The following is a 60,395-nucleotide window of genomic DNA, read 5'->3' as shown; positions in this document are numbered from 1 at the left end:
ATTAGCTTGGTGAACAGAATTTACAAGACGTTTTTGAATGTTTTAGCGAATAGATTCAACATGGTGGTTGAGAAGTTAATATCAAAACCTCAAAATGCCTTTGTCCGAGATAGACAAACTCTTGATTCGGTGCTTATTTCCAATGAATGCTTGGATAGTAGTAGACTGAAGTCCAGAGTGCTGGGCTCTTGTGTAAGTTGAAGGCTTATAACCGAGTCAATTGGAGAGTTTTGCTTTACATGCTCGAGAGATGTGGCTTTGGATCAAAATGGTGTTCTTGGATCAAACAGTGTATCTCCATTGTCTATTTTTCTGTCTTGGTGAATGGCACATCAAAAGGATTTTTTGAAAAACTCACAAGGCTTGAGACAAGGTAATCCTCTATCTCTGTCATTCTTTGTTTTTGAAATGGAAGATTTTTGCAAGAGGATTTCAGGTGTCGTGAAGAGCAAGTTCTTATTCAGATTCTTAATGAGGGAGGCAAATTTTGTCTCACTTTACATATCTCATATTTTATTTGCCGATGATTCCCTAATCTTTTGTGGAGAGCTTTGAGAGCACTCCTTTTATGCTTTGAAGTTGTTTCGGTGTTGAATGTGAACTTGGCGAAATCACAAGTAGTCTCAGTAGAGGATGTTCTGAATGTGGAGAGCATGGCTTACATTTTGGAATGTAAGATATCTCAACTGCCTATGAAATATTTAGGCCTTTCTTTGGCTGTCCCATTCAAATCAAAATCTATTTAGGATGAAATACTAGAGAAAATGGAACGAAAATTGGCTAATTGAAAGATGATGTATCTTTCCAGAGGCAGTAGGGTCGCTTTAATCAAAAGTAGTACCATTTCCAACTTGTCAACCTATTTTGTATCATTATTTCCACTTCCCCACAAGGTGCCTCATTGCATGGAGAAACCTCAACATGATTTCTTGTGGGGGATGAACAATGAGTTTAAATTCTATTTGATAAAATGGACAACGGTATGCTCCTCTAACCCGAAAGGAGAATTGGAAATTCAAAACTTGCAATCTTTTAACAAGGTTTTGCTTGGCAAATGTCTAGGGAGATACCACAATGAACGAGGAGCATTATGGAGAGCTGTCGTAGAATCGAAATATGGTGAACCATGGAGGGGTAGTGTTGAATGAGATAAGTGGGCCATATGAGGTGGGACTAGGGAAAGACATAAGAAGAGGATGAGACACATATTCAAGAATTATCCATTTTGAAGAGTGATGGGTCCAAAATCAAATTTTGGCACAACGTATGGTGTGACGATAGAGCACTCAGGGAAGCTTATCTTGAATTATATGGCATAGCAAGAATAAAAGAAGCCTTAATTGCGGACCTCTTAATCCTATCTAATGGTACTCCCCAATAGAATGTTACATTCTTTAGAAATGCACATGATTGTGAAGTTGCCACTTTTTCGGAGTTCTATGATCTAGTGTACTCTACCAATATGAAGGGGGAGCTAAAGACAAGATCTTTTGGCGCCCTTCTAAAAAAAGAAAGTTCATAATCTGCTCCTACTATCAAGTCATGACCACGCATAATACAACTGCATTCCCATGAAAGAGTATTTGGAAGACGAAAGCATCCAAGAAGGCCATTTTTTTGTATGGACAACTTCCTTAGGGAATATCCTCACATTTTTTATTTGAAACCCGTTATGTTCTGGCCTAATTTTTCATGCCAAAATAGTAACCAGCACGAGTTAGGTCACTGTTCTGTATCGGGTCAAATTCCGATAATTTCGATTGGTTTCAAACCATTCTTGCTAGATTCCAATATTCCGGTCGGAATAGGTATTTCGGACCGGAATTTGCATGCTTGGAGGTTGAAGACCTAGACACTAGTATGAAAACCAAAGGCACAGAGATAGAGAAAAAGAATTGGCATTAGAACTTGAAGTCTTTGAAAAGAAATACTGGCATCTCCACATGAAGAACTGATAGCTCCATAGAAAGACAAGGCTTAAACCCATTAAAATATAAAATTTTAGAAACTAACTGGTAAACAAATAATTGCAAACCATAGATTTAAAATCTCTCTTATTCTCTCTCTTTAACTTTATGGAGCAACATGTACTTCTACTAATAAAAATAATATCTTTTCATTTTTATTTATTAAAAGTTATATTTATTATGTTCACTTTCAAACTGGTTTGAATATACTTTAGGAATGTTTTAACTCTTTATTGTATTTTTAAAACTCGTAACGATATTTTTAAGATTTAGAATATAGTTATATATATAACTTATTCATATATTGACTATCTCGAAACGGTACACCGAATCATATTGGTACTGAAATATTTCATTTCTGCACCTCAACTGAAACGTTCACCAGAACGAAATTCAAAATTTTGACGAAAAAACCACATCATAGTCATGAACTGGTGTTGTATGTGCAAAAAGAGCAGAGTCTGTAGATCATATATTAGTTCATTGTGAGATTGCGACAATCTTGTGGAATGATTTCTTTGCTCGAATGCGCTTAGCTTGGGTGATGCCGAAAAAGGTAATAACAACCTCCTAGCTTCTTGGCAAGGCATATGGGGCAACTCTCAGATTGTAACAGTATAGAAGATGATCTCAATTTGCCTATGGTAGTGTATTTAGAAGGAGAGGAGATGAATGTAAGCAGTTTTGAATGCCTTTTCATGTCTTCCTTGTATCGTTAAACTCGCATGCATAGGTGACGCTCTTATATATGTCCCACACACGCAGGCCTTTATCTATTTTATGCTCAATAAAATTTTATTTATTGATAAAAAAACAAAACAAAAAAGAAGAAAATTGTCCATACCAAACTTGGTCTCGAGGCACCATGAAGGTGGAATAGTAATTTTATCCTTTGCATAAAATGCTAGCCTATACACAAGTGTCTGCCTGAAAACAAACTCGGACAACATAAACTTATACATGAACAACAAACATATGTATGTACATACACACACACACACACATATATATATACATGCATATATATGTATACATACATACATATATAACATTGCCTAGGTATCAACATGCTATATACATGTAATGATATTCACCATTTTTTTTATCATCATCCTCCCACTATACGATGATGTATATTAAATGATTGGAGTTTATTTGTTATGTATTTGTTGGCTAATCATTTGATCAAGGATGCTGAGATGATGATAATAAAAAGAATGATGATTAGAATTTCTCTGCTAAATCAGCCAAGCTTTGTTTCTTCAATATGCACATTCTTGAGTGGTGATCCATGTTAATTTGACTAACCATTCTTCCTCTACTAATTCCTTAGAAAACCCTGTTTAATTTTCTTCCACAATCGTGATACAAAGCCACCTACAGTACCTGCCCTGTTAGACATCGTGCTTGTCCTTGCATGTGTAGATGGTGAGTACGAAATCATCCGTGGCGACTTTGCACCTTTTTTGTATATGCGAGCAAGATGTTTCTGGCAGAAGGGAGATTTTAAGTGGAACATGTATGGTGGTGAGGAGACATTTGAGCCCTGAATGGCCTTGTTGAGCTGATGGGTCATTGCTCGAAGCTCAAACGAGTCATAGAGGGTGCTGCCGTCCTGGTGGCTAGGGCTCAACCTCTTGATGGTGTTCAATGTTTGGAAATGGGCATGGGTTGGAGGGACCATTGGTAGCTGTTTTTCCACTAGGATCTCCATGGAAGTATCAATGCTAATAATGCATGTAGGTTCGGTTTCAAGCCTCTCCCATATTCTTTACAGCTAATTAAAGACTATCTATTGAAAATTTGAATGGTATGTCTACAAGAATTCTACATGTGGAAATGCCTTGTAAGTAACGTGGTTAGGTGCATGATCTCAACAAGAAACTTGCGTTGTATTCTAAGCTTTGAATGTGTCATCTTTTGCCATTTATTGAGAATCCAACCAATTTGCAGCGATAAATCCATTGTGAGAGCGGTGAGGATCAGAAGGCATTGTCCTCTTTCTAATATTTAAGAATAATGAACGAACACTTTTTTTTGCAACCATAGTTTAGATAGTAATTAAGCAGTTATGTAAAAGATAAAAATACACTTATAACTCCCTTACAACTATTTTACAACTCATTTCATAATAAAATTAATGCAGAAACGTCATTTCATTGAGAGTAGTGCTATATGTACTTATAGTTTTACTTACAAAAATCATTTTATTAATTTTCTTTTGAATTTCAAGTTCATGATTTTCAACGTATCAATAATTAATATGTGGAGAAAGTAAGTTTTTTCTAAATTTTTCTTAAATACATTTAATATTTTCCTTTCATTAAAGTTAAATTTTAATTTTATAAAAGGGCTTTAAGAATGCTATAATGGTCTCACTACAAATGATGCGTTAACACACTGACTTATATGTACCAAAATTTTATTATAATTAGCTAATTGCTATTAAACTATTAAGAGTATTTACATAATTTATATTAGAGAAAAGATACTTACAACCGTGAATTGCGTAACCGCCGCGTAATCGCTTTGAAAAAAATGAATAAAACATGGAACCCACATGAAAAAAATTAATTTTTTAATAGTGGACCCCACTCTTTTTCAAAGCGATTACGCGGCGGTTACGCACTTCACGGTTGTATGTAGAATTACTCATAATAATAGATTACCCAACAAAAAGCTGGATGTTAAACGACCAAACCGGGAGGAAATTAAAAAATTAGAAAAAAAATAGTGAACGAAAATGAAAAATTACTGTTCATCCGATATTCGCAATTATTAAACCAAGGTAGATATATATATTGTAGGAGGACACTACAACCATCGGGAATTCTCTCCACAAGTGTATTTCTTTTTTTTCTTTTTTTTTATGTATTTTTGTAATAATTTTAAATATTTAAAAAAATATTTATAATATTATTAAAAAATATTTTTTAAATCAATAAATAAATAAATAACATCAAGACCTATTATCGGGATCCACTATCGGGACCCTCTATATGGGTGGTGCTACTCCCCATATAGGGAGGCCACGGAAAAGGTAAAAGAAAAATTGTCTTTTTCATTTTTTTGAAACATTTTTTTAAACTCATTAAATATTTTAAAAAAATAAAAATCAGAATTCATTTTAAAATTCTTAACAATTAAGTAAAAATAAATAAAAATAAAAAAATTCAATTGGTGGCCACTGACCACTTTCGGTGGAAAAAGCATTTCCCTTCCTATATAGTATATGAGTAATGAGTCCTACCCTAGGTGCCCTCCATCGGAAACTGTCCACTGCATTTTTTCTTATGACTAATTAATAACTAATTAATAGGTATTTATGAATGGGTGGCTCTATAGCCACTAGCGAGCACCTGCTCCTGCTAGTATATTTTGTATGTTTATATTTTTATTTTTTTTATATGCATTTTTTAATTTTTTTAAATATTTTTTAAATATTATTAAAAAATAATTTTTTAATCACTAACTAAAAAAAATCCAGCAAGAGCCCAGGAAAAAGAGTAGCATTTTCCTTTATGAATTACTCTTTTCATTTTAACATAAGTAGGACTGTAAATAAACTAGTATGTTCGATAGCTCACTCGATACTCGCTCGGTTAAACTCGAATCGAACTCGGCTCGTGAAAATAAAAAAAACTCGTTCGTAAAAGCAGATACCCGCTTGATTTGTAAATGACACATATCCGACAAAACTCGACTCGACTCGACTAAGACTCGTTAAGGCTCGCTCGTTTATGCTCGAGTCAACTCATTAGCTCGACTCGATTAAAACTCATTCATATATTGATAAATATATACATGCACCTATATATATATACATATATACATGTATTAGCTAATAATATAACCATACCACTTTTATAATTAAATATATAATATGTAATCTAATTAGTTATGTCTATATAGTGAATATACTTGATAGATATATTTTATAATTCGTATAATAATTCGTCGATAAAATTTGATAATTTTATATACTAGTATGAGATAATCATATATGAAATAGATATATGTTATTATATTAAATGTATGTATTAATAATATATGTAAGCATATAATATATTATTATTTTGGATAAATATCAACTAGTTAGATATTAACTATTTATAATTTTTTTTAAATTTTATAATTCAATAGAAGTTCTACTTGTTAGTTGTATAAATTCAATATTAAATTTTTTATTTTTTTATTTATTTAATTTATTAATTATTAATTATTAAATCTTATTAACTCGAGCTCGAGTTCGAGTCGAGCTGAGCTCGAACTCGAGCTCGAGTTGAGAGTTAAGCTTATCGAGTCGAACTCAAACAAAGAATAAAAAAAAAATCTCGAGCTCGAACTCGAGTTCGAGTATTTTGAGTCTAGCCAAGCTCGACAAGCCAAAACCTGACTCAACTCGGCTCGATTACAGTCCTAAACATAAGATGTTACCAAATTAAAATCAGTGTTGTACTAATAATTTTCCTTTATTTTTTATATATATATATATAGACACTGCCGAATCTAAACTGCGGGTCCCCTAAACTTTTTTTTTTTTTTAATAAAATAGTTTTATAATATTCTTATATGATTCATACCAAAAGAAAAAAAAAAAATGCTAGATGCATGGTACAACAGTCTCATTAATCCTTAAAAACTTAAGGGTATGTTTGGGTACCAAACTATTCTCAACACTTTTCAAGTATTCTCGTACTTTTGAAAATACTTCACATGCCAAACAACTTAAAATACTCTCAATGGGACCCACAAACCCACTTCAATCTCTACTCATAACTATTCACAAATATTCTATAATATTTATCACTAATATATATAAATAAAAAATAAAATCACTATAATATTTATTACAATTAAATATAAATAAAAAATAAAATCACTATAATATATAAATAAAAAATATTTATCACTATTATATATAAATAAAAAATAAAATCGCTATAATATATAAATAAAAAATATTTATCACTATTATATATAAATAAAAAATAAAATCGCTATAATATATAAATAAAAAATAAAATCACTATAATATATAAATAAAAAATAAAATCGTTATAATATATAAATAAAAAAAATCACTATAATATATAAAAAAAAAATCACTATAATATATAAAAAAAAAATCACTATAATATATAAATAAAAAATAAAATCACTATAATATTTATCACTATTAAATATAAATAAAAAATAAAATCATTATAATATATAAATAAAAAATAAAATCACTATAATATATAAATAAAAAATAAAATCATTAAAATATTTATCTGTATTATATATAAATAAAAAATAAAATCGCTATAATATATAAATAAAAAATAAAATCATTATAATATATAAATAAAAAATAAAATCTCTATAATATATAAATAAAAAATAAAATTACTAGAATATATAAATAAAAAATAACATTACTATAATATTTATCACTATTATATATATATAAATAAAATCATTATAATATTTATCACTATTATATATAAATTAAAAATAAAATCATTATAATATTTATCATTATTATATATAAAAGTAAAATAAAATCACTATAATATTTATTAATATTAAAAAATCACTATAATAAAATCATTATAATATTTATTACTAAAAATAAAATCACTATAATATTTATGGGACCCACACATTTTTCAACTACCTACTCAAAAGTCAACAACTCAACATACTTTACACATCTAAACAACTCAAAATACTCTCAATGGGACTCAAAAACTCACTCTAATATTTACTCATAACTATTCATAAATATTCTCAACACTTCTCACTACCCAAACGTACCCTAGAGATACGGAGAGAGTGTGGAGGCAGGCTACTGGAGCCTCTTTTTGCCCTGTCATTTTATTCTCTTTGTGGGACTGTATTTTATTATTTTAACAGTAAATCAATCTGAAACAAAATACTAATGAGTCTCAAGAAATTCTGTTGATTAAGAACGTAAGTTGTTAAATAAGATAATGAATCATGTAAATATTTTTCTTTTGAATTTTCATATTTCATATAAATGGAGAATGGCTTTCTTAGAGATTATTTAATAATCTATATTGAGAAGGAAATTGTGCAGTCATCGTATACATTTTTTGAAAAAATTAGATAAACTTATGGTCTACATGAAAAAATTATTTTTATAATGGTATCTTTCATTCTTTATAGAAGGAATACGTTATGACTATACACTTCACGACTGTATATAACATTATTTATATATATAACACTTGTTGTCTTCGTTAATTTGTTTTCTAAAAGAAAATTTCTATTATGATGTGTAAAGTATATCTAATAAAGTGATTATATATAAATTAAATTTTATAAATCAAATTTTATAATTTAAGTAATGCGAGTGATGTGTTCTATCCATCATAATAGAATAATTATTTTCAAAAAAAAAAAAAAAAAAGAGAAAGACTTGGGGTCATCCAATGAAGGAAATTAATTAATCAGGCTTTATATATGCGTTACCATCACTCCCTCTTTCATATCAATGTCTTTATATATTTTGGTGCTAATTTTTGGGCATTTTCTCAGGTAATCAACACGTTATATATCCTTCCCTCTTCCCTCATTAATTTTTCACTTTTTCACTTTTTCAACGTTCTTCTAATCCCATTGGCTTTGAACCCACTCAAACTCCTTTTCTATCCCCACCAAACGCGTTGAAACTCACTTTCTTTTTCTTCCTTAGCATTAGTAAAGTTTTCGTGTTTGGTTCAAGTCCCTACGCCACATGATTACATGGAAAAGTACCAACTATGGTTTTGTTGCTCTGCATTCTTACACAAAAGAAAAACATAATATATCTCGGATAGATATATAAAGTAAATGCAACAGTAAAGTGTATAAATACCGTACAGAATTTTTAAAAAAGAGTGAAATTTATTATTAAAAAATTAATTTTTTTTCATGTAAATCTTGTATTTATTCACTTCTTTTAAAGTGATTGCACGACGCTTACATACTCACAACTTTAAGTATCATTTCTCTAAAGTAAAACCCGCATCATATAAAATTGCTCAAGTATCATTTCTCTAAAATGAAAACCGCATCATTTAGAATTACTCAAGTATCATTTCTCTAAAATGAAACATGCACCATTTAGAACTGCATCATTTAGAAATGCTCAAGTATCATTTCTCTAAAGTAAAATTCGCACCATTTAGAATTGTTCAAGTATCATTTCTCATTTAGAACTGCTCAAGTATCATTTCTCTAAAATAAAACCCACACCATTTAGAACTGAGCTCAAGTACCATTTCTCTAGAGTAAAACCCGCACCATTTAGAACTGCTCAAATATCATTTCTCTAAAGTAAATCCTGCACCATTTAGAACTGAGCTCAAGTACCATTTCTCTAGAGTAAAACCCGCACCATTTAGAACTGCTCAAGTATCGTTCCTCTAAAGTAAAATTTGCACCATTTAGAACTGTTCAAGTATTATTTCTCATTTAGAACTGCTCAAGTATCATTTCTCTAAAGTAAAACCTGCAAAAACCCGAACTATTTAGAACTGAGCTCAAGTACCATTTCTCTAGAGTAAAACCCGCACCATTTAGAATTGAGCTCAAGTACCATTTCTCTAGAATAAAACCCGCGCCATTTAGAACTGCTCAAATATCATTTCTCTAAAGTAAAATTCGCACCATTTAGAACTATTCAAATATCATTTCCCATTTAGAACTGCTCAAGTATCATTTCTCTAAAGTAAAACTTGCACCATTTAGAACTGAGCTCAAGTACCATTTCTCTAGAGTAAAACCCGCACCATTTAGAACTGCTCAAGTATCATTTCTCTAAAGTAAAATTCGCACCATTTAGAACTATTCAAGTATCATTTCCCATTTAGAACTGCTCAAGTATCATTTCTCTAAAGTAAAACCCGCACCATTTAGAACTGAGCTCAAGTACCATTTCTCTAGAGTAAAACTCGCACCATTTAGAACTGCTCAAGTATCATTTCTCTAAAGTAAAATTTGCACCATTTAGAACTGTTCAAGTATCATTTCCCATCTAGAACTGCTCAAGTATCATTTCTCTAAAATAAAACCCACAAAACCCACACCATTTAGAACTGAGCTCAAGTACAATTTCTCTAGAGTAAAACCCGCACCATTTAGAATTGAGCTCAAGTACCATTTCTCTAGAATAAAACCCGCACCATTTAGAACTGCTCAAGTATCATTTCTCTAAAGTAAAATTTGTACCATTTAGAACTATTCAAGTATCATTTCCCATTTAGAACTGTTCAAGTATCATTTCTCTAAAGTAAAACCCGCACCATTTAGAACTGAGCTCAAGTACCATTTCTCTAGAGTAAAACCCGCACCATTTAGAACTGCTCAAGTATCATTTCCCATTTAGAACTGCTGAAGTATCATTTCTCTAAAGTAAAACCCGCACCATTTAGAACTGAGCTCAAGTACCATTTCTCTAGAGTAAAACCCACACCATTTAGAACTGCTCAAGCATCATTTCTCTAAAGTAAAATTCGCACCATTTAAAACTGTTCAAGTATCATTTCTCATTTAGAACTGCTCAAGTATCATTTCTCTAGAGTAAAACCCGCACCATTTAAAACTGCTTAAATATCATTTCTCTAAAGCAAAACCCGCACCATTTAGAACTGAGCTCAAGTACTATTTCTCTAGAGTAAAATCCGCACCATTTATCATTTCTCTAAAATAAAACCCGCACCATTTAGAACTACTCAAATGATTTTTTTTGATTTTTTAAACATCATTAAATGCTTAATAAATTATATAAAAACTACTTTATGTATCTATCTTCCTCTCATTCTAAATCCTAGAATCCGATGCATAAAATTTCTATGTTCTTAATATATTGTCATAAATATAAATTCTACATATGTTAGATATATTTGTCATACCATATATTTCCTCCTATTAGTAAAATCCTTTATATTATAATAAATATGCCGGTATATCAATAGGATAATGACAAGTTGTATTTTTGTTTTATTAGAAAATGGGTGTAACTCAAGTGGTTTTGATTAATTTCAAACAGCGAATAGTTGGCGCATTAATTGCCTAGTCTTGGAAAGAAAATCCCTTGTATTTTACCGAAATGCGCGTTTTTGGAAACGCTATCAACGTTCCAGCCCAGCACTGTAAATCTGACTTCCCTTTGGGTTGGTTGTCGTGAATATACAAAGTTGTTAAGCTTATATTGAGTTCGGGTATTTAAGGAGGTCCGGAGCTCCTTTGTTTCATGCACTTGTAGTTCATCTCTCTCTCCCCTATACTGAATAGAATTCAGACCCCATTATACTTTCTTATTCTCACTTCATTCATCGTCATCGTCCTCGTCCTTATATTGAAGTTTACAAAGAGATATAAGGTACTTTTGTTCTGACAGTTCAGAGTTCCTGCAAAAATTGTGCGTGTGAATTACATTCATTGTATCATGATTGTCGTGTTTGCATGATAGGTTTGGTTGAATGCTTTATTGTTCTTGTTTTTTTCCCCTGGTATTTGCATATTAATATTTTTTGCTTCTGTGGTCGATTTAATCTGATTTGATGTTAATAAGAAAGATTGGTTTTGTTCTGGGACCGTTGGGAATCTTTTAACGATGTAGGAATACCCTGTTCTTTTTTCCTCCTGTTCTGGCGTGGAAGATGTTGCCCACTTCAATACGATTAATAACTGTTATCCAGTTTAAGGCCAAAACCAACCATCGAGTTCTAGCCATTTCATTCAGTTTCAGTTCCATTTCCGTTACTTTGGCTTTAATTGCTACGTAGAAATAAATGGCATTAATGGTTGGTTAAAACCCATATTCTATAATTCTGTAACTGTTGAACAAAATTAGACAACCTTTGACAATGGGGAACGCCAGTAGATTTGACTATGAATCTAAACAGGTCTAACACTCAGCATGCTTTTTAGTGTTTATGGATGCAAAAGTTCAGATTCTGCACGAAATGCTTTGTTTGATGTATTTATACATAACAGATCAATTAGCTCAGGATTTGACCCAAGAAAATGGTGAAGATTTGCTGCATTGGAGCTGGATATGTTGGAGGTCCTACCATGGCAGTCATTGCACTCAAGTGCCCCAAAATTCAAGTGGCTGTTGTTGACGTCTCCATCTCTCGAATCACGGCCTGGAACAGTGACCAGATCCCCATTTATGAGCCAGGTCTTGATGAAGTAGTGAAGCAATGCAGAGGGAAGAACCTCTTTTTTAGCACTGATGTGGAGAAACATGTCTCGGAGGCAGACATAATTTTTGTTTCTGTTAACACCCCGACAAAGACCCGGGGCCTTGGAGCTGGCAAAGCTCCAGACCTTACATATTGGGAGAGTGCAGCCAGGATGATTGCTAATGTTTCAACATCGAACAAGATAGTTGTTGAGAAGTCAACTGTTCCAGTGAAAACAGCTGAGGCAGTAGAAAGGATCCTCACCTTCAATAATAGTAACATCAGCTATCAGATTCTCTCAAACCCAGAATTTCTTGCCGAAGGAACTGCCATTCAGGACCTTCTTAACCCGGACCGTGTACTGATTGGAGGGAGAGAAACCCCTGATGGCCAAAAGGCAGTTCAAGCACTGAAAGATGTATACTCGCACTGGGTTCCTGAAGACAGAATCATTACAACCAATCTCTGGTCAGCAGAGCTCTCAAAGTTAGCTGCCAATGCCTTCTTGGCTCAGAGGATTTCTTCTGTCAATGCCATGTCAGCTCTGTGTGAGGCAACTGGGGCAGATGTTTCACAAGTTTCCAATGCTGTTGGTAAGGACACCAGAATTGGACCAAAGTTCCTTAATGCTAGTGTAGGTTTTGGAGGATCCTGCTTTCAAAAGGACATCCTCAACTTGGTCTATATTTGTGAGTGCAATGGCCTCACTGAAGTTGCCAAATACTGGGAACAGGTCATTAAGGTGAATGACTACCAAAAGAATCGATTTGTCAACAGGGTTGTCTCTTCAATGTTCAATACAGTTTCTGGTAAAAAGATTGCAATACTTGGGTATGCCTTCAAGAAGGATACTGGGGACACAAGAGAAACACCAGCAATTGATGTGTGCAAAGGGCTATTGGGGGATAAAGCATGGTTGAGCATTTATGATCCACAAGTTACTGAGGATCAAATCAAGAAGGATCTCTCAATGAACAAGTTTGATTGGGACCATCCTGTTCATCTGCAGCATTCAAACCCTGCTGCTGTGAATCAAGTGAGCATAGTTGGGGAAGCTTATGAGGCCACCAAGGATGCTCATGGGATCTGCATTCTAACTGAATGGGATGAGTTCAAGACCCTTGATTTCCAGAAGATTTTTGATAACATGAAGAAACCTGCATTTGTGTTCGATGGTAGAAACATTGTGAATGTTAAGAAGCTGAGAGAGATAGGATTCATTGTGTATTCAATTGGGAAGCCATTGGACCCCTGGCTCAAGGACGCCTGCAGTGGCAAAAGATAAATAAATTTCCTATAAGCTGGACCTGAGGCTAATTTACAGTGAACTGCTTTAAATTGTGTGACATTATACTCGTGTATTCAGTTTTCCATCAGCTACTTTCAATTATATTCATGTTGGAAAGAACTATGTTGGGGGGATTTCGATATTATAAACGGTCCAATTCTTATTCCAAGGTTTTAAAAAAATTCCAAACTGATTTTTATTAAAAGGAGATTCAAGCTGGGACCCTAACGGATCATCCTCCCAACAACCCTTTGCATGAAACGTTGAATATTCATATTCAACAGCTTGACTTTAAATTCATGAAGAACAAGACTAGCCATTTGAATTGAATTTTAGCCATATCAGAGGATGATATGGGGATGACGAGCAACATGCTGTTGTATTGAAGTCCTCATCCCAAATACTAGTTTATGTCATCTGGTTTGAATAAAAAAATAAAAAATAAAAATAAAAAGGAAAACAGATGGAATTCATCATAACTAATGGATCAATGGTGCAGCCCAGTGACTGCAAAGAGTCAACCATAATTGAAGATTACCAAAGTTACAGCTTATCACGTTTGGACGAGAAAATTGACAAAGTCGTTCACGGTTTGGCAGAAACAGTGGGAGGGCAGAATATGCTGGAATTACAACGGATTCTTCTTCTTTTTTTTTTTTTTTTTTTTTTTTTTTTTTTAAGCAAGCAAATTTCTATTAGAAAAAGAAAACATGAGGAGGGGTAGGGTTCCCCAACAAAAGCTCCAGCTCAATAACCACAAGTAAAAGTGTTGGAAAAAGGAAAAATAAAACGGATTTTGGAACCAAGTTCTTGGTCTACACCCATGCCTTACAAAGAAAGCACCGTCTTAAAAGACGGTAGTTAGTAGTTTGCAAAGTCATGCGAACTATAGAACCACCGCCAATGACAGTGAAACCTCCGTTGGAAGCGGTAAAAGTTATAGATACATTGCAGTTTGTTGTCTTGAGATTTTTTTGGAGAGATCCTTAGTCCCTTTTTCAATATCATCGTTTACGAAAAGTGATAACATATTAAAAAACACGGCATCAGATGGACTAATCTGCAGCCATTCATTTGTCTTCCCACACATTTGTGGTGGTGTGTGGCAACCACACGTCAGTGGTAGGGAGGCGAGGTAGAGCAGATCTAGAAAATCTCAACGTAGGGAATCTGCTAGTACGGCGTGTGTAACCGACAGAGGCGTCATGGCGCGTGAAGACCATGCAAGGAAACAAGTCACGCATGAGTGTCACGCTCCGATTTTTTTGGCACAATTCCACTCCATCCCAATAGACCGGCACTTGTAGGATGGCGTGATAGGGCACGTGTCTACTAATGGCGACCGGAGTGCAATAAATCTGACTAAAACCGAACTGGTGGAAGGGGTAGGAAAAAAAATATTATCATGAAAGTGTAAACACATTGCGATAATTGAAAGGAACAAGAGAGTGTGAGACTCTCCAACAAAGGCACTCAAAGTGACTGAATTTTCTAAAGAGAATAGAGTTTCTCACTGTTTTTAGCGAAGACTAGCTCACTTACCTTTGGAATTACAACGGATTCACTACAACAGTTAAGACTCTGTTCTGCCCAATGGTCACTTAAAAGTTAACGAAAAAAACAATGAACAATTCTTTGATTATGAGTAATCCAGGGACTATAAACACGTGACTTTCACTAGTAGATTGACTCTTTGAAATTACTTACACCTAACTACGGGTTCAAACCTTAAGAGGTTTAATTTTTTTTAAAAAAAAAGTTCACAATTTTGGCAGAAAAACTGATAAAAGTCCAAATAAAACTGACGAGAATGAAATGAAATCCCCTGTAAGGTAAAACCGCCATAGCAATATCTGGTAAGTCTAATCACGCACATGCCAAAACTGAAGCAAAATTACACCAGGGTGGCTGAAATCTGAGTTTCTTTAAACAGCACCTCAAACACAACATTCATATTGAAAGCTAGCAAATGAAATATTATTAATCTTAAACTACAGGCCTTGTAAGCAGGTATTCTTATCTAAATATTACACTTGGATTAAGCTCTACCTTAAAATCAAGGGATCCTACGATGGGAGTTCTTTATGAATGAATATATATATATATATATATATATAATGATCTAAAATGCAGCCTTCTCTGAAACCCCCAAGATCCCCACATGAATCAACCATCAAAGGATGTTCCGGTTTTAGCGAGAGGGAGGGGAGTCTGCTGATTTGCATATTTCAGATACAGTTATTATAGATATACAAAATCCTATGTGCAGTCTTCATGTCCTCTACTAAAGTGTCTCTGATCGTCTTCAGCCCAAAAATCCATCAGGCGTATATATAGTTGTCTTCTCTGCTAAGTGTCGGCAATCCCCTCTGCCAAGATTTGGGGACTGTGCAAGGCTTTTCCTTTGTACCGATGTCTAGGTGGCTGAGCAATTCAAGCGAAATGATGTGAGGCAAGTGATCCAGTTTCCAGTCCTATACTCCACGCCCTTCCACATGAGGCTTTTTCTTTGTACCCGCTGCAGAGAAAATACAATTTAGCAATCCAGTTCAATCAATTATCTAAGAAAAGTCAGCCTTGCTATGCTTCAGCTAAACATTAAAATTGAATAAGGAGCCTACTTTAACACCATAAATCAAGCAGTTGACAATTACTTGATACCACAAAACAGCCAAAAATTCAAGACGCCAACGCTTGAGACGATACCAAGATATCAATCCCGTGAAGAGGATAGCTTGAACAAAAATTGCAAACTATGTTCGCCACATGGCCACCGGAGGGGGCGTCATTCACAGAAAAGGAACGTATGTTGTTTTAATGGACCCTATTGTGCCTGGGATCATTTTCGTCCTTATCATTATGTGATGAATGTTGTTATGGGAAATCTTTCAGATTGAGTTCTATTTGTTAAGGGTAAACGGTATCCACAACCGAGAGAATCACACTCACTGTATAATCCAGCATCAATTCCTATTTCCATCCGAGGAAAGTTGTCTTCTAGCAATGGATAGGATAAACAAAAGCCACATGAAGTCCAAACATTCAAATAGATCAAGTGAAATTCTAAGCAATATCAAATTACATAATTAAAATCCATAGGATTGCTCTACACCTACAAGGAAAACTTCTAAATGGGTAGATTAACATATCTCGCCAACCAGAGGTTTTCTACAAGAATGATTTTGAGCATGCTTGGCATTTCATGGATATATAAATGTTACACTCAATTCTTCTTCATCTTTTCATGGTGTTAGAGAACATGATTGTAATTAGTATAGTTTATGTGTACAATTGTCATTTGTATGTATTATGTATAGGAAGTTGAATATCAATGAATATACGAATCACAAGGTGTTTCCGGTCACCTCAGGTGTCGTCTCCGGTACTGGGCATCAAAATCAACCTCGCTGTTGTTTTCTGTGCACACCGATGAGTCTCCAATTGTCATCGGCTGCCGGAAGGCCTGTTTATCACCAACGTCGTCGACGTCTCAGGGTGGTTGGTTGCAGGTCTCTACTATCTCATCCATGACTGCGTATGCCCCCAACCTGGAGTAAGATCTTATTCCTATCCGGAATAACACCCATTTGGTAATACGTATACGGAAAACTCAACTTCACTTATCCTCGTTTAGGATAACTTATTCCCATTTAAGGTTATTTTATAAGCTGGTACTGGCAATACCTGAAACACACCCGATACAGGCCGATACAGCCTGAAACATACCGGTTCAGACCCGAAATAGAGAGGTTTAGACCCGGTACAGGCCAATTCTGAGCCAATACTTGCTTGTTTCGGCTGGTACAAGCTTGTTTCGACCAGTACAGGCTGATTCCACCCAAAACAGAACCGAAATTGGGGTTCTTAATCTGGGTTTCTACTTTTCCAAATTGTATTTCCCACTTTTTCATCCATATTTCATATTCTGTGTGGATTCTCTGTCTCCAAGTTGAATTGTTGTGATACTTTTCTCTATGACAACTAAATTTGAGTCAATGTCTCTAACACCAAACATTAGTATGCCTATGACTTCGGTGAAGTTGAATGGAAAAAACTATATGTTGTGGTCAAAATCTGTTGAAATGTTTTTGAAAGGCAAGGGTCTTCTTCGTACTCACTTGGTCGATCCAATGCCTGACTCAACTAGTTCTACATTTGTAACATACGGGTTCAAATTTAGGGCTTAAAACTGGTATTATATTTTATTTTTTTATTTCACTTTTATTATCATCTTAGGAAATATACTAACAGATAGATTAAATTAGTGATTCCTTCCCTATCAAAACCTTCGTATGGTTTATCCATTAGGTTCCCATATTAGAGTTGGTTCCTAGTTCAAGACTAACTCCAACTCAAACTCTTCAAAATCCTCTCAGAATCTGACTCCTTGTAGGAATAGGTTCCTAAAGTTTAGGCAATTTCGAATTATAGCCAATCTCCTAAGGATTCACGTTGCTTCCCTCCCGTCGCCTATAAGAAACCTACAAAGACTCTGGATTACACACACAAAAATCCCTGGAGAAAAACTTTCACGCAGAGAAAGAAACCCACTCCCGCAAGCACCACCGCAGCCCCCTTCAGGCAACCAACAGCCACCTCGACAGACCACCTCCCACACCACCACAGAAAACGCCGGCCAACCTAGTCCTGTCACACCCACTCCCTCAGGTAAGCCCTTGCCATCGCACGCCACCTTCCTCCCTCTCGGTTATTTGAGTTTTCAATTCTATCTCTCTAAAACTCTCTTCCTTTCTCTCTCTCTCCGTGTTACACCACCATAGGAACCTCCCAGTTGCACCGCTGTCGCGTCCAGCCACCCAGAGCCGCCATCGCACTCAGCCCCTCTCTCGGTAAGTCATTGCGCGACTCCCTCCCGCATCCATGAGCTCTCTGTGTTAGCTATGTGCTTTCCAGAGAGAAGCTTTTTGCTTTTTAATCTGGAATGGGCCCCGTGGGCCTTAAGCCAGTTGGTCGAATGCCTCCTTATTTTCTAAGTGGGCTGAATCAATGTGGGCCTGATGTTTATTCTAGGCTCGTATTTCACAGAAAAACCCAATTACACCACTAAATTATTTAGTCACGATTAACTATATATTACAAGCATTTGTTATTTTTGCATGGAAATAAGATAACTAATATGTTAAAATTCTAATTTTTGTTTTAATCATGTAAACAACCACGACACGTTATCTAGAAAATTAGTAACGTTGAGTACCTCGTATAGGTAACGCGCTTCAAGTTGGACATTAGGAAGCAACGCTAAGAGGTAAATAGTATGATCATATAAATGCATGAGTACTGTGAATATTATCGTTATGTATGAAAATATGATATGCTTATTATGGTTATCTACGCTACGCTAAGAGACAAGTCAAGGTTATATTCCCTTTCACGATCTTTGATGACATATGAGATTATACTTGAATGAATGAATTTGTTGTTTGATTGATTGAATGTTACTAAAATCGTATGGAAGCCATTAGATGTTCATGTAGTAATTCAAGTCATGTATGCCATGTAATAGAATAGCCAGATTATACAAGCCATGTTTATGTAATACTTAGATTATATATGCCATGTTCATGTAGTACTTAGATCATGTATGCCATGGAATGTCATAAAATGTTCAAATCATGTTATGATATACCATGTACAAGAATATGCCATGTACAAAAATATGTCATGTTATGTCGTGTCGTGTTATGTTATACCATGTACAAGAATATGTCATGTTATGCTATGTCATGTACAAGAATGTGTCGTGTTAGATATGTCCATGAAGCCTAATAAATTCTCATGCATTAAGAAACATAAGAAGTTTTATGGTGCCACGGACTCAAGCGTGGTTAACCACAAGTTAACCAAGTGTATTTCACGGACTCAAGTGAAATACGGACTCAAGTGTGTTTCACTCCATGTTATGCAAGATAAGTGAAACACGGACTCAAGCATGTTTCACTCCATGTTATGCAAAATAACAGTTAAGACAAGATAAACAAGATATTATGCATTCACGTTACATGTTTGTCATGATTACATATGCTTCCGCTCATGTTAATGATGAATATGTATGCTATATGAATCTGTGACGATGTATGAATGTAAAGTTTTTAGAAAGTCATGTTACGTGTATGATTGTAAATCTATGAAGCTGTACATATGTTATGAAGAGTCTTCAGAAATTAAGTCCATGTTAGGCCAAATTATATTTTATGGTGTGATGTGCTATTTACTGAGTATTCGACTCATTTTTGTTTGTCTTCTTGTTTTCTTCCATGTTTAATTTTCACAGATGGTGATTATGATGACGCAGAGCTGGATGGCCAGGAATAGATCTAGTACAAAGACTTAGGAAGGAATAAGTGATATTCACACAAGAATTAGATTTCTTTTGTGTCATTCATAGGATTAGTTTATGTTCTTTTATTTTACGTTCAATTTTCGAAACAATCATGTTCAATTCAGTTTTAATATTTTGATGCTTTTCAATAAATGAGGTATTTCAGAAAATGAATATCTTTACTAGGCATTATGTTATGATTGCTAGTAATATCTCTATCCTACGGGAACGGGGTGTTACAACATTTGCTCAATTTTAATCAAATGCACGCAAAAAAGGAATTATTTCACATCTACCAAAGATCCAGTCCAAATTCCAATTAGTAATCGCCCGGCCTTGTCCACATGTAGAGGCAACCTAATATTACAATTCTCCTAATCCCTAACAACATCAGAATTTATGGTGGAGTTTTGAATCAAACATTCTCAACGATATCAATAGTGTAGATGATGATATGGTGAAGCACTAAGGTGTGGTTTAGATAGTGAGATGAGATGAGATGATTTTAGATGAAAGTTAAACGTTGAATAAAATATTATTAGAATATTATTTTTTAAAATTATTATTGTTTTGAGATTTGAAAAAGTCTACTTGTTTATTATATTTTGTGTGAAAATTTAGAAAAGTTGTAATGATGAGATGAAACATTTTCACTATCCAAACAGGGCCTTAATCCCTACTCCAAACAGGAAACTTATGTACCCAAACATGGGCACGCATAAACAGATGCGCGCACGCGCACACACGCACACACACACACACATATATATATATATATATAGAGAGAGAGAGAGAGTACAGTCTTCAACATCCTTAAGCTGGTAATAGTGCGGGGCTATTTCAACCAACCACTCGGGCTTTAGTTCCGTCACCTGCAATTCAATGGTAGAAATAAATATTCCAAACTAGTACGCAGGAAAAACTAAATATATCAAAGTCATTGAGTGCAGACAAAAGCGTACCTGTCTCATATACTCCTTGGTCGTCAAAACCAATTCATGATATACAACCCATCTCGGAAGGACCTGAAGGAGAAAGATATATAAGAATATAAGCACTGCACAACATAGCACCTGAATTTCCACCAAAAATTGAAACTTCATTATTTTGAAAATGGACCTGACCAGTCAGACCGCAAACAAATCCTATGTACAACAGTTCAGTCATACCCCCAGAAACCACATCAAGTCAAGAACCAAATCAAACCATTCCTGACTATGATTAAACCAATTAACCCACTGGATGGTTTGCAAGTCATGGATCACTGATGGTTATGTTTTAAGAATTACTTATAAGGGGTTTCGATGTAGGATGCAAGTAAGGCTGTAAATGAACAAAGCCATTCATGAATCGAGCCCAACTTGTATATACTCGATGTGAGTTCAATTCATCTAATATTAAAAGAGCTAAACTCATATAAGCTTGGCTTAACTCAGTTTAAGCTCGTGGACAAAACTCATAGAGGCTTGACTCAACTTGTTTGAGCTCATTTTAAAGCTCATAATACATTTATTATAAGTGTATTATATGTAATACATTTGTTTTTATGATGGGGGAACCACCCCACAGCAGAGCCTTTAGGACTCACCCATGGAGCCTAAACCCTTGGGGAGACTAGCACAGCAACCCACCGCCATGTATTATACGTAATACATGTTAGCTTTCTTTATATATTCAATTATGTATTATGTGTTTATTCATTTTTTTAGTTTATTCATATTTTACCTAATATGATATATTTAGTTAGGTTATCACGGCATGTATACGATGTTTTATATAACCTTTTATAGAAGTTATTTCCTAAAATTAGTATATATATATTTGTATAAGTTTATACTTATTGCAAGTTATATGATATATTTAGCTATTTTATGCATGTATATAGAGGTTCTTAAATAGATTTGGTTAATAATGTGCTATATAACATAAGGAGAAATGCTTGATCTACACAGAAATTTTGGGAAAGTCCGAACCACTTGTGAACACAATTCGACTTCCACATGCATTTTCATGTCTGTAACAGTTTGCCCAAGTTGGGCAATGAGTTATACCTTTGAATCTAGCAACAAAGAAGAGAATGTTAAGGTCTTCTAGACAAGATGGACCAGACCCAAAAAGTCGTACAAATAATTTATACATTACCAAGGTGGTCCAGTCCATAATTGCTCCATAAAGAGAGATCCTTTATTGAGATCCAGTCAGGACTTTTTATGCTAAGGAATACATCTCTAATGAAAATGGAAAATTGTTCCGACACATTTATTCTATATAGCGTGCCTAATACATCATTTTATATTGTAATTTGAAAGCCCAAACACAGCATGAAATTGAAAACCAGGAGCAAGGCAGTTCAACAGATCATTACAAAGATGTTAACAAAAGCAGTATAATTTGTATAATAAAACGATTTGTGTCCACATATCCATCTGCTCTAAGAACCAATTCCATTGAAAAGCATCAAATCATTTTTGAAAAATATAAATAATGATCATCTCATGAACAATTTTTTGTTCATACTTTGCATTCGATATGATGAATATTTTAAGTCAGAAACCGGCTAAACAGGAATTACTCCAACTTCCAGACCAACAAAAACTCTTAAAAGACCTTTTCTCTTTTATTTTTAAGACAAAAAAATTACGCTTATGTCTATTATCCTCTTGCAACCATTTAATGAAATCATCCTCCACAACCCATATGTCACTTGATGAGAAACAACCAAATAATCATATTATTCAAATAGCATACAAGCAATCCCATTGACCATATAGATTTTGTTTTACACAGAGCAACCATAAGCACTCTGACCTTAAATATAATCAATAATTAATGAAGAGTCAATAGATTACCTGTGCCAGCCCTGAGCTGGGGTGTATGTGAACAGTCTGTGGATGTTTTACGGTCCTGTAAGATCCATTCTTTTGAAGCCTTGCAGAGTGTGGGAAAAAACCTGAAAAGAACAATAATTACAAAATTAAACGCAACAAAGAATCATTTTCACTTCCCCGTCATTGAAACAAAAGTTTTTTTTTACAGATTTACCAGATGTTATAGCTTTTCTTATGGCATCTAAATCACTGGGGTCGGCCATTAGTTCAATTTCAACCCTTTCCAAGAGCCCTTCGAGCTGATCTCGAACATCCCTTGCACGTTTCATACTCCTAACCTGTAAACAATAAAATTGAAATTACAAAGAACAGTAGGAGCTCCTTCAATCAAAAAAATAATTCACATAACAAACTATTATCCAAGCTGAGGCTAAAATTGCATAAATTGGTATGCAATCAACAGGATGCAAAAATAGGTAGCCTTGAATGCCAAGGAAGTTTGCAATCTTCACCAAACTCATAGATTGGAGATATAAATATTAATTAAACTAAAATCTGAAAATGTAGAACTCAGATAATAATTAGAGAGAGAGAGAGAGAGAGAGAGAGAGAGAGAGAGAGAGAGAGAGAGACTTGTATTCCACCACCAAAACTCAAAACTGCTCAAATCTGTGTATGGGGGTTGTAAACAAGAAATATACATAGAGCACTGAACAATATTGAATTAAGTTCCAGAATAAGGCTTTTTAAGTATTGGCAGTTTCTAGGACCGATCATCTCAAGGCGTTCACACCTGGCGGCATGTATGCAGTCAATAGATGCAATGCTTTGATATAAGTATCAGAACAATTAATCTTAGTGCAAATAAAATGAGGAATTGTTGCTCAAACTATACCTGTATATAATTTTCATAACACCACTGTGTTGAGTAATTTGTCTCCTTCCATGAATTGTAGACCTGAATGAAAAATAATATTATTATTATTATTATTAACAAATAGGGTCAATAGCCATTCTTAAACATGCAAACTTTTTTTTTTATAAGTAAAAATGGAAACTCATTGTTAGGCTGTTAAAAGTATAATAGAGTTACCACAACCACATCGTTATTCTTTTGATTTTTTTTTTTTTTTTTTTTTTGAGGGACTATTGCCCTAGTGGTTGGGGGGATTGAACCCCTAAACATTAACCCCATGATCCCTAAGAACCAGGGGTGGTGCCATTTGGCCCAAGGGCCATTGGCACGTTATTCTTTTGACTACTAGTGAAAATGTAGCCAGAACATTCGCGTACATCAGTACGGTAAACGTTACTATCAATCCACACCTAGAAATCCAAATGTATAAAACATTCAAAAAAAAAACCTTCACCAAACCTTTAGCAATGCAAGGTGGTCCCCAACATTTCCAGTATGAAAATTCATTCGTGCATTGTCAGCATGAACTTGTTTGTCCTTCGGGCGATAAAAGATTGAATTCCCAACAGAAAGCATGGCAGCAATGGAAATGATCTCATCTGAGCATTTGTACTTGTCGGACGCAACTATCATTTTGGATAACATGGGATCAAGAGGGAACTCCGCCATCCGTCTACCTACTTTAGTCAACTCACCTAGTTTATTTAACGCACTCAGTGCAAAGAGTAGTTCCAGGGCTTTTAATAATGCTTCTGATGGTGGTGGGTCCATAAAATCAAAATTTAATAAGTCATGGATGCCAAGGCTCTTAAGAGTAAGGACAACATTTGCAAGGTTCGTCCTTTGTATTTCAGGCACAGTATTGTCATCCAAATCATTGTAATAGTTGTAAGCAGTATATAATCGGAAGCATTTCCCGGGACCTGTTCGTCCAGATCGACCTGCCCTCTGATTAGCAGATGCTTTAGAGATTGGAGCGACCAGCAAAGACTCCATCCCAGTTCTTGGATTATAGGATTTCATCTTACAGAAGCCAGGATCAATTACATACTTGATCCCATCGATAGTCAAGGAGGTTTCAGCTATATTGGTTGCAAGAACAACCTTCCGGGCTCCTTCAGGAGTGGGTTCAAATATTTTTGCTTGGAGTTCAGTAGGTAGGTTTGCATATATTGGGCAGATAATCAGCTCGGCAATCTTTGTCCCTAGACCCCTTGTCCTGTGCTTCAAAATTTCTTCTGCTGTTTCAATCTCTTCTTGACCAGTGAAGAAAACTAATACATCTCCAGCCGGTTGTGTCACATGAATCTGGAGAACAGTAACTATAGCAGCATCCAAGTAATCAGCTTCTGGAGCTTTTGTGTAGTGTATTTCAACAGGATACCGCCTCCCTGGGATTTTAAAAATTGGAGCTGAATCAAAATAATCACTAAATTTTTCTGCATCAAGTGTGGCACTGGAGATGAGCAACTTTAGATCAGGGCGAAAACGAGAAATATCCTGTTATAAAAGAGCATCAAGAAGTCAATAGCAAACAAAAGGATAATAAATACCACATTGAGTCACGAAACCAAAGTTATAGCAATTTCAAATGAAAGAAAGTAATTCCAGCACAACTAAATGGTATTATTCCATATTAAAGTGATCTCCAAATCTAAAGCCATCAGATGCATTAATAGAATAAGCATGCCAGAGTTGTTTCAAGGATCCCTTGATACATTTTAATTATTTAAAGGAACACAAACAACCCGCCTATTCCTAAATGAAGGAATGCCACTTGTAAGTGTAAGATGATTGTCCACCAATCAAAACAGTTCAATTAAAAAAAGAAAACCAAAAAAATATTAACTGTTTTTAATTTAAAGTTATTGCTTACCTTTACCAATCCAAATAGAATATCAGTTGAGAGTGTTCTTTCGTGGGCCTCATCCACCATCACTACACTAAGAAGTTTGCGGACAAAATAAGTGAACCAGCACCACCAATCTAATTAAACCATAAATCAGGCTCTAAAATAAACTCACTCACCTGTAGCTTGCCAGATCCGGTTCACCAAGGAATTCTCGTAACAACATCCCATCAGTCATATATTTCAGAACAGTCTTTTCTGATGTACAATCTTCAAAACGGATGGAATAACCAACCTACAGTTTACATAAACCATTACTGTTGACCCCAAAGAGGAAAACTACAGTTACCAGTATCCAACTGCAAAAGATATCAGATCACAACAACCATAATGCCCATTGCATCATTTTAACACAAATCAGAAATAGAAAGAAAATTAATAGAAAAATCATACAATGGAGATGGAGGTAGTGTTGCAACCAAAATTAGGTTCATTAATTGAAACAACAGACGTAGCAAGATTCCTCAGACAATCAATACATATTCTTCCAAGTCAGGCTTTTACAACATCCAAGCAGCAAATCAGAATCAAGGTGCGCATGCAAGCCCTATATATAGCATGGCATGGAAGACCACATTCATCCAGTAACAAAAATATTATTTATGTTTAATAGAACAGTGGGTCATAAACAAGCCAGAGCAATAAAGAAAGCATACCTCATGCCCAAGTTTGACACCCATTTCTTGCGAAACTCGAGCAGCAACACTCATAGCAGCGACCCGTCGTGGCTGTGTACAGCCAATCTGTAAAGAGAGGTACAATCATGATCAAACTTAGATTGACTTCCAGTTATTTTATTTTTTTGATAGGTAATCAAGAAGTTTTATTCATTAAAAGTAGGCAAAGTCCAAGTACACAGGGACTACCAGTTATTTCCAAGTAACCAAACCTGCTCCATATATCACAAATGGTTCTTCTAGTTTTAGTTTGCATATGCAACTGGGGAGAGTATATACAATATACATTGGAATATAGCAAATCCTAGCGCAAGAAGAACACTTTATTACAGCAAATAAACTATATGCCTTGTTTTCCCAGTGATATAACCAGATTAAAACAGGTAAAATTATAAGAAATAAAATTCCAGTATGGGGAAACAGGTGTATGGGTGTGTGAGTGAAATGGAATCAGCATATCATGTCTACCTATCTTTCACAAGAGATATTCACCAGAAAGTAACAATAATTAAATTGAGGAAATCATTGGAGGAATTTCTTTACAATCTAGCATAACAAACATGTTATAAGAAAAGAAAAACCAAAACCTTTCCACGCTTTGTATATCCAGCTTCATGAAGATATTGGGGTATCTGCGTAGTCTTTCCAGAACCAGTTTCACCAACAATGACAAGAACCTATGAAAGCAACAATTCAAGGTTATGAGAAGTAAATGTATACCCTGAATGAAATGCACAGAGAGAATTTTCGGTTCCTGTTTCTATGTAGCATATAATACAATATGGAAATTCTCAAATAACTAGAACAAAACATAAACAGGAATGTAACCAGAGATACGGAAACCTGATGATCATGAACAGCTTGGAGTAATTGGTCTCGATATGGATAGACGGGTAAAGTTTTTCTATCCTCCTGAATGAGCAAGAAGAAAAATCAACTATTTTTTTTTTTTTTTGCGAGTTAAAGAAACATAGAAACATCAATTCATAAATTTACAGCAGAAACTTCTGAAATTGATAACATTCAAAGGTATGAAACTCTGATGGGTTACTAGACATGGAGTAATTTACTCACTTTTCTGAAACTACTACAATTTGTATGCCATTTTATGTAACATGTTATTCAGTCTCTTCAAACTTTTCTAGCCATGTAAGACATTTTTGCCTTCTTACTTATCTTTCTTTTTTTTACTTTGAAAAAACACTGATCTTATAGAACCAGTTTTAGTGTCTTTCCATGTTATATGGGATCGTACATAAATTGATTTGTCACAATCTGCTGAATCTTCCACAATAATATGTTGTTAATTTGATTACAGGAATCCCAGAGATCGTGCAAATGCAACATGTCTTTTACCCAGTTAAACCCTGGACCCATGTAGCTTGTCCCCATCACACAGATCAGGTAAATCATCAGCTTTTCACCAATGGGACGTGGCCCCTAGAAATAGTTTGCACCCAAGGGTTCAAACCTTAGACCTAGAGGAAGCATACCACTAAGACCAAGGCCCTTATCACTTGAGCCAACTCCATTATATTATTAAATATAATTAAAAACATTATAATAGTTACTTTTTTAAAAGGTAATAATATGTTGTTAATTTTAATAAATTATAATTCAAAAAAATCTCTAGTTGTTTAAGATAATTTTGCCTTCCGACTTATCCTAAAATCAATAAAGTTTTACCATTACTTATAATAATAAAAAAAATTTAAAAAAAAAAAAAAAAAAAAAACCTTATCCTAAAAGAACTTTAGTGTCTTTCTACAGACATTTACTGCCCAAGCATGTCACATGCTTAAAATAGTAGAAATCAATACAGATAACTCTAGGGGAGGTATAAACTTCTTACAAAATTAGAATTAGCTATGGTATGAAGACCTGAAGTTTCTCCAAAGCTGATTTTGCCAGAGACTTCTCAAGCAACTCGATGGGCTCCTCATTATCAGGCTGCAAGCAAATGAAGAGACAAAAGCAGATAATTTTACCACAAATTCAGAGAGGAACGGTCATGCTATCATTAATGAAATTATATGATATACATTGTCTCCATCCATAACCGATGCTTTGATAAAGTCAATCTGATCCTCGAACACAAACCTGAACATGAAAAGAAACAAAAGGAGCAAATCATATTCGTGCTTAGATAAAAGCAAAGGTAACTATGAAAACAAAGTTTGTAATCATTATCGTTCACTTCGAAGCCAGGCTCGAAAAAACGGTTCGATTCAGGCCAATTCAGCCGATTCAAATTGAATCAGTAAGAAACCGAGCCGATTTTAGTGAACCTTTTGAATCATTCACTGAATCACTTCAATAGACCGATTTAGGCCGATTTTGACTGATTCCAACCGATTCAAAACTGTATTTATTTTTAAGTTGTCTAACAATTGAGTTTTTTTTTCTTGTACAAAAATATGATAGAACTAAATATATACTAACTTTTTCATCATTATATTTTATAATAATTGTAGAAAAATTGAAAGATAAAACATGTAGTTCTTTATTTTCTTCAGTTGAACAAAACAATTAGGAGATGAATGAGTATTTTATATTAGGTTTGTGGTTGTGCATAAAATACTACATTTTCCATGTGCTTATAACTTAATGGTCTTTATCCTTTTCGTATATGAGATTAAAAAAATGTCAGCAATGGAGGTTAATACATCTTTTTTTATCGGTAAACAAGTTTTTATTGATCAAAAGAGTAGGCAATAGCTCAAGTATACAGGACATATATAAGAGCAACGCCTAGGCATGCTAGTTTAGTGATACAAGGAAAAATACAAAAATTAAATATTTATTAAATTAAACTATTTAGATTCATATAATATTTTTATTGAAACTAGTAAATGAACTTATATTTTATACTATTTTATACATGATATAAAATGCTTGAATTACACTATATATGATTTTTAACACTTTTAATCAACAATAAAATAACCGATTCAAAATTTTCATGAATCGCCCAATTCAATTTGTTGAATCGCCCAATTCAATGAATTGGTCCCTATTCGATTCCGAATCTCATTCCGATTTTTCAAGCCTTGCTTCGAAGGAACTAATCTAAGATGTCACTCCAACAAGCATGAAAATATATTTTTAAAAAAATAAAAAATAAATAAAAAAGCTGTAATAAAGTGGAACTGAATAAACATACTGATAGTCATCAGATATTTGCTTTTTATTTTTTGAGCCATATTTCAATGTTGCCTTTCCTGCCAGATTACTTTGAAATTAGAATACTAATTAGAAGAACCTTGATCAAATATATGCACTTAAAGAATTGATCTTCAGAAATAACTTGCCTATTTGATGCTCCTCCCAAGCCTCTTGTTCTGCAAATGGGTTCATTTTATCCCCAGCACTCGAGTCCCTATATATGCATGAGAAACAAAAAAAATAAATAAAACTTTAACCAGACTCAGCACGAAATGTTTTTAGCAAATATATTTATATACCAGTTGTGCTAGATGAAGCTCCCAAAGGATATGCAGTTAATGTAGTGCTTGCAGTGAAAATTGTGGAGTATAAACGTCTTAAGCATCTTATATTCCCAGTGTAAACTGACCTGTAACGCTGCAAAGCCACGGCAAATCTCTTTTCCTGATTAACAACACCATCCTGGTCATAGGCATCTGGCATCCTGTACTGCACTCCCAGAGAATGTCGGGGAGAGTTGCGAATAATCAGTTAATAACACCACATACAAGTATATAACATGAACAAAAACCATTGATAAGACAGATTCATTCACTGATGATCTCATAATTTTTATGATGCTATTTGGAGAAGGGAGGATAATATCTGTAGAAAATTCTTCTAGAAGCAAGTCACCTAACTAAGCAAGATACAGAAAGATATCAACTACCCACCTACCTCTTCTACATTCTTGACAACCCTCTGCCTCTGTGGATCGAGAAGAAAAGGGGCTCAATGATTTTAACATGAGAAAGCAAGGAGGTCTAGCTGTTTCAAATATCCAACCTGGAATATTGCCACTGGGACTCAATGCACTATGGAACAGCCCTCTCTTTGAAATGGCCAAACACATATTTTTTACCCTTTCCCACCGCCCCCACAAAAAAAAAAATCCTATAGTTTCCAAAGAGAACTATTTTTTTATAAGTAAACGATTATATTGATATGAATAGGCATAGCCCAGTTACACGAAATGGTATACAAAAAGGTAACACCTATTTAGGGAGAAAAAATGGAAACAAGAAATTCATGAAAATCGAGACCACGAAAATCTACAGCTGTGGCCCATAGAAAAAGTGCTGACAAAAAATAATCTAAGTTCTTCTAATGACCGCTCCTTGTAACACTCGGTCATTTCACTCCATCCATAGGCACCACAGGATACTAATCGGAACCATTTTCCACACCGTTGAGATTTGTGGGAGACCTCGTAGATTTGTCCAATTGGCCATGAGCTCTATCACTGTGGCAGGCATAACCCAAGCTAGTTCTAACTTGCTAAACACCTAATTCCATAACGGCCTAGCAAGCTCACAGTGCAACAGTAGATGATCCACAGTTTCACCACTTTTCCTACACATACAGCATCAATCTACTATGATCACCCTGCATTTCCGTAGGTTATCATCGTCAAGATCTTACCCAATGCTATACAAAAAATGCTGCTTTGAGAGGCGCCTTATTTCGCCAAATCCTTCTCCGTGGGAATTGAGTATTCTGTGGATGTGTGAGAGAATTATGAAAAGAATGGACTGAGATGGGTATCCACCATATTATGTCAGCTCCTTGTGTTCTCGGTATCATGGTGTATAGAAGACCAAAGAACTTCTCAATGCTGCCAACTTCTCAATCTTGGGCCGCTCTAACGAAATTCATGTTCTATTGGACTAGTCTCCAAAGAACTCCATACAATTCGTCACTAATGCATCTTTCTCACATGCAATTCTAAAAACTGAAGGGAATGAATCCTTTAGGGCTTGATCTCCACACCACAAGTCAGTCCAGAATTTTATTCTAGACCCATCACCCAAAGAGAACTATTTGAGAGCAGCAAGTTGCCTAATTCTGATTGCATCCTGCAATGCGAAGAACCAAAAATGCCCCCTTTAATAGGCTAAATCTTCACACCACACAAGGTGCCAACACTTTATCCTAGATCCATCTCCCACCTCACATATGATGTGTTGGGCAATTATCAGTCAACAAAGTTTTATTTATCAAAAGAGTAATAATCAACACTTTTTCTCTCCGTACACTTTTCCTTGTAAACTCATTCTGATGGTGATCGTAGGCATTTGATCGTGCGATTTTGCTCGTATGGGGAGGAAAATGGGTCTTTTGAAAGCTGTTGTTATAGAATTAAGTTATTTGAGGTGTCAAGCGATGGTCGTAGGGTGCTCTTTACTGAAAGAGGGTGGAAGTTTGTGAAATATATGAGCTTGGAGTCAGCCACGGAGCGCTGGTTCACCAAAGCTCTGGAGGATTGTTTGAAGGGTGGGAGAAAGGAGTTCTATACAGCGCATCAGGTAGGTGATGGGGATTGATGTATTTTGGGTAGTTTTTCGCGGGCTTTTTGGGGCAATAGGAGCTCTCTAGTATGGATTAGGAATTTTCTTGTATACATCCAGTGCACTTGGTTAATCCTATTGATTTATATATAATACTTTTACTTATAAAAAAAAAATAAGGGGGGAGGCTGTGATACCCCATTATAATAAGTGATAAGGGTAGGTAGAGTCCACATTGTTTGGGAATGAGAAGTTCTTGCTCTTTATAATGTTCCAATCGGGCTCCAATTGTATTGTTGACTAGTCATTTTGGAGTATGGGTCATGTGACTTGGGCCTTCCATTGGGGCATTACGAATGATATTAGAGCCTATCCTAACCAAAAATGTGGGACTTGAGCCATGTCACTTACGAATCGTTGACTATTCCTTTTGGAGTATAGGTCATGTGGTTTAGGCCTTCCATTGGGACATTACAGTAGAAATGTAACTTTAACAAAAAAGCCCTGGACTTATAAAGCTTCCTGCGATAATCAAGGTTTTTTAAACATGTATCTCGCAGGAAATCACCAATGCTGTGGCGGGATGTTAGATAAAACGACTGGACAGGACAGTTCTGTTTGGAGGATAACAATCAACCCAAAAAGACCAAATGAGGAACATCAAGTATCAGAATGCATATTTAATGGCTCAAACACTACTGCAATGACAGAATTGAGGCTAGAAGAGAAACCACTCAATAGCGTAGATGGTCATCTAGGTTCCTGACTTGTCAAATGATTATCTTTCCAAAGAGAGGCAGAAAAATAAGAAGTTTATAGTTTGCCATTAATCAGCTACCACTCAGTGTCAACCATATGCAACATTGGCAAAAAATCATCTGCTAAAAGCTACTGTCCAAAATAGCTCGAAAAGCAATAAACATAAATAATTAACCAGAACAATGAATGAATAAATGGACCTGCCAACCATGCCTTAGTAAAATGTTGATTACCTCATTTGTATCGTCAGCCTCCTCAGACCGCTTCTTCACAAGCTCGTATATTTCCTTCTTGTACCTAATAAAATAAAAATTCATTAATTTTTTTTACTGACCCAGTTTCCATAAACAGTGGGAGAAACACATGTTTAAAGCCTCATGACAGGAGTTTTGAGCTTTGAACAATTACTTTGCTTTCCAATTTAAATCCAAGGACTAATATGGCTTTTCCACGTACAAGATGAACTCAGAAACATATCTCGCATGGATACTCAAAAAACAGGGAACTACAATTGATTGGATATAGATCCCCTCGAATTCTAGGGCAGAGTGGAAGACAAATACACATGAAGTCGTCTATACAACATTTATTGAGCATTTAATACTCCCCAAGAAATTCACTGAGACAACTATAGATGTTGTAGATCCCACATTGTGTCTCTCTCTCTTCCACTCTAGGCCCTAGAGTTCAGGTAAGAACTCTAGATGATCCAAATCCCAATTGATTACTATTGTCGTGTTTCCACAAAATGCACGACATGGATCAAATGTGTCAAGCCCTTTTACACCATCTTTGCAGCCAAAAATGGTGGCCATTCAAGAGAAGGCAAAAGTACAAAGCGATAACCAGTCTATTGAAACAGAGACCATCCTGTTTTGAAATTGTAATTGAGTAACTTGATCAATAGAAGTTTTTCATTTTTCCAAACTAGAGATGAAAAGGAAAAAAATATATGCTTCAAAAGTACAGATAATATGCGAAAATTTTATTAAGATTACTTATCCAAAAAAAGTACAAATAATTTTATTTAATGAACACAAAAATGTGCTTCCCAAGAACACACACAGCATACAAAGATGCACCAAGTTACAAAGAGAAAAAAGGTCAAAAACTCCTGAAAACTAAAGCTGGAAAAACACAAGTTTGCCACCATCCAATAGTACATAGATCTAAAAAAGTCCTTTAGATCCTCCACAATCTTCTCACAATCAATCCTCAAAATTCTAATCATTTCCAATACACCATATTAGTCAAATCGGGATCATTTTTTCACAAAATTTTACTATGTTGGTTTCTAAACCAACCTTTCCAACACAAAAAGATCCACCACCTAACGAGGCAAGACACAATCTAACCCGAAAAAGCTAAAACCATCTTGCCACAAAGCACTAGCTACTTCATAATGTAGCAACAGCTCTAATTCTTCTCACACATGCAGTACAAATATTATAACTCATCTCTTCCTAAAATTATCCATTGTAAACATTTTTTCTAAAGTGACCACCTAAGCAAAGAATGCTGCTTACTCCTTGGACCAATTTAGTAGGTGAAAGTTAAGCTCCTCCACCACCCCTTCCTATAATAAGTTCCTCTGTAATCTTTTAATGCGACTAGTGATGTCGTCAAGAAGGGAAATAGGGATTTAAAGCAAGAGGGAAAATAAGACAAAACACTTTATCAGGAAATTATAGCACCCATTAACAAATATAACCTTTCACCAGTCGAACTATATTCCATCTTTTCAATGGTACCCTCCCATATGTTATTGGTCTTAAACTGAGCTCCAAATGAGAGGCCTAGATGTGCCATAGGCAAAAACCAACCTTACAACCAAGAACGTCTGCAAGGCTATCCACAACATACCAATTGTCTAGAAGTAAGATCTTGCCAAATTAATCTTCAAGCCCGATATAGATTTAAAAGAAAAAGAAGCAAACAGTGCAAGGAATGCTTATGCTCAAGGTTTGCTTCACAGAAAATCAAGGTGTCATCTCCAAATAAAAAATGCCGAGTTGTGAAGTCAATCAGCATTCATGTTCCCTACTGAAAAGCTAGTCTACTTTTGGTTGAAAGAATAACAATGTGTACACCAATAACCACATGGCACAGGAAACTTAGATCTATAATTAAATGAAAATTGAATACCTCCCAGGCTCACAATATACAGAAGGAAAATGGATAATAAAAAAAAAAAAAAAAGTTAAAGATATCTGCAAGCAGGAGAGACAAGTTACCTTAACTCACGCCGTTCTGCTTCGGTAAGCTCAACGCCATCAAATAGATATTGTTCATCTTCTATATCATCTCTGATATTTAGCAAAATTTATCAAGATTATGAGAAGAGACACTGGTAACTAATTCTATCTTTTACCGGCTGAAAAGCATAAGCCTGAACTATGAAAAGAGCAGCATGCAATCCATCATACCTTAATTCCTCAAGTTTCTTTTGCTCCCTTTTCTTTAGGTATTCTTGTCTTGACACTTTCCTAAATCACAAGAAAAGGATGATTAGTATTATGGCTAATCAGAACATAGAAAATAGATAGGATATAGATAAGATCCCTCAGTGCACTTTATTACTTCCTAAGATAATCAATGTGATGTGGGAATGATGATTAAAAATTTCATAGAATCTTCAAGCACTCTAGAAAATCCATACAATATTAAGCAAGAATTTATAGCAATTGAGGTGTTGAAGAATGAATAACTAATCTCAGAAGGATAATGCTAAATCCAGAGATCTAACTGGAGTGTTTCCACCTTTAAATATCATCTATACATAAGTTGTCTCCACAGAATTGTAGATTTTATAGTTAATTATGAACCATCTAACCTCACACTGTTCATTAACAATTACTCCAATAAAATGTCTCTTTCTTGAGAAAGAAAATATGCAAATAACTTATGGTCATCTTTACCTCATTACAATTTTACAAGTTTTGGGAAACCAACAGAGTAATAATTTATAAGAAGAGGGGCATAAAAAGACAGAAAGCCTTAAAAAATAAGGACCACAGAACAAGACATGGAACCAACCCCTTTATGTCACAAACAGATAAGACAATAAACAAACTCAAAAAGATATAAACAAGCAACACAGGAGATAATAATCAACAAGAGAAGCATGATAAGGGCATTACTCAAGTCGTCATATGCTTGCTTGGATTGTTCACCATCTCTTCTATCACATCTGACTTAGCATTTAGAAATGATCTAATTTTTTAAGAGTCCAATGTGCATCAGCCTAATGCCTGAGTGCTAACTCATCATTAAATAATTTTTTTTATAATTAATAAGAATTTTATTGCCAAGAAAAGGCACAACCCAAATACACAGGATGTATACAAAGGAAATACCTACTACACTCTAGAAAGCAGGAAACTAAGACAGAAACAGATTCAGTACATTATCATCATTCCTTACAAAGATCTTAGCCCACAAACTCAAAGCAGAAAAGAAAAAATTTTGAAGATCTTCAAAATAATGCTCCTTGTCTTCAAAACATCTCTCATTCCTTTCCAGCCATAAACACCACATTAAACACAAAGGAATCATTCTCCATCTGGCAGCAACACCTTTCCTTGCCTCAAAACCACACCAACAAGCAAGATCCACAACTTCCTTAGGCATCACCCAATATAAACCTATCCGACCAATAACCTCATTCCTCAAAGACTTTGCCACCTCACAATGTAAAAAAAGATGATTCTCCACACCAAATGTCATGCCAAAGAGAATCATCTTCCCTTCCCCCACCTTAAATTTAATATATTTAGAAAACTCCCCCCAACCTTTCCTAATAAACTTCCAAAAACTCACGCCACACACTTCTCTAACTTCATTAGAACACCAATCCCCCCACCCACTCCCATATTTAACAGCAACAACATTCTTCCATAAAGCATCTATCTCTTCATGTTATCTCCAAAGCCATTTTCCAATAAGTTCTTTATTAAACAACCTCAAATTTCTCAACCCCCAATCCTCCACAAGAAACCGGTTGACAAACCTTGTTCCAACTAACCAAATGAAACTTCTTTTCCTCTCCTATTCCTCCCCATAAAAAATTACGATAAATTTTCTCAATTCTTATAGCAACCCCAGCCGGCAAAGGGAAAAGAGAGAGAAAATACGTCGGAAGATTAGACAACGTACTCTTTATCAAAGTAATTCTACCCACTTTAGACAAATATAACATTTTCCATCCAGCCAACCTTCTCTCAATCACCCCATCCCATATCAAAACAGATTTGTGAGGAGCCCCCAAGGGAAGAACAAGATACTTCAGCGGCAGTAAAGCAATCTTACACCCCAAAATATTAGCCAAATCTGAAATATTTTACCTACGGCACCCACAGGTACAATTTCAGACTTGATTAGGTTAATCCTGAGACCCGAGACAGCTTCAAAACATAACAACAATGCTCTCAAAGATCTAATATGTTCTTCGTTGGACTCACTAAAAATCAAAGTGTCATCGGCAAAAAGAAGATGAGATAATTTCATGCTATTCCATTCCTCATTGCCCACCTCAAAACCCGACAAGTATCTTCCTTCAACAGCCACTTCCAACATTCTACTCAATGCATCCATGACAAGGACAAAAAGAAAAGGAGATAGCAGATCTCCTTGTCTCAAGCCACGTGAACTATTAAAAAACCCAACCGGAGTGCTATTCACCAAAATAGAAAATCCAGACGTCGAAATGCAATGTTTGATCCACATACACCATTTCTCTCCAAAACCATATCTCCCAAGCAAATACAATAGAAAATCCCAACTAACATGATCATACGCTTTTTCCATGTCCACTTTAATCAAAATTCCAGATTCATTTGATTTAATTCTGATATCCACATACTCATTAGCAACTAAATCCGAGTCAAGAATTTGTCTCCCTCTTACAAAGGCATTTTGAGATTTCGATATAATATTTCCCAACACCACACTCATATGATTAGCTAACACCTCAGAGATTATCTTGTATACCCCATTCACAAAACTAATAGGCCGAAAATCCTGCATCACCACAGCCCCTACTTTTTTGGGAATAAGTGCTATAAATGTAGCATTGAAACTTTTCTTAAATTTCTTAAATGTATAAAATTCATGAAAAACCTTCATGATATCATCCCACACTATATCCCAACAAGATTGAAAGAAAACCATTGAGAAACCATCCAGACCCGGAACCTTATCCCTTGCCATTCCTCTAACCACATCAAGAACTTCATCATCTTCAAAATCTCTCTCCAACCATTCTTTACTTGCCTGATCAATGAAGTCAAAAAACAGTCCATAAAGCTTTGGTCTCCAAGAGTATTCTTCGCTGAACAACTTCACATAGAAATTGACAATGTGATCCTTAATGACCTCTTGATCTGAAATGATGTTTTCACGTTCATGAAGAACCTCAATAGCATTATTTCTTCAATGAAAGTTCGTCATACGGTGAAAAACTTTCGTGCACTTGTCACCATCCTTCAGCCAAAGGACCCGGGATTTCTGTCTCCAAGAGATTTCCTCCATTAAAGTGATCTTCTCTAAATCATCCACCACCACTTTTTCTCTCTCCAATTCCTCACCGGATATGTATGTCCCCCATCAACTCCCTTTACTCCAAACTCCGCAACTGCTGCATCAAAAGTTTCCTTTTATTTACCATGTTCCCAAACTCTTCAAGATTCCACTTCTTCAAATCTGTTTTAATGCTTTAAGTTTACCAGCCAATACAAAGCTCGGAGTACCAGAAAAAGAGTATGAAGACCACCACAATCTCACTCTATCCACAAAACCCTCAGCCTCCAACCACATATTTTCAAATTTAAAATACCTTAGTCCTCTAAGTGCCCCCACTCTACAACGTAATATGATAATGGTCAGAACACATTCTCGGAAGCCTTTTCTGCCTCAAATCAGGAAAACGAACCTCCCAAGAAGCTGAAACCAGAAATCTGTCCAGCCTAGACCATGCCCTTCCATTGGACCATGTAAACTCCCCATCAACCATCGGAAGATCGATCAAACCAAGCTCAAAAATCAGATCTGAAAAAGCATTCATGGCAAGAGAGAGATGATTATCCCCCACTCGCTCACTAGGGAACCAAGTAATGTTAAAATCCCCTCCAAAACTACCAAGGAACATCCCAACAGCAGTAAACACCCACCATTTCATCCCATAAAATACTCCTACTATTATCCACGTTAGGACCATAAATCCCCGCAAAAGCGCATTCAAATCCATCATCCACACTTTCGAATTGGCAAGCAACCATAAACTCTCCCACATAATGATCTACCATCTCCACTAACCTCATATCCCACATAATAATACCACCACCTGAAGCCCCTTTCGAAACTACTTCAATCCATCCCACACATTGACAGCACCATAAACTGTTCACAATTGTTTGATAAACCAACTTCAGCTTGGTTTCTTGGATACAAATAACATCAGCCCTCCACTTTCGAATCAAATTCTTAACCCGAAGACGTTTTCTATAGTCGTTCAGCCCCCTCACATTCCAAGAGATGATTGTTGGTTTCATTGATGACTATAAACCACCCTCTCCTTGCCATTATCTCTAAAGGTGCTTCCTCCCTTTGTGTTATATAACCTCTTCAATTCCCTCTCCTTCTTTAGAGCAGATCTAGCCAAAAAAGGTTGACCAGCCTCTATAGCTATTAGAAGTGCTCTAAATTGTTCCTCGAATCCAACACAAGAGATTCCCACACAATCCTTGATTTCATCTACTTTCCTAATCACCCAATTAGATGAGCAATTAGGCCACTCAATTTCAAGAAGGATAGAACACAGCGGATCAAGGTCCATTTCTTCATCAGATTCTCTCAGCTTTCCTGACTCACTTGCCTCTACCTCCTCCTCCCCTCCAAGAACCATATGCAACTTAGAGTTTAACCTCTGGGTGCAAGGGACCCCAAAAACAAACTCCTCAATGGACCCAATGGCATTACCACTCAATACCACATCTCCCTCCACCATTTCCACCCCCTCTGAAACCCTCTCGTTGCCTTCAAAACGTAGCTCAACAAGAGCCAATAACGACTTAGAAGAGAACCTCCCAATCTTGAGATGAGAATCTCCCTTTTGAACCTCGGGCTTGGAGGAAGGCAACATACTCCCCTTCGCAGGAGTTGAACACACCACCTGAGTACCCTCAGAGGGATCGTCTACCACCGTCGTCCCTTTCTGTGAAGAAAGCACAACCTCCTATGCCGTCGAGGGTTAAATCTGGACCTCCTCGGAGTTCCGATTCTCATATCTGAGTGACTAAAGAGTCGTCGTAGGATATGCCCCAGTCGAAGAGCCTCTCTAAGACTCGCCTGACACCGTCGACCCTGTTTGTGATGTCAGAGCCACCAAGCCCTTGGGCTAGGCCACCCCTCTTCCCGGGCTTTTCGAACTCTGTCTATCGCGTAAAGGCTTTGGCCTCTAGAGACCAGGCCTTTTCTGGGCCTCAATCCGGCCCATTTGCTGACTTAAGTTTAAAACCCATAGGCCCATTCCGCTACTCCCCCGTCCTTTTTCCTTCTTCCTTATCCTCTAAATTTAGGCCCAAACCCATAAACAAACCCAACCCTTCATCTTCCTTCTTCAACATTGACTCCAACCTCTCCTTCCACCCAAATAACTATGCCCTTACGTGCCACAGAGACCCTTCAACTTCTCCAACTTTTTGAACACCTCAGCAGGCCAACCATTCTTCCTTTCATCCAACTGCTTCCACCACAAAACACCATTCCTTATGTTACCATCCAACACCGATTCATCCTTCCTAAATTTACCAACACCAGAACTCTAATAACATAACCCTCCTACCTTGGATTTGTTAAGGCCGACAGGTAAGAAACTTCACAATGATGAATAACATATTTTGAAGATGTATCAGAAATCACCTTCTTATTTCTGGAATCCCGTTCACCACCACCCTCCTAGGAGCACCTCTGTTTTTAGTACCTGAAACAGAGTTCCTAAAATCAACCATCTCTCTCATTAATCTCACAAAACCTGCCCAACCATCTCTTTTCCTCCCTTCTGGAATCACTATGATTCCATTCCCTTTAGCAGTGCCAAACTCAATCAGCTTCACAAATCTACCAAATGTGTTTGGACACTTTTGGGCCATAAAAACTCTATTACCATCCCTTCTTGTCTTAAAAGAATCTGCATTGCTCGATATCCTCAGACAATCCTCCACCATCTTTGCCATCCAAATAACCATTCCTCCACTAAGATGAAGGGACTTAGACATCTTCTTGCTCCTCTTAGTAATACAAAAAAAGTTACCACCTTTCCTACTAAACACAAACCTCTTAGCTTCAATCCAAAAACTACAATCCATATTCAACAAACTAAAGTTAAAACTAAAAGAAGAAAAAAGACAGAGGGAACACGAATTAGGGAAGCAAAGAAAAATCAAGGACTATCCCTGGCGAGAAGTGGCAGGGATGGAAGATGAAAGGCCATACCCCAAGAGAGAGAGAGAGATTAAGAAAACCCGGGCAAACACTTTCATAAATTGGTCCCATCATTAAATAATTCTGCCATGCACTATTATCCTTTTTATTTATTATTGGCACCAAGTCTCCGGAACAGCGTCCCGACTAATCTCGGGGGTGCACAAGCCCTCGACAAGGAATTTCCCGCAAGTGCACCTTGGGTAATTCAAGGGGAAAATCCCCCAGTCTGATGACCCCTAGAGATTGTTTGCACCCAATGGGACTTGAACCTTAGACCTCAGGAAAGCATATCCCTAAACCCAAGGCCTTAAACACTTGAGCCAAACCCTAGGGGTTTATTATCCAAATGATGTTAGCGAACTAATAATGTTGAACATTTGTTGATACAGATGTTGAGAAACAAATTTTGTGGTGAAAAGAAAAAAATAAATTTAAAGAGTCCCTTGTGATATTCTGCTCTACTTAGATAACCTTAAAGAATTCCAGAATAAATATTCAACGAAAGTCAAGATTTCTAATGATATACACACACCACACTCCAAATTATTGCAAAAAAATCTTATGATGTTTCCATTTTCAAATAAAGAAATGATATCGTTTTTTTCATTAGTAATGAAGCGAAATCATGTTAAAAACTCAACGATGGAGCAAATCATATGGGATGTATAATGACCAACCTCAAGGTTTCAAGGCCATTTTGCTCCAAAGCATTAGATCTCCTCATTTCCTCTTCTGTTTAAAATAAAAATACATCAAACTGAGACAAGGTTATATAATGATGTGTGTATACATACATTATGCAAATATGCAATGCATTTTCGATTGAAATGCCTGCAAATATGCTATACCTTCCTCCCTTCGTGTTAACTTTGGCTCAGTTAACTGTTACAAAATTAAAAAATAAATAAATATATAAAATAATTAGTAACATGAAAATTAACAAATAAAGCATTTTGTATAACATTACATAGATGTGAACATATGTAGAAATATGTACATCTACTACTAGTCATTGGCACAAATAAGAAGGCATTGTCAGTCTATTAAGATGTATTAAAGGAAAAGTGACCCCAAGTTTTGTTATATGTATATACCTACATACTTGTAGGTGTCGTGAAATCCAAGCTCGGGGCCAGTTCCGTACTGAAGTCTCACACTAACCATTTTTTCTTTCAGGTTTACCATATTTACTACAAAGCATTGTTATGAACTACATGTGTGTGTGTGAACAAGCCAGATTGATTTGCTTCACTTAGCAAGCTCAACTATACTTTTTTTTATGCAAGTAAAGCAAGCTTAGCTATACAGCCACCATTTAGCTACCCCCAATTAAGCATAGAGGTAAATCAATGGTGTGAGGAAGCATAGACAGGTTAAACCATGATGGTTTGGACCAACAAGACGAAAACAAAAAAGGTCCAAGCATACCTTTCGACAACAGCTAATAGTAATAATTTCAATATAAATCCACACCTTTCGTGTCCCTGCTGCATCCCGCTCCCTTATATTTCTCTCTAATTGCTCCCTCTCTCTTTGGTCACGCAATCTCTCTTCCTCTGACTGCATAACAGTAGAAACACGAGACATAATTTACAGAGAAAACAAGGAAAACATATTGATGAAAATAAGCATAATGTTTTTCCTAAGTAGAACTGACACTAGGCAAAACATAAGTGCAAACTTTACGAAGGCACACAATAGTATAATCAATGAAACCACATATGTATTCAAGCAAACATATTTTAGATTTGATACCGTGGAACATGTCAAACCTAGTTGCATCAAAAGGGCCCTACTATGAATCTCAAGGAAGAAGCCAGGATTATAAATTTGTAGAGGTTGAGTACTTTTAGGTTTGAAATAAATAGTTGAATTGAAATTTTCTAGAAACACCATTAGCAAAGTGATAAAAAATGAGTAAAACAATAAGAAAGAAAAAATAAATTTCAAAGTTTGCATTCTTCCAAGAATATTGCTAATATTACCTCTAAGTTTTTCATATCTTGCAATTATAAAAAGAGGTTGAACTATGGAAATGACCTTTATAGGAATTATAAAAAATGACTTTTCTCTCCAAACACTTATCTCATCTCTACAGGGAAGATGAAAGCCCACAACTCTAGAGGCTATCCGACCTGGAGATGGCAGGTTAAACCTGCAGGTCATCCAACCCTTGAAGTCAGGGCCTCTACCGGTGTTGCAAAAAAGCCATTGTAGACAACGTTACACAGGACGGGGACAACACAAAAACCACCAATGGAATAAGGCGAGCCGGTGGTTGGGCAAAAGCACAAAGCAAAGAAGACATACAAACTGGGCAAAAGCACCCATATACGAATTTTATTTGTATGAGCCTGGGGGGGGGTGCCCTTGTCCCAGACTATGGTATAGCAAGTTGATAAAAAAAACCAATAAGAAGACCAGATAAAAGAATTAAGAAGATTAAAGAAGTGAATCAATTGATGGAGTAGGATTTGTATGCTAGGTCACATTGTCAATATACTTTATTATATGAACATTGAAAAAGTATTGTGTTATAACTCAAAGACTTTTTCCAGTGAAAAGAACGCAATGTAACAAAAGACGCGGCATCTTATACAAATAAAAGCATCCACATTTCAGCGCAAAATACCTCTGAACCATCATCTTCATCCTCAGAAGTTTTCCTTTTAGCCTGTCTCTTTGTTTCCCTTTGTGCAATTACCTGTAGCATTGCGTCAAAGCAAGCAAACATAACATGACATTAGAATAAGCTTTTCCCAGTACTTGATGAAACAAAGACAAAAAAAAAAAAAAATTCCATCAGTTAGGCCATAATATTGTGCCTCATTATCTTCATCTTCATCTTCTTGACTTTCAATCTTCTTCCTGAAACGTTTTCTACGGGTATCTACTTTTCTGGTTTCAGGAGCAGCTGCAGTGGAAGATCTATGATCAACATTGCCTCCCACATCATTGTCGTCGTCATCATCATCATCAGCATCCAAAATCGCATAAGACTTCTGCTTCTTTGCCAACATAGCAGCTTCCCTTTCTTGTTTCTGATAAAGCTGTAATAGACACCAAGTATAGTGAGAAGGGGCAGAGAATATTAGATGGATGCATGCAAAGAATCAAAAACTAAAACAGCAAAGAAAATTTTGCAGATACTCGTCAAACTTGTAACCCTATGAATTACTGAAATCCCAAGTAAAAAAACTCACATTTAAACCAGATGATTTGCGTGGCACTCTAGCAAAGATTTCTTCAGAAAATGCACGGGTTTCACTTGATGAAGAGAGTCCAAATTCCACAAGCTTGACCAACACATCAGCTGGTGAAACTGCTTGCTTAGCTGCAACAAAAGTAACCAGCTCTGTTAAATAAAGTGATAACCACAATCTTATATGTCCCTCCAAGGCTAAATTACAGAGAATTATCATGTCGTGACTTACATAGTCCAATAATATACTGAACAAGAGTGGGCTGAGAATATCCCAGCAGCGAGATCAACTTATCCGATACCCAAGTCTTCAAATTGCTTTCACTCCCCATTTTCCCTGGCACTAACCAAGATAACCAAATCAAACCAACAGGTTCCAACTTTCAATATATACAAGGACAGAACAAAATATTAAATTTTAAATTTGCCTAATGCATTAGTTTGGATGAAAGTAAAAATAAACCAGAATGATGAAATCAATATTAAAAAATAAGCTCGGTTTAATTGCCAAGAAAACCTCAGAACAAAAAGCTTCGATTTTCATGTATTTGGTTGTTAAAAAGTTAAATCTGAGATAGATAGAGAGAGAGACACAGAGAGAGAGAGAGAGTTGTGCAATCTCACATGGACTTGAGAGAGAGAACTTTCACTCTCATGTGAATTAAGGAAATAATCAACGTGATATTCACAACAGTTTCCAAAAAAAAAAAAGGAATCTAATGGTTCAACGATCAGTTTTTTATGCTATAGCTAGAGTTTTCTCAGCAACCAAACAGTACACTTTGGTCGGTTTTGGGCTCCTTAAAATTGTGGCTTGTTCAATTGTTCCATGCAACTAAACAGACGTAAAAATTCAATGTTCAATAATCTGAGAAATAGAACTAATCTGATGAAACTAACCAAAGAGTTGGATTGTGAGAAAGGTTGCTTGCCTCGGACTTGGGGATTTCTCCGAGAGCGTGGCGGGATAATGATGGTGAAAGAGTGGATGTGAGACCACCACAAGGACCAAAGAGACTGAGAGTTATGCCATACGATCAATGGCTTTGCGTCAACTATGGCGGAGAGAGCTCGACAAAGAGGGAAAGTGGGTGGGTTTCGAACGTGTGCAAGGGCAAATGGGAAAAAAATGAAATTTAGCAAAACTTATGGATTCGGCTAGGATTGGGTGGCAGGCCCCCGTAATACGACCCACCCACCCAATCCACCATCCCCGCTAGGGGACAAGCAGACAACCCACCCGCATGGGGTGCGGGCAAGTGCTTAAGGCATAGATCAAAATGCAAGCAGGGTTTTTCGCCTACACGCCCGCTCATGGGTATATAATATAATTATCATATGTAAAACTAAATCCCTAATTTTCTCTCTCTCTCCCCTCACTTTCTCCTCCAGCCACCCACCTCTACTCTCTCCCTTTTCTTCTCTTCTCTTCTCTTCTCTTCGTCTCCTTCCTATTACTCTCACACCGGTTATTCTCCATTTCTCCTCCTCTTCTTCTTTTCCTCTTCTTCTCTTCCTCTTCTTCTACTCCTCCTCCTCTTCTTCTCTTCGTCTTCTTATTCTCCTCCTCTTCTTCTCTTCTTCTTTTTCTCCTCGTTTCATTCCTCTTCTTCTTCTCCATTGATGACCAAGCAGCGGTCGTGGGTCACCGGCGATTTTTTCTTCTCCTATTAATTTTCTCATCCTCTCAATCCTCTTCTTCTTCTCCACCTACGGCCAAGCCATGGTCGATGATTGTAACATCATAATATTTGTGCAGATTCATGCATAAATATGAGGTTTTTGTGCAATTTTTGGCGATTTTTTTGTGAATATTGGTGGACGGACGGTGGCAGTGTAAATTTGCCCGTATGGCAAGCGGATACGGAAGGTTAGGGATGTTGGCAGGGGCGAGGGCGAGGGGCAGGAGGGGTGGCTACCAGCCCGTATCAGGCAAGTAGCACCCCTAGATTTGGCCCTCTATTTTTAACACACCACTGGAATCATCTAACGAGGCACAACCCTCAACAATTTGAAATTTTTAATGGGAAATGATGTCTTAATTCTGTCATTCTCACTCATGATGCTGATTATAAAGATTTTATCTATCAAGAATTAAATGATCAATTACTTAAAAAATGCCAACTCAACAAATGTTACTAGGGATGACAAAATAAAAAATAACAGTTGTATTTTTCATTTTTAAAACAAGTCAACTCAATTTTTTGTCCCTCTCAAGTCTTAGCTCGATATCTAGTCCTAAGTTTTGCAATAGCCTCTATCTATATGGTAAGGACAAGCCAAAACAATAACTTGCTCCCATTTTCTTTCCATGAGGGAGAATAAAAGCTCAAGGAGCAATGAATAATGGTGCTTATGCTTTCCCTTTTCCTTTAACCTATCTATTGTGCTTCTTCTTTTTAGCATACACATTCATCTCCCAATCCTAAATAATTATTATTACCGAGCTAGAGGTAAAATAAGTTGGTTTAAGCCCAAATCGTGAACTAAGAACCTAAATGATGGATGGAAACTTTGATGTATTTGAATGTGGGCTTAATCTCGTTACACAAGGAGAGGCTGATGTGTAAAGACCCACTTTACACAAGATCTTGTTTGAAGGTATTCAGTTGATAAGACAGCCCTAGGATGTTTCATCTCATGAAACACTACTCGATCAGCTGACTCAATTAAATAAATGCAAGTTCCCTCTGAAAAAGCATTTATTAGATGCTCACTAATACTTTGATATCTAGCTCATAATCAACAACCTAGTAATACAAAAGCAATCTAGTGATACCAAAACCACCTTCTAAGCTCTTCTTTTATGAAAAAGGAAACAAACGAGTTTGATTGAAAAATGAAATAACCTCATTATGCATAATCTATACAAAATAGCATATATCAAACCATAAATCCTAACACCCAATTGCAACAACCCACACCACAACTTAAAACTGAACTCCAAATTGGAAATAGGAAATAAGAAATCAAATAAAAAAATCCAACTCCAAGTCAAATATAAAAAAATAAGAAATTAAAACATAATTCAAAATGAAGCTACAAGTTTATTCTTGACTCAACATTAGAAGAGTGCTACAGAGAGAATATGCGATGGTGGGTGCCTACAAAATTGCGAGTGTAGAGAAAGACAACAGAGTGCTATTGATAAGAGAGGTACGTTATGTGATGTAAAGAGGAAAACAAGAGAAAGTTTGAATGAAGTTTTCCAAAAAGAAGAGAGAGAAAGAAACAATAAAAAAATTCTATACAAAAACAGAAACACATTTATCTCTCAATTTCTTGTACTTTCTAAAAAGAGAATACACTAATTGCTTGTAAAGCATGAACAACTGACAGTAACTAGTAAGATAGGTCAGAACTGCTTCTCCTTATCAATAGCTAGACTTGAATCCTCCATGTTGTCTTGAAGCTTTTGATCCATTCAGATGCTCAGCAAGAAGCTAGCTATTTGGTTCTGAACTGCATATCATATTTCCTCATAATTGATTCTTTCTTCTGCAGTACTTTTATCTTCTGACACAGGTTTCAACTTATATTCATCACATTTCTTTTTCGTTCCCCTTTCATCCAAATGTACACAAAAACCCAAGGGGTTTTGCGCCCACAACATCACCCTCCACCTATTCACCTTTGTTATCTTTCACTTCTATCTAGCCCACTCCGGTAACAGCCAACTCTAAGCCTATTAAGTGATATAGTCCACTGAAAATTAAAAAGCATATGAATACCAACAAAATTCTTATTCTGATAATAAACTGATTCTTGAGTAACATTCACGGAGATAATTAAATGTCAAGCACAGATTTTATAACAAACATAAACAAAACAAACCTTATCATGGAAAGAATCACAGAAACAAAACCTGATAACTTATTCACGTTTCTACAAATTATTAATAAACTGATAATTTAGATCAGCATAACATCTAACCTACGAGCCCAATACAAATCCAAAACATCAACAATAGATATCTGCATCCTAATCTAGTTAAATCTTTCGCTGAAGTTTCACCTATACAGAAAGCAGAAACTAGGAGTTTTCAAATCGACAGAGGGTGAGGGAACACATGGAGAAGGAGAAGAAAACCTACAGGAGGAAAGAAACTTGCCGAAGACGATGGCGTGGCGGTGCTGCGTGTAGCAGGTTCGGTGGCACAATCGGAGCATAGTAAGAGAGACCGAGAGATGCGAAGTTGAGAGAGAAGAGACCGAGGAATGAGTCATAGGGACGGAATGAGGGAGATACAGATGGACAGAACCGAGAGAGAGAGAATAAGAGTAACGGCAGGAGAGAGAAAGAGAAAAGAGAGAGGGAGAGCGCTTAATCACGGCGGAGGAGGTGGCAGCATACCTTGGGCTGCGGCGGCGCGACGGTGGGGCAGTCTAATCACGGAGGAGAGATAGAGAGCGGTTCCGAGTGAGTTATAGAGAGAGAGAGAAAGAGAGACACGAAGGAGAGACAGACTCACCGGCTAGTCGAGGCGGCAACGGCGCGGCAGCGGAAAGGGCGTCAAATCACTAGGGCCCCGTTTGGTTACAGAGCTGAAACACAAACAATCACTGAGAAAGGGAGACAGTATCGGGCTGGGGAGAAGAAATATTGGGGAAGTTTTAAATCGTGACTTCTTGCGTCGGTTTAAAGTCGCCACCAATAGTTAAATATCATGCAGTGCCATTTGCGGCATAATAATGTCGCTGTAAAATACAAAAAAGGTGTTGGAATTAACTTTTCTGTTCAAGATTATTTGCGTCGACATGTTTTTGGATGCAAAAAGCAATTTCTTGTATAATTTTTATTTTCCAGAAATGCCAAAAATTGACATTTTTCGTCAAAACTTTGAATCACCAAAAAAAAAATAATGACCGCAAAAAGTCATTTACGTTGCAGTGATATATCCTCAATGTCAATAACTTAGAAAATGTGTTGTTTGAATAATGAGTTAAAATAAGATAAAAATGGAATAAAATATTATTATAATATTTTTTTAATATTATTATTATTTTAAGATTTAAAAAATATTGAATTGTTTATTATATTTTATGTAAAAATTTAAAAAAAATATAATTATGAGATGAGATGAAATATTTTTTATATCTAAATGGGCCTAAATGTACTTCAACTAGTTGGTTAAAATTAGTGGTTTGTAGCTAAATTTTAGCTAGTTATGTATTTTGCCAAGTCCAATGCCGGTGCTCTTATTAAATCCAATTATTCTATCATTTCAAATAATTTGTGAAATCATCACTTATTCTAAAATTTTAAACTGATGAAAAATATAAATGTAATTATTTGTATAATATTCTTAACACTCATCTCACACTCAATACGTAAAATATTTAATTACATGATGTAGGGTGTAAAGTTAAGTTCGAATCCACGACTTCTATTCTGATATCATGTAAAATTGTAACTTATTCTAGAATTTAAACTAATGAAAATATGTAAATTTAATTATTTTTATTATATTATTAACTCAACTAATATTAGTAACAATTTTAGTTTGGCTGTCATTGTTGAATATTTTTCAAGTATCATGCAAACCTCGTGACAATTATGTGAAACACAAGTTGTTGAATTGTGGTAACGCCATTAAATAATGAAATTTCTACTAACCATGACTTAAAAGTGAATCTTAAGAGATTCAAAGATACAAGTCAAAATTATCATTATGGTAAGTATTATTTACATATTTTTGTAACACGCCGAATGTGCAAAGTAGAAGAACTACTTGAAGAACTCTTGAGAAGAAGATGTCGGCACTTAGGATGATTCCAAAAGTTATGTTGCTGAGTTAGGGCATGTAAGTGTAAGGGCTGGGTTAAGGCACATGGGCCATGGCACATTAGAAGCTTAATAAATGAAGTCCACTCATACAGGCTGTGAATGGGCCAAGAGGGCTTGATCCATTATTCTTTTTATACTATTTTAATTCCTTTAAGTCTGTAATCGAATACTATAAGGGTAATTATGTCTTTTCATATTACTAGTATAAGTAAGCGTAGTAACGGACAGAAAAAGGATCCAGAACCTGAGAATCATTTTGTTATTTTCTATTTTCATATATGGAGGAGCTCCCCTCGAAGACAACCTTATCTTTTCCTTCCCAATACATATGAAATATTCATCAGATTGTGCAATTTTTCCTTAAATCCCTAGTTTGATCTATTACAAGTGGTATCCAGAGCCCCTTCCTGCCCTGTTCACCATGCCTGAAAACACTTGTATGAAAGAATTATAGGAAGGTCTCAATGCTCAAAGAAAAACTACAGAACAACACATCAAAGACACTGAAAGCCAGCTTAATACAATAGGCGTGGAGATGCTAGCTATGCGGCGTCAAATGGAGACAATGTTGAAGTAGTTTTTTGGTATGGCAACAGATCTGCACAGTGTGAAGACAACTCTATCAGGAGATTCATCTAGTCATCCGCAAAACAATCAACATCTGGAAAATCAAGAGTCACAACTTGTACCTCACAATACAAACATCCAGCCAAGGCCCATTCAATTGGACTTCCCAGTTTTTCACAGAGATAACCTCCATGGATGGCTATCTAAGGTAAACTATTTTTTTACCTATCATAATATTCTTCATCAGCATAAACTACGTTTATTATCCCTCCACATGGAAGGGAATGCACTAGGGTCAAGGCAAAAGGCCTCTATTAGTCAAAATGAGATGAGAGAGCGCAGGGCAAAAGGCCTATATTATTCATGTGACCCCAAGTGGGCCCCAGGTCACAAATGCTCAAGTCCAAAGTTATATTTGATTGAGGAGAATTATGAAGTGGTAGACATTGACACTAAGAAGGAAGAGGACCATATCACACAAGAAATCACTGGTGCAGCTTCAGAGATCACTTTACATGCTATTATAGGGTCCTTGAACCCTAAAACTATGCAAGTTGTGGGCAGAATTGGTAACCAACCAGTGACTATTCTCATTGATTCAGGAAGTACTCACAACTTCCTGGACCCTTCTATAGTATCAAAACTTTCCCTACATGTGTTAACCAATGACAAAGTTAGGGTGAAAGTTGCAAATGGAGACCGAATTCAAAGTGAGGGCAGAATTAAAGATGTTCCAATTGTTGTCAAAGACATGAGGTTTTCTGTGGATATGTATTTGCTAGTGCTGGCAGATTGTGATGTAGTGCTGGGTGTGCAATGGTTACAAGGGCTAGGGTCAATTTTATGGAATTTCCATAACCTCACTATGCAGTTTAACTATCAGGACACTGTGATCATTTTAAAGGGGCTGCGTGGCAGCACTTTAATGGAAGAAGGGCCATTTAATAGAGCTACTGCTCTGGAAAAAAAAAAGTGTGCTACTATAGCTCATTGAACAAGTTCCCCAAGCCCAAACACCTACCCCTGTCCCTAAACTCATACAGCATCTCCTTGAACTATATCCTGACATATTTGCCCTCCCTTCTAGCCTCCCACCAACCAGATCTCAAGACCACAGTATCACCCTATTACCTGGTACTCAACCCATCTTTTTGAGGCCCTATCGCTATCCCTATTTTCAGAAAGATGAAATAGAGAAAATCATTAAAGAGTTGCTGGAATCTGGTGTTATTCGACCTAGTCAAAGCCCGTATTCCTCACATGTTTTATTGGTAAGGAAGGCAGATGGCACATGGCTTTTATGTGTTGACTATAGTGCCCTCAACCATGTCACAATGAAAGATAAATATCTAATTCCAGTGGTGGAGGAATTGATGGTTGAACTACATGGTGCCAAGGTGTTTTCTAAACTCAACTTAAGGTCGGGATATCATCAAATAAGGGTAAAAACTGAAGACATCCCTAAAACCGCATTCCGTACACACGAAGGGCACTACGAATTTTTGGTGATGCCATTCGGCTTAACCAATGCGCCCTCCACTTTCCAGAGTTTGATGAACTAGGTTTTTAAACCTCATTTACGGAAGTTTATTTTGGTTTTTTTTAATGATATTTTGATTTATAGCAAGGATGAAGAGGCTCACCTACACCATCTACAGCTCATTTTAACATTTTAAGGGACAATCAGCTTTATGCTAAGCTGAGTAAGTGTGATTTTGGCTGCATGGAAATTGCATATTTGGGCCATTTAATTTCTGGTCAAGGAGTAAGGGCTGATCTGGAGAAGATAAAGGCTATATTGAGCTGGCCACCACCCAAGTCCCTTAAAGCCCTACGAGGTTTTTTAGGCCTCACTGGCTATTATCGGAGATTTGTGAGAGGATATGGAGCTGTAGCAGCAAAATTGACTAGCTTACTCAAAAAAGACAATTTTACTTTGGATGAGGAAGCCCAAACAGCCTTTAACACACTCAAAACAGCTATGACTGAACCCCTAGTCTTAGCACTGCCCAACTTTCAAAAACCCTTTGTTATTGAGTGTGATGCATCGGGTGAGGCTATCGGGGCAGTACTTATGCAAACAGGGAGGCCCCTTGCATTTTTTAGTCAAGCTTTAAAAGGAAAATATTTACAACTCTCTACATATGAAATAGAATTTCTGGCCCTAGTTTTAGCAGTTCAAAAGTGGAGCCATTACCTTTTGGGCCAGCCGTTTATTATCAAAACGGATCATCAAAGTTTGAAATTCTTGCTTGACCAACGAGTTGGGACAGTTATGCAGTAAAAATGGATTGCTAGGCTAATGGGATATGACTTTTTAGTCGAATACAAAAAGGGTAAAGAGAACTTGGTGGCTGATGCCTTATCTAGGCAAGGGATGGAACCTGAGGTGATTGTGTCTTTGATTTCGGTTCCAAACTGGGATTGGATGAATGAGATAAAGTCCTTATATTCTAGTGATGACAGAATTAAGGCTCTTTGGGAGAAACACAAGCAGGGACAATTGCAGTCCCCTTACACAGTGAAGAGTGACAAATTGTTCTATAAGAACAAAGTGTATATTCTTGCAGTTCCTTCTTTTACACACAAGCTACTGGATTTACTACATGGGAGTCCCATAGGGGGTCACTTGGGCTTGGACAAGACCCTTTATCAGGTTAAGAAGGATTTCTATTGGCCTGGCAAGAAATCGGATGTGAGGAATTTTTTAAAAGGCTGTGACATTTGTCAAACTGTCAAGGTGGATAACACACTCCCTAGTGGGTAACTCCAACCCCTACCAATTCTCTTTACACCATGGACTGACATTACCATGGACTTTATGGAAGGACTACCCAACTCTGGTGGTGTTAATGCCCTATGGGTAGTAGTGGACAGGTTTACAAAGTATTCACATTTTATTCCTATTTCTCACCCATATACTGCCAAGACCATCGCCCAACTCTTCCTAAAACATATTTTCTAACTACATGGGATGCCCAACTCTATTACATCAGATAAAGATCCAACATTCACTAACAAATTCTGGCAAGAATTTCTATCCTTACAAGGGGTTAAGTTGGCATTCAGCATGGCATACCATCCACAGACAGATGGCCAAACCGAAGCTGTTAACAAATGGATGGAAAACTACTTGAGATCCTATGTTTGCGATAGACCTAAGGAGTGGGCTAAATGGGTGGCCTTGGCAGAATGGTGCTACAACTCGAGCCAGCATGCTTCGAGTAAATTAACACCATTTCAAGCCCTGTATGGATACACACCTCCTAAGCTAACAAGTTATACAGCGGGCATGACAAGATTAGAGGAGGTTGAGGTTACCTTGCATGAAAGAGATCAGCTTTGGGCCGTGTTGAAACAAAACTTGGTCAGATCACAAGAAAAAATAAAGAGATACACAGATAGAAACATAAAAGAACACCACTTTCAAGTCGGTGATTGGGTTTACCTCAAACTCCAGCCATACAGACAGTCCTCCCTTCGCCAGCACCAAAGTTTGAAACTTTCTCCACGATTTTACGGGCCTTTTCAGGTGATTCAGAATATTGGTGAAGTAGCTTACCGAATCCAACTACCCCCTTCGGCCTAACTACACAATGTGTTCCACATCTCTCAACTAAAAAAGAAATTGGGACCTCAAGTCAGTATCTTTCCCACCCTTCCACCAACTGACAAAAGTGGTGTTGTGAAACCGGAACCGGAAGAAATACTCAACCGAAGATTGAAGAAAGTTTGAAATTTACCTGTCGTTGAGCTCTTGGTTCGATGGACTAGGCAATCTCCAGATGAAGCGTCATGGGAACCCTACATGCCGAATGTGCAAAGTAGAAGAACTGCTTGAAGAACTCTTGAGATGAAGATGTCGGCACTTATGATGATTCCAGAAGTTATGTTGCTGAGTTAAGGCATGTAAGTGTAAGGGCTGGGTTAAGGCATATGGGCCATGGCACCTTAGAAGCTTAATAAATGAAGTCCACTCATACAGGCTGTGAATGGGCCAAGAGGGCTTGATCCATTATTCTCTTTATGCTATTTTAATTCCTTTAAGTCTGTAACCGAATACTATAAGAGTAATTCTATCTTTTCATATACTAGTATAAGTAAGCGTAGTAACGGCCAGAAGAAGGATCCAGAACCTGAGAATCATTTTGTTATTTTCTATTTTCATTTACGGAGGAGCTCCCCTTGAAGAGAGCCTTATCTTTTCCTTCTTAATACATATGAAATATTCATCAGATTGTGCAATTTTTCCTTAAATCCCTAATTTGATCTATTACAATTTTCTAATATCAAAACTATTATGTAAGGTATAATATATTGTGAAATATGGTTTATATATATTATAATTTATGAGCAAAGAGCATAAACAAATATATATATATATATATCTATTCTACGAATAAAATAGGCTATCCATAAATGAATAGTGGATTTTCGACTATATTTTTTTTTTTCCTTTTTGTCCCTCTATTTTAGTGGTTTTCCATTTTTATCCCATGCTTTGTTTTGATCTTTTCACATATTTACGTTTTTGCCCCTTTTTTGTTTCTTTTCCCTTTTTGTCCCTCAATTTGCTTTTCTTTTATTTGGATTTTACGGTTATGCCCCTCAATCCCATGATCATTAAGTTTTCGACCACTTTTTCTTTTCCTTTTTGTCCCTCTGTTTTATTCGCATATTTACATTATTACTCCTCTTTTTTCTTTGTTTCCCAATTTTGTCCCTCAGTTTCCTTATGTTTTATTCGTATTTTTACGTTTTTTACTCTAAATTTTGTGGACTTTTTAATATTTCACACAAGTTAGATGAATTATTACAGTAATCTACTTATGTGAAAAGATTTTATTTTTTAATATATCTTTTCTTTTTACCAAACGGGGTGCGTGTGTGTGTATATATATATATTATGTAAGTGGCTATATAACGGCAATAACGATTTTTTTTGTTTTTTCGTCCATTCGTCTTGCTTTTCTATCAACTCCGTTTCTTTTTCCATTATTCATTTCCCCTTTTTGTCCCTTTGATTCTTCACTTTTATCGATTTATCTTTTATCCATCATATTTGCTTTATTCTCTCATTCCTTTACCACTTTCTCACAAAACTTTATCTTTTTATTCATGTCGTTGAAGCTCGTTTGTGGATTGTAGGTTTTTTCCTCATGTTTTGATCTTGGTTTGAGGATTGCATTTTTTTTTTGTAGGTTCTTTTCTCTGTAGTCTTCACAAAAATATGCGCAGATCAGCTATGAAGAACTTGTTGGTTAGGATTTAGGAATCTACAATAAAATTTTAAACATTTTATTTGTTCCAATTTCGCCGTCATGTTTTAGTTGTTTTCCTTTTTTATCCATTAGTTTTGCTTTCTTCTGTTCACATGTTTACATTTTGGCCCATTTGCTTTGTTTCTTTCTTAAGCTTTGCTCTCTCTCTCTCTCTCTCTCTCTCTCTCTCTCTCTCTCTCTCTCTCTCTCTCTCTCTCTCTCTCTACGCATTGCTCCCAACTACAACTCTCTCTCGTTCGCATGTTCACAGTTGCTCTTTGCCTCTCTCTGTCTATTTGTCAATCACGATCGGTAGGAAAATGGAGAGATCTTGTTCATTTCCTACAGATCTGAACAAATCTCATTGTATTTCTTTTTTTCCCCCTCGTTTTGTTGTTGTTGTTGTTTATTTATTTTTTGTTCCTACAGATCTTTTGGTGATGGGATGGCTATGCGGTTCTTCAACGGCGTCACGCACTCGTCGTAAGGAAGAACCATCGACATGCTAATCACAGTTTGGAGCAGATCTAGCCTCGAGTTCTGGCTCGGACCACCATGAAAGTGTCGCCTTCACCCACACGGCCAAAAGGTCTTCAAAAATCAGAGAAATAGTTCCAAAGGTCTTCAAAATTGTGCGCACGAGACTGCCACAAAGAGATCTCGTATCTCACCTCCTCAGCCCATGGATTTGCCGCTCTTTTGTCTCCTATCCCTCTATCTGTTTCGTAATTTTTTGTTTGCTGGTATTTTTTTAGTATTCTTTCTTTATAATGAAAATTATATCGGTATGTGTGCTTTGGGTTTTCGTTTTACAAAGTGTAGATTTTTCTAAAATGGATTTCTTCCATTTCAGGACGAGAATCTAATGAAAATGTATAACAAAGTCTTCAAATCCCAGTTCAAGTTCCCCCTTTGGTTTTTGTGCGAGTCGAAGCGATTGATCTCCAAGCTCCTCGTCCTCGATCCAAATAGACGCATCACGATTCCGGCCATTATGAGCGTCCCTTGGTTCCGCAAAGGGATTACTAGGCTGGTTCGACCGGTCTCTGCCATTGAGATTTTCAAAGAAACAACGCAATTAGAGGCCGTGGGGTATAATCACAATCGTGCACCTCCGAAGACTCCAACATCATTAATCGAAATCATGGAGCAAAACTTGACAGTCGTCTTGACATAAAATACGATACTGTAGCAGATTGATTTGGTCAAATAAGTTTGCTAGGAGTGAGATAAATTTCGTCAACCCTTACAAAAACTTTAATGCTTGTCAATCAGCCCTTACAACAACTTTAATCCTTGGTCATCATCTTTAGTCATCATCTTTCTCAATGCAATGAAAGCATCTTTATTATATATTTTAATTTGCTTACTTTTTCTAAATGGAATGTACGAGGTTTACGAAAATATCATTTCTCTTTTTAAAAAAATACATTTAAAATAATCTCTCATTATCAAATATCCATTGACAAAAAATAGGAATATAATTACTTTAGAAAATCACTTAGAGCCGAAGTAATTGAGTAATTGTCTACTTACATGTTAAAGTTTGTATATATATATATATATATATATATATATATATATATATATTTTTGGATACGGATGTCAATTTTTTTAATTAAATCGCTTGATAGACATCATTAAAATTCTAATTGGGACCAAAAGCTTACACTTTACTCATAAAAAGGTTAGGCATAGCTAAAAAGAAAAAGGTCATCATTTTAAAATTAATTATGAAGAAAAATAGTTTTGACATATCCATTTTTATATGAGGAGCATGGCCATGATCATTCAAGTTGGCCAAAGATGTTCTTGAATGGATAGAAGATTTGCCAAAACATTGAAATGATAACCAAACTTGACAGCTTGTGTGGTATCCAACGTGCTCAAAAGCAATTAAGCAGATAATATAGTTAAAATAACTACATTTTTATGTACTATCATAATTACATAGAAAAAGTATGTATTATGAAATGAAAAATGATACTCTCACCCAGAGTTGGGTATTAATTGGATCTCAACAAATTTTATTTTTATTATTATTTTTTTATATTTAGTGACTTGTTTCAGATAAATATATATATATATATATATATTTCACTTTTTAAAATGGGGTTCATGATCTAAGCAATAATAACAAGAAAACAAAAAGGTAAATCCAGGCAACTCTAGATTTTGTAGCATTTATCGAGTTGCGGCATTTTTTTGTTCAATAGTGCAACAGGAGCCTCGAGTCCCTCCCATATCCCGACAAAGCTTTATAGCCTCGAGCAGCCGGATTATATTAGTCATATTAGCCATAAGAAATGCCCTGCTTTGTCTTTTATAATCATATTATTCATATTCGTAAAAGCTTATGAAAATGAAGATACATATCTTTGCAACCCGTGGACTTTACTGTTTACACTCATGATCACTCATAGAAAAAGGAATGCGGCCCCAACATTTAAATAATTGCAAATGTAAGTTTTTTCATGGCTTTTATTAAATAGAAAAAGTTGTGGAATCAAACAACTATATGTTGAATAAACCGTTATGACCTAATCATCACTGTTGAGGTAGAGGCAGAGGACGAAGGAAAGCGTCTGGCATTTAAGCGAAAGATAGCAATTGGCCGTGTTGTGATTTATAGAGAGAGGACTAGAGATTAACACGAAGTGCACTATAGTCTATCGTCAAAAGCCTACCACTTTCTCTTTCCTATTTTTATTTTACCTCTACTTTTCCCTCAAGGATGGCCTACATATTGAAGGCCTCAATATTTGTCAGCATTGTCACTACCAATTAAGATAAACATATAACTCGAAAGAATATTATTGATCATCTAGAATCATTATTGTTGAACACCCATCCACGTATATAAAATATGTCGTGTCAATTTATCCTTGATCATTTTTTTAAAAAGAAGTTGCTCTTGAATTAAATCGAGACATCAAAGAAAAGATAAATGATGACGTTCTATATTTTCTAAAATTTATTTTTTGTTTTCATTCATTAAATTATTTATTAATCATTTTTTTAAACCATATTATTTTTGTTAAAAAAAGTGTTTCACCTAACTAGGCAACGTGCTTCGCACATTGCTTCCTACCTAGCATGTGTGTGTGTATATATATATATATATATATATATATATATATATATATATAATTAGCATATACATTTTCTCTTTGCTGGGCAAACGTCCATTAGCATATACATTTTCTCTTCACTAGGCAAACGTCCCTTGTACGTTTTATATATATATATATATATATATATATATATATCTAAATATATGAACTATATATAGATAGAACAATGGAAAGCCAGAAGCAAGAAAAAAAACATCAAAAGAAAATTTGCTACAAAAAGAAAACCAAAACTATCACAATTAAAAATAATAAAATAATGCAAATAAATTACAAAATACAAATAGAAAACACTCTATTCAACTACATATACATAAACATTGAGCAAGTTTAGAAATACCAACCTGAAATTAACAAACAAAATATACAAAGCCAACAAATAAAATGAAAACATATAAAGAAATCTTCACAAAGTAGTTGCAGCTAAATCAAATATATGGTAAGCACAATTATGAAACACAACAATATAAGAAATAAGTACAAAATCATATATTGAACAAACAAATATTAAATATTTATGCTCAATGAATCAATATTAAATATTGAGCATAAATTTGCTAAAAATACCAAATCAAAGCCCAAATTGAGAAAGTTAAGAGATACCAACTTAAAATGAAAAGCCCAAATCATTTAGTCACCATAACATCAAAAGAAAACAATAAGACAACAATTTACAAGTCTTATCTTCTATACTAAAACAAAAATAAACAAAATATGTTATAAAATGATCTTATTTTATGTTTATTCAATATATATTATATTACATATCCAATCTTTAAACATACAAAAACATATATATACGGAAAAAAAAAACCACATCATGTAACCAATATAATAATAATGTATAACTCGAATCTTTTACACTAAAACAAAAATACATAAAGTATATTATAAAAGAAGTTAATGTTTATATTCACATAATATCATATTATATTATAATGTTTACATTATTATGCATGTTCTGAATAAATATGATATTAGTTTAAGCATTAAAACATCTATAACATACAAAATAAATCTTCTTCTCTAAAGAAATAAGATGAATGAGGATTTTCACCAGACAATGAACGAAAGCTATAATAATAACTTGTTTCTAAATACTATCTTAGTAAAGATTCTGTTAAGAACCCTCATCAACTAATGAAAACCTTTATAATCTAAATTCTCTTTTTTTAGAAGAAGCAAAATAATAAATGCTATTTTTTATTTTATTCTTACAATAGATCATATAACAATCACAAAATAAAATTGTAACAAATATAAAATCATCAAAAAATACAAGATGAAACAAGAAATTTACTTTTAAAGTTATATATGTTAATAAATCAATAAGCAGAAATCTTGATATATAAATAACCAGATATTTCTAAAATAAAATATAAAATTATAAGTAAAAATTACTGAATATTTAAACAGTTAAAATTATAACAAACAATACTAAAGATTTATACAGAAATAAAAAATCCACACACACAAATCTCAAACTAAATAGCCCAAACTTAAAAAATATTGTGTTCTAACAAAATGAATCAAAATTAAAAAGTCAGCAGCTTAACATGCAAACCCACAAGATAAAAGTAAATAACATACAAAAGAGAATTATATTTTC

The 60,395-nt window shown here is 35.6% G+C and overlaps 2 protein-coding genes across 5 annotated transcripts; one reads left to right on the top strand and one right to left on the bottom strand.

Annotated features, from left to right (window-relative positions):
* Positions 1–11,088: 11,088 nt before the first annotated feature.
* On the top strand, positions 11,089–13,601 carry LOC108990952 (UDP-glucose 6-dehydrogenase 1-like). Its single transcript, XM_018965077.2, has 2 exons — positions 11,089–11,340; positions 11,958–13,601. The coding sequence occupies exon 2, from the start codon at positions 11,988–11,990 to the stop codon at positions 13,431–13,433; it is 1,446 nt and encodes a 481-aa protein (XP_018820622.1). The 5' UTR covers positions 11,089–11,340; positions 11,958–11,987; the 3' UTR covers positions 13,434–13,601.
* A 1,755-nt stretch (positions 13,602–15,356) lies between these two features.
* Positions 15,357–48,625, bottom strand: LOC108990957 (pre-mRNA-splicing factor ATP-dependent RNA helicase DEAH1-like). Of its 4 annotated transcripts, none has more exons than XM_018965084.2 (28): positions 48,512–48,625; positions 44,273–44,383; positions 44,042–44,172; positions 43,664–43,888; positions 43,471–43,542; positions 42,312–42,398; positions 41,687–41,720; positions 41,516–41,570; positions 34,784–34,843; positions 34,592–34,663; positions 32,591–32,654; positions 29,681–29,760; positions 29,418–29,485; positions 29,270–29,327; positions 28,149–28,206; positions 27,988–28,056; positions 26,950–27,018; positions 26,694–26,783; positions 26,086–26,172; positions 25,549–25,664; positions 25,397–25,463; positions 23,980–25,020; positions 23,500–23,562; positions 22,819–22,942; positions 22,626–22,726; positions 20,739–20,801; positions 20,576–20,648; positions 15,357–15,954 (listed from the first exon to the last, which is right to left on the bottom strand). In XM_018965084.2, exons 2-28 carry the CDS (start codon positions 44,370–44,372, stop codon positions 15,911–15,913), a joined length of 3,171 nt encoding a protein of 1,056 aa, XP_018820629.1. In that variant the 5' UTR covers positions 44,373–44,383; positions 48,512–48,625; the 3' UTR covers positions 15,357–15,910. The 4 variants fall into 4 exon arrangements, with proteins under 4 accessions (XP_018820629.1, XP_018820630.1, XP_035543473.1 ...); XM_018965085.2 differs by having other exon boundaries at positions 44,273–44,377; XM_035687580.1 differs by lacking the exon at positions 48,512–48,625 and adding an exon at positions 48,134–48,460.
* Positions 48,626–60,395: the final 11,770 nt, after the last annotated feature.

Source organism: Juglans regia, chromosome 2, assembly GCF_001411555.2.
Source record: "Juglans regia cultivar Chandler chromosome 2, Walnut 2.0, whole genome shotgun sequence".
NCBI lineage: Eukaryota > Viridiplantae > Streptophyta > Magnoliopsida > Fagales > Juglandaceae > Juglans > Juglans regia.
Note: the sequence above shows the minus strand (reverse complement) of the source record. Positions and strands in the feature narration are given on the sequence as shown.

What these genes read in the sequence shown, in the direction of transcription:
- LOC108990952 (XM_018965077.2), top strand. Translation starts at nt 11,988, where the DNA reads ATGGTGAAGATTTGCTGCATTGGAGCTGGATATGTTGGAGGTCCTACC.
- LOC108990957 (XM_035687580.1), bottom strand. Translation starts at nt 48,266, where the DNA reads ATGACTCATTCCTCGGTCTCTTCTCTCTCAACTTCGCATCTCTCGGTC. An exon ending in GCAAATCATCTGGTTTAAAT is followed by an intron (nt 43,889 to 44,041) that starts GTGAGTTTTTTT and finishes TGTCTATTACAG; the next exon opens with CTTTATCAGAAACAAGAAAG. An exon ending in CCAGCTCAGGGCTGGCACAG is followed by an intron (nt 20,802 to 22,625) that starts GTAATCTATTGA and finishes TTTCTCCTTCAG; the next exon opens with GTCCTTCCGAGATGGGTTGT.